The sequence below is a fragment of the Mytilus californianus genome, unplaced genomic scaffold (genome assembly GCF_021869535.1).
Source record: "Mytilus californianus isolate M0D057914Y unplaced genomic scaffold, xbMytCali1.0.p SCAF_24, whole genome shotgun sequence".
NCBI lineage: Eukaryota > Metazoa > Mollusca > Bivalvia > Mytilida > Mytilidae > Mytilus > Mytilus californianus.
In genome coordinates, this window is record NW_026262673.1 from 3,300,594 (window position 1) to 3,372,682 (window position 72,089).

The 72,089-nt window shown below is 34.9% G+C and overlaps 1 protein-coding gene across 1 annotated transcript; it reads left to right on the plus strand.

Annotated features, from left to right (window-relative positions):
• Nucleotides 1-9,032: 9,032 nt before the first annotated feature.
• On the plus strand, nucleotides 9,033-19,343 carry LOC127732372 (nucleolar and coiled-body phosphoprotein 1-like). The gene is made up of 2 exons (XM_052241405.1): nucleotides 9,033-9,561; nucleotides 19,279-19,343. Exons 1-2 carry the CDS (start codon nucleotides 9,033-9,035, stop codon nucleotides 19,341-19,343), a joined length of 594 nt encoding a protein of 197 aa, XP_052097365.1.
• The last annotated feature ends 52,746 nt before the right edge of the window (nucleotides 19,344-72,089 follow it).

The window sequence follows — 72,089 nt, forward strand, 5'->3', positions numbered from 1 at the left end:
ATCGGGAAATTTTGAATATAATTCAAAATCTTGAAGCCAAACATGGGGAGATATACATTTCGAGAGTGTGAAAATTTCAAAAGAATAAAAGTATGGTTTAAACTTTATATCAATCTAAATCTATTTTTATATATAAAACATAATAAGTTATTCCTTTTACTAGTGGTGATAAAAGCAGAAAATTGATTTGTTGTTTTATAGATATTCCTCTCTATTTAGAGTTTGTAGTTGGTCTGCATATGTACAGTTTAATTGAAGAACTTACACGATATATTCGATATACATCAGGGAGGATACAAAAGTTGAATATGAAGGAAAACTTAATTTCATTTTTTTTTATATATATGATCATGTCAATCAGTGTAACATGTAGTTTTGAATGTCAGTAAGAAAGAACGTCACTCATTTCAAACAATCTAAAAGCTCCACTGACAGCTGAACTATATATCACGTCAGTAAACTGACAATTGAAAACTAACACCAGTCATGGGATTGGTCCGCTTTTTCTGAGGATAATCAAGACATATGGAAAAATTAGCAAGCCCATTTAAAGACATTTATGTTAAAAGATAACTTGTCCATACTGGACGCAATGTAGTTTGGAATATCAGTGATAAAAATGTCTCTTATTTCAAACAATTTAAAAGCTCCACTTGTAGCGGAACTAGATATCCCGTTAATAAACCAACAGTTGAAAACGTACATCAGTGATGATATTGATCCTCTTTTTCTGAAGATATTCAAGACATATGGAAAATGAGAAAGCTCATTTATAGACATCAATGTTAAAAGATCACTCGTCCAAACTGGAGGCAATGTAGAATATGGAATGTCAGAAGTAAACAATCCTCTTATTTCAAACAAATTAAAAGCTCCAATGGTAGCTGATCTAGATATCACTTCAGTAAACCAACAGTTAAACTTTTGCATCAGTGATGGTATTTATCCTCTTTTTTCTGGAGATATTCCGAATTTTTGAATTAAGTGTGTTACAAACATCGAGAGTCAACTGTATGTTGTTTATCTTTCTATTTAGTATCATGATATTTCAAAGTTTATATATAAAACATTTTTTTTTCTTATTTTCACGTATGTTGAAAGCAAAATGATAAGGTTCATAGCTATCCCATTCTATAAAAGGTCCGTAGTTGGGGTGCAGATAAAGAATTTGACATAAGGACCCATATTGCATATTCGATATGTCTGGGAGGATAACAAAATGCATATCTAACTTTTACTAATATATCAGATAATTATAAATATTGATGGTAAACCTCGATCGCTGTTCAGTTTAGAATGTCAGCAAGAAAGAATGCCTCTTATTGCGAACAATCTATAAGCTCCACCGGTAGCTGAACTATATATAACATCAATAAACCGACAGTTGAAAACTAACATCAGTGATGACACTAATCTGATTTTTCTGAAAATATTCAAGACAAATTCAAAAATTAGCAAGACTTTTTAAAGTCATCAATGTTAAAAGATCACTCGTGCAAACAGAACGTAGTATAGTTCGGGATGCCAGTAAGCAAGAATATCACATTTAAAACAATTAAACAGCTCAACTGGTAGCTGAACTAAATATCACTACAATAAACCGACAGTTGAAAATTGAAGTCAATGATGATATTGATCCGCTTTTTCTGAAGATATTCCTAAATTTTGAATTAACCGAGTTAGAGACATCGAGAGTTATCTGTATGTTGTTTAGTCTTTCCATCTAATAACATAATATTTCAAAGTTTATATATAAAACATAAAATTATTCTTATCTTCACGGATGACGAAACTAAAGAGATGATAAGTTGGTTCATAGATATCGACGTCCATAAAAGGTCCATAGTTGGTGTACATATGACGGGAATAATAACAGGAACTTCATTGCATATTTTATATATCTGGGGGGATAACAAAAAATATCTTAGTATTAATAATTTTACAGATAATTGTATTGACATTTATAAATATGGATGGTTAACCATGATCGCTGTGTAGTTTAAAATGTCAGTAAGAAAGAACGTCATTAAATTTAAACTATTTCTGAAGATATTCAAGACATATGGAAAAATGAGCAAGCCCAATTAAAGCGTTTAAACATATTACCAGTAATATACTTTACCATCGTCATCTATGAAATTGATTGATTGATTGATTGTTGGTTGCTTAACGTCCAGTGGCAAATATTTCATGCATATTCAGGACGAGAACAAATTAACAATAAATACAATAGGTAGGTTATGTAATGTAGGCCGTCCGGGAAGAAGGTCGGGGAAATATAGACTGCCACTGGAAAATGAGGGTAAATTGGATAGGGACAGCAATTTAGCCTTGCAACAGGTCACCTACGGACCCCTCAAAGAGTTGTTGCAAGGGTTCTTAACGTGCAGAGAGCGTGGCACTCTCTCTACACGAGGCATCAGATTTAACGTCCCCATTCTGACCGGACGTGGCTGCGTACTTGTACATCCCGCACAGCCAAACGGACGCCCCACTTTGGCAAGGGTTCTACTGCCGGTCGGAAGAAGACCTGTAGTGACCATATTTCTATTCCCCAGTCACCCTTGGGGACTCTATTAAATTGATAAAGCCCGTAAATTCTCCAAATAAATAGTCAATTAGTCTTCTACCATAATCACAAACAAAATTCACGTTTGTAGTTATAACAATAACAAACAATCTGGACTAACAGTTATTGAAGTACAATAGATACTTGATAGTATAGTAATATTTAATCCGCTCTGCTAACATACATGTTTTTAAATTTGTGCTCAACAATTTTTTGTTAAACGTTTTGGAACACATTTAAAAAAAATTTTTTGTCGTTGTCTGTTTAGTGAACTCATAATTATTTATGGAGTTCTTGGCATTATATTTCTCTTAACACTTTCATATTTGTCAGTAAGAAAGAACGTCTCTAAATTTAAACTATTTCTGCAGATATTCAAGACATATGGAAAAAATAAGCAATCCCAATTAATTGGATTTGTACCCACAAAACACAAAAACATTCCTACAATGTTCCAGTAATGTTTAAATTTTGTTCAGAGAACGTTCCTAGGATGTAAAAGTGTGGACTCCGAGTTGGGTTCCAGGAACATTGAAATAATGTTCCAGGATGGTTATAATAATGTTTCTACTGGGATGTTGTGAGATTGTTCTGCAGTATTGTTTCTGGAACGTTAAAATAATGTTCCAGGATGGTTATGATAATGTTCCTACTTGGATGTTGTGAGAACGTTCAACAGTAACATACTTAATATGTTATATGGATGTTGGTAAAACATAACCTGCTCAGATCTTTATGCATATTATACATTCTGATACCTCTCAATTTTCCCTTCATAAAAATCCTGCTACATGTACATAGAATAAAGAATCGAAACATGGAATGTATCAAACTCCAAGAGACAACAACCCAAGCAAAATGTACAAAACATCTCCACCAATGGGTAGTATTTCAAGCACCTCAATTACAAAAATGTAAGAAAAGCAAATTATTGCAGATTATGTTTTAATTCGATAAATACTGCTTTAAATACCAAATTTCAACTATATAAAGATACGGTCATTTCTCCTCAACCTCAAAATTTGTGTTTTTTTAAACAAAGACTGTATTACTGTATCGTATCATTGGCAACTACACTACACCACTTTTCTTTCATTGACTTCAGGAGTAAAAATACCGTTCTCAAAATTATTTTGAAAAACTCTTTTCGACAGAAATACTCATCAATTGTGTCTTGGATTTATGGCATTTAATGAAAATATAGTAATAGAATATTAAGTTTTATATACATTCAAATATAAAACATATTAGATAAAAAAAAATGTCTCCTCCTATAGAGGCTGTTGGTGTGTAGTCACTTGAGATGGTGGTATGTTATCAGCTGGGGCAGGTTTCTGAAAAAAAAACATATTTATATAATTATCCACAAGTTTTTAGAAAGCAGAAGTCTATTGGTTCAGGCTTGTTAAAATGCTAAGACCTAAAATACACGTATAATTTTTTTAAATTGTCTGTCTAGTCATGTTGATTGAAAAATAATTTACATTAAAAAGATTGAGCAGTTGATACTGCCATATATATAAGATGTGTTTACCATTGATCTGAATAAATGATTTATTCAAAACTATCAAAAATATCATTTCATTCCTCACATTAACTATTAGAATTTATAACTGAAGTGTCAGCAGTATCGAGAGATTTTTACCTTTTTAAAGATTGATAAATAATATCATACCTTGTACTTTAATCCACCTGCTTGGTGTGGTGCATGTCTCAGGAAATCTGACAAAGCCTCATCTATTTCAGATTCTTTCCTATTACTATGTACTACAATACAGAACTCTGTAATGAAGACTGTTGGAAGAGTTAAAAAGGCACATAATTCAGAGGAAAGAGTTGTTGTAATGGTAGGTATATTGATTGCAAAAAGGTAGTATACCAAAGGAAACAATATCAATAAATACAGAACAAACACGTTGCTTTCCCATGTCAAACTATGAGTTACATTAGGAATCAAAATGGAATTGACAAAAAAGTATTATCACGTTAATGTTAAAGCAAACATTTAAGCAATATATATGGCAGTAATACGTTCAGAAAAAATTCTGAAGTGAAAGAATGTAATCGTTCAACACGAGAATGATCACTACATGCCACATAATTAGAATACTATCTTAAAAATTGATGTGTGCCCTTACAGTAAATTTATTGAATTTCTATTGTAGGTATATAAACACAAAACTGCCACATCAGGGCCAGCCGCCCTTGCTTTTACAAATGAACTCTTTAAAATGTTCGAATTCTTCTTGCAATATTTGAAGGAAATGCCAGGGGTCGAGTTGAATGACAATACTTCCGTATTTCTTGCACATCCCATGAAAAGCAGCCTAATTAACAAATCTCTGCAACGTTTGAGGAAAGAATACAGCGATAAACCCATCAACGCAACTAGACTGCGCAAATCAATCTCCACCAAAGTCAGGGCTGCCGCCCTTTGGTCCCGGGAATCATTGGATAGGCACATGACTCACAGACCTGCAACAGCAGATCAGTACTATAAAATTTACAACATACGAGAATCCGCCATTCCAATTACAAAGCTGGTTTTCCCTCATATGGAGAACAAATCTTCCACAACAACCGAAAGCTCGCAACAATCACAGTTTGATGTGAATGTTATTTCAGTTACACAAACAGAGGAACAAACCAAATCGCCTACCACAACCGAAAGCTCGGAACAATCACAGATTGATGTAAATGTTATTCCAATTAGAGGACACACATTACCAGTGGCAGTTACACAAACAGAGGAACAAACCAAATTGCCTGCCACAACAGAAAGATCGGAACAATCACAGTTTGATGTAAATGTTATTCCAATTAGAGGACATACATTACCAGTGGCAGTTACACAAACAGAGGAACAAACCAAATTGCCTACCACAACAGAAAGATCGGAACAATCAAAGTTTGATGTAAATGTTATTCCAATTAGAGGACATACATTACCAGTGGCAGTTACACAAACAGAAGAACAAACCGAATCGTCTTCCACAACCAAAAGTGGAAAAAATGCTAGGAGAACCTTTACGACAAAACAAGCAGAAACCATAATTTCCCTGTGTAAAAAATTTGTCAATGACACATCACTGTCAACAGCTGAAGTAACGCACACCTACAAAGTACTCCACAAGGAATGGTCTTCTTACTAGAACTAAAGGATCAACTTGGACCCATGTATCGAAAAAACAAAATTGTGGATAGACTTCGTTACCACATTCCAACTAAAAATTGAAAAACAAACAATATCCAAGTAGCTTCTCCGTCTACGTGAACGGTTTGCGTTTTAATTTTGTTTCGGATGTGGTAACGTAGTCTACTACAAATTTTTATGACAAGTAATGTCTGAAAACATAATGTCCAAGTAACTTCTCCGTCTACCTTGTTATATCTTAATAAAATTAGTAGAAAGCAATAGTTTTTTTTTAGATATCCATTAAATTAATTTGAATTTATGTACTCGAAAGAAAAAACAGCACATTTTGAAATAAGATTTGATATGAACAAGAACGGATATGGAGTTAATGTCAAGGAGACAATCTCCCATCTCCAAAGTTTCCGCTCGATAAAACATACATCTAGAGGTTGCCACACGATCTTCAACAGGCGGGAAACCCCACATCATGCAGCAAGCTCTAAATTGCCTCAATAAAAACAAAGTGGATACATCAGTGGACACAATACGTAAAAGCAGAAGATTGATTGATTGTTGGTTGCTTAACGTCCAGTGGCAAATATTTCATGCATATTCAGAACAAGTTCACAATAAATACAATAGGTAGGATCTGTAATAGATTAAGGGATTAAGGTCGGAGAAATTTAGACTGCCACTGGAAATGAGGGTTTATTGGATAGGGACAGAAATTTAGACTGCCACTGGAAATGAGGGTTTATTGGATAGGGACAGAAATTTAGCCTTGCAACAGGTCACCTACGGACTCCTCAAAGAGTTGTTGCAAGGGTTCTTAACGAGCAAAGAGCGTGGCACTCTCTTTACACGAAGCATCGGATTTAACGTCCCCATTCTGACCGGACGTGGCTGCAAATTTGTACATCCCGCACAGCCAAACGGACGCCTCACTTTAGCAAGGGTTTTACTGCCGGTCGGAGGAAGACCAATGGTGACTATACTTCTATTCCCCAGTCACCCTTGGGGGGCATCGACGTAACAGAACAGAGGCATAAATCAAAAAGTCACAATGTAAAAAGAACGGCAAAACCAAATGCAAAAAAAGAAGAGACAAATACAAACATGGAAACAGACAGGAAAACAACACTTAAAACTAAAGCCTGGACAATACGAACTCTCATAAAAACCGATAGTGACATCAGGTGCTCCGAAAGGGTAAGCATGTCCTGCTCCGCATGCGACACCCGCCGTATTATCCAGTGGTTCAAAACCGGTGATAGGTCGAAGTAAATGAAAAGAACATTGGTAGACGTCACTACTCTAACCCTTAGACATTACCAAACAAAAAGCCATTGGTTCATGTAAATTCTCTAACCCTAAGATATGACCGAATTTACAAGTTTGAAGTTGTTGTAAAAGTAGAAAATACTGATTGGAATAAACAAAGACACTAGACAGTAGTGGTATATCCACGACAAAAGACGTAATATATGAACAAGTACAAACATCAAAACAAGAAAACAACACTAAAAACTAAAGCATGGACCAATACGAACTCCCTTTAAAAACTGGAAGTGACACCAGGTGCTCCGTAAGGGTAAGCATGTCCTGCCTCGCATGCGGCACCCGTCGTATTGCCCATAAATTGGTCAAAGTCGACCATACTATTTACCAAATCAAAGAATAACTCCTAAAACCATCAAAGTCAAACCTAATACTTGATTGTGACAAAACTTTATGTTCAATATTACGAATGCTGAATGGTTTCAGGATGTCTGCTTGACAGGTAAAGTTAATAAAGGGTGTATCCATAATAAATCTTCAAAGGAAACTAAAACTATTGCAAAACAATAAAGAAAGTAGGGAAATCTCGCGAATTGGTCAGAATGTATTGCGAAAAAAGGATGATCTCATTAATTTGAGATTGTCCAACCAATACGCGAGATTTTCCTACTTTCTTTATTCTTTTGCAATAGTTTGACGCGATAAAAATCGACTTGTGTGTGATCATTTTCGGGACTTTCAACGTCAAGTTTCAAGAACTTCTGAAAGAGTGACAGTTTAGACCTTTTACCAGAATATGCCCTAGATAAAGGTGTATTACAGACACGAAAGATTTCCACAGAATGCTCCATCTTTTGCAGGAAAACTGCTGTAGAAGTCAGTCACCAATGACAATGAGGTAGCCTCACGGATGTCTCAAAATATTGCAAATAGGCTGAATCGAAAAAATAACATCAATCTGCGGTGGGTATTTATTTTTTCGGGGGGACCTCCGCTATTTGCCGACAAACCGAGACTTTCCGACATAGGTTGGACGACCTCGCGCCGCTGGCCCTAACCCTCACCCTCCCCTTAACCCTAACCCTGTTGATAGGAGCAACATTGTCAAATCAATTTTGGCATTGGTTAAAAATAGTGAGAAATATTGAATAAAAGAATAGAATTAATTAAACAATTTTCAAATGTCTGAGAATATGATAGTAAAATTTGTTCAAATGAGTTTTCAAAAAACACTTCCTACATCTTCAGATTTTATTTAATAAAGATGTTTATAGAGAGATGAAAAATACAAAAGGGATATTCAAACTCATAAGTTGAGAAAAAAAACCCTGACAATCCCATGGGCAAATACAACGAAACGACAAACAATAGAACAAATAAAAAACAATATAGAAAAATATAAAGAAAACGAACCCTATGATAAACCGAGTTGATCTCATGTGCTAATGTTACGTTTAACCTCATAGAAATGAAAATGATATTTCAAAAGGCCCTTTAAATATATTAATACTACAAGAGAAGCATATCAGTCATTTAAAAAAATGTACATATTTCGGTTATTGTCTATTGTCTGTTTGATTTGTAGGTTTTACATATTTTTTCATTTTAACATTAGAGTGTATGTATTGTGCAAGATAGTACACGCAAATTTTAGTGTTCAGAAAGTTCCATTATCTATTTGTATTCGTTGAAGTATGAAAATTTACCAATTTCCATGCGTTCATATTTGATATCTAACATTTTCATTACCAATTACCGTAAAGAAAGTTACCAAATACCGCTACAAAGTTACCATTTACCGTTCATGTTTGTGCGGTGTTTGGTTTCAAAGTTACCAAATACCGTATAGAAAGTTAACAAAAACTATCAAAATTGTGCGAAATTCTGAGTATTCGGTGTCCAATTTTAGGTATTTACACCATATTTGATAATCGAAGGTTAAAATTAAAGTAACATGTTTGCACTTTCAGGAAAGTGATTCATCGTCGGATCCTGATTTTATTGCTAGCACCCCACAATCCACTAGGTCAAAGACAACACAGAAATTGAATGTGTGCTTATTCTCAGAGGAAGAAAATACCTCAAAAGACAGTTACTACAGATGATGATGATGCACCTACACAACCAGGAAGTTCTAGAAAAAAGAAAAGAGAAGAAAATCCAACTCAGAAAAAGAAAAATCTAGTTCGTGGCTTAGCTGTTGCCAAAAAATCTCACCCAAAAAAACAACCGGATCGGAAGATTCTTAAAAAGGCATCAAGGGTTCAGTCGAAACAAGAGACTAGTAGTGAGTCGGAGTGGAACCCGTTCGACGATACGGAGGATAAGATGAGTGACTGTGATAAATTAGCACCGACACAAGATGCAAGTTCAAAAAAGAAAGGAAAAGATAATCATTCACAATCAACTCAGAAAAAGAAAAAAATACTTCAAGAGACAGACACTACAAATGATGATGATGCACCCACCAAACCGGCAAGTAAAAAGAGAAGGGAAGAAAATCCAACTCAAAAAAAGAGAAAAAGACCTCAAGAGACAGACACTACAGATGATGATGATGCACCTACCCAACCAGCAAGTAAAAGGAGAAGAGAAGAAAATCCAACTCAGAAAAAGAAAAAAACACCACGGGGCTTAGCTCTTGTCAAAACAACAACAAACCACACCCAGAAAAAAAGAGACCAAACGATTGCGGGAGCCTCAAGAATGTCCGCTTTGTCACAAAAGTGTAATAAACATATGGAGACATTTAAGATATCCACGCAATTTCATGTCTGCCAAACAGACTTAATGCGCAGCAAAAAGGGCTATCTAGTGAAAAAATGCCCATACAAAGACTGTTGCTGTAGTAGACAGACTTACTGATCATTTGGTAAGAAAACACAAAGTCCCTAGAAATTCGTTTCAAAGTAAAAGACTGAAGATGAGAGCCGTAGCTATTCCTTCAACATTGGAGGTTCCTGGGAGAAAGAGACAACACATTAAAAAGAAAATCAAAGAAGAGGACAAAATTCATAATACAATAATAAGCTCGGAGGACGAGCCCGTCCCAGTTAAGAAAGAACCAATAGATTCAGAAGCTATATACAATAAGATCACAGTGAACACAAAGTTAGAAAAGGAGGGAATTGTTGTAATTAGTTCAGATGAAAACTCCAACAAACTAGATTTGGACACTCAGGAATCTGAGAATAGTTCAGAGGAGATTAGTTCAGAACAGAATAGTTCAGACGAAAGCTCAATGGAAATCACTGAGGATAGTAATGAAGAATCATCGGATGAAATAAAGAAAAAAGCTGAGGAAAGTTCAGATCACGATGAAAAAGAAGAGTATTATTTTGAGCATAAAGAGATCAAACATTGCAACATGCGTACCAGGTGTGGCATGTCTGGGGTGACCTATCAAAGAAAAGAAAGATGAAGGAACTTTTCTGTCTGGACAAACTTAATGATTGGCTACATGAATTCTTAAAAGACCATGCACCGGGAACTGCACGTTCCTATTAGAGTTCGGTTGGAATGTTTGTCGGGCATTTGGTCAGGCAAGGGATTCTAAAGAAGGGAGTAGGGAAAGCGTTACGATTCAAGGAAGACATCAAGCTACTCAGTAAGCAGATTCGCAATAAAGTCCAAACCAGGACTAGGCTGGATGTGGAAGAAATAGGTAAGTTTAATGTTAATGCCTACACAAAACTACAAACAGTATTCAAAACGATATATCCACATAATACACACAGTTCACACACACCCACACACATGCATGCATGCACATACTCGTACAAACATGTATGTGTTTGTGTATGTGTAGTTTTGTATGTGATTGTGTATGTATATGTGTGAATATATGTGTGTTAAATGTGTGCATATGCATGTGTGTATGTGTAAGTATGTCTATGTATGTGTGTGTCTGTGTGTCTTAACATTAAGATTTCCACCCGTCGGTTATTTCGCTGGTACGAGTAGCCAGGGGAAGTATTCATCGGTGATTAACCGGTTTTTCTACCTATTACAGAATATATGAACAAGGAAAATATTAGATATAAGTGGAGGCCGTTGGGGGACCGCACCAATGGCCAATTGTACGCATACACATAAGCGCAAGGAGAAATTGATGAACGATCTGGCTAAGAAAGCCAAGAAGGTGCATCTATCTGCCGACTCCCAGGCATCTTGGACGTCAGGGGCCAAAACCAAACAGATTCACAAACGGAATCCTACTTGTTCTCTTGAGGGCGTCGCACGCAAGCGATGTCTGGCAGTACGGAGAGAAAAAAATAGGCAGGTTTAGGGAATGAAAGTCCAGTCTACAACCTCTAAGCCTGGAGGGGACGTTGCAAAGGGCCCGATGCGTGTGGGGGTATATCATTTTTTGGGCCTTTTTTTGGACTTTAGAGAGGGTGCTTGTGGACTCTTTTTAACAACTTTGGTTTTTACGGACATATGTGTACGTAGGTTTAATTACCATCCAACGCTATCATATTGTAGCCAACTTAGAACTAGTACGGGCCAGAGTACTCGGACTGTCTAATTAAAACAAAGCAGTACGATGGCCGTCGCCTTTTGTTGGCGCATTGTGATTTCAAAGTGAAAAAAAAATCAATAAAGCGCGGGTAAACGGCGAGAGAAACTATAACTCACTTAAGGAGAGTACATTGTACATGTATTTATATCTTGACCCACAATGTGTAGATCAAGTACATGCCTTGCTAATTTACCCTTTTATTGTTTAAAGAGGAGGACGTAGTGAAGGTGAATCCGTATATATGTAATGGATTAATTATAAAGCTGCAGTAAACTAGATTGACGTCCAGTGGAACATATTTCTTGCATGTTGAGGATGAGAAAAAATACCAATAATAGAATAGACCATCGACGATGAAAATCGGTTAGACTTGAGACTCTCACTGGAAAACAAAGGAATGTTGGATAGAAGGACACATTTGGCCTAACAACATACAAACTACGGACCATCCACTCGAGTTATACCAAAGATCAGACCATGCAATGAGCATGGCACTTGGACTGCACGAGGAATCGGATTAACCGTCTCCATTCTGACCAGACGTTGGTGCGTACTTGTACATCATGCACACCAAATTAGTCTTACTAGGACAAATGTAATCATTTTAAAAAAATCGTCAGTCATTTCGTCTACATTCACAAGTAAAATACCGAACTCCTAGGAACATAAAAAAAAAACATTCCGTCATCAAATGGGAAACGAATCAACAACTATCATATTCCTGTCTTGGTACATGCATTTTCTTATGAAGAAAATTGGTTGATTGTTGGTTGCTTAACGTCCAGTGGCAAATATTTCATGCATATTCAGGACGAGAACAAATTAACAATAAATACAATAGGTATGTCCTGTAATGTAGGCCGTCCGAGGAGAAGGTCGGGGAAATTTAGACTGCCACTGAAAATGAGGATAAATTGGATAGGGACAGACATTTTGCCTTGCAACAGGTCACCTACGGACCCCTCAAAGAGTTGTTGCAAGGGTTCTTAACGTGCAGAGAGCGTCGCACGTTCTCTACACGAGGCATCGGATTTAATGTCCCCATTCTGACCGGACGTGGCTCCGTACTTGTACATCCCGCACAACCAAACGGACGCCCCACTTTAGCAAGGGTTCTACTGCCGGTCGGAAGAAGACCTGTAGTGACCATATTTCTTTTCCCCAGTCACCCTTGGGGATTGTAGAAAATTTTGTGAATCAACCTGGTTTTATAGCCAGCTAAACCTCTCGCTTGTATGCAAGTTGCTTATAATTCTATTGAACAAAACAAACGGACATAATAGGTCAAAATGTCAAATATGTACACACAAAAAAAAACCACACACAATAAGGCGTATACACAAAGCACATAAGCATAATATGAAAGACACGAAAAACATTTACCATGACAGCACAATATCGGGATGTATAAGTACAGAGCCACGCCAAATGAATATCACCAAAAATAGACATAAATAATTTTCATGAAGACAAATAAAAGAATACTATAACACGTTATTAAGATGATAAACAACGCCAGTACCCCGATTCCCACGTACATGAAACGTAACGTTATTCACAATTGGCAGTTTATTTCACAATTAATTTTGAGGATGAAGATAAAGCTATTTTTGACAATGACAATTCAGAAATGTTTAAGATGAAAATCCAGCAGATTTGGACACCAGAAGAACGGTAGTAGGAACACAATGTTAAATTCGGATTGATAGTCCATAGAGACAGGCTCAGATATCTAGGAACATTTTCTGGATGACAAGATGATTAGATGACATCACGCCAGTTTAGGAGCGAGTTGACGTATCTTACAGGCATGCACTTTTTACTTGTTATGACGAACCTAGTTAATTAAAACTAAAAGTCGAACGCACCTCCAACATGCTATTGATATAATGGTTGAACAACCTAGAACACTCCACCATCTAGACCCTTTATTGTTTTGAAGGCGTATGTTGCACCCAAAGTCTCATTTTGACAGTGCGTGGATTTATAATCATAATCTTGCACTACATTATGTCGTCGTCTAAGTGGATATTCGTGACTGGCGATGAGAATAATAACCACTGGATTGTATTGGCTGGACATTTTCCCACTCAGGAAGTCTACAGTTTGGATACATAATGTATACCCATAACCTTACCTAGAGGTCAACCAATTGATAAGGTGGCAGATATTCAGTATCACTTATTAAAGCCATTTATAACAAGAGAAAATAATTTCGTTTCTAACGGAGACCAATGCATGTTTAAGAGAGCCGAAAGATACAAGGGACATTCAAACTCGTAAGTCGAAAATAACCCGACAACGTCATGGCTAACAAAGAAAAAGACTAACAGACAAAATATAGTACAAAACACCAAATAGAAAACTCAAGACTAAGCAACACGAACACCGCGAAAAATGGGGATGATGCAAGAATTGTGCATACGTTTGATTTTTGTGGAGTAGCATCTGAAATTACAAAGCACTTTGATGTCTACTTATGATTTGTAGTGATTGGTAATTGATATTACCGTCCCATTCATACAATAGAGGATTTATGCTACACTCACAAGTCAGTAATTCGGTAGGCATGCTTTATAACAAACGTTCCTCAAGTTGTCCATTTATAAACTGATAAATTGCTAAGTCTTTAGTTTTCTATGTTTTGTCATCTGTACTTTTTTTTGGCGTTGTCAGTTTATTTTCGATCTATGAGTTTGACTGTCCCTCTGGTATCTTTCGTCCCTCTTTTATTGAGAAAGTAAGGTTTCTAAAACTTCAGACAAAGTAGACCTTGTACGTCGTTCTATTACTTGTAGGTAATACAACTTCTACCACATTTATGGCTATTCTGTTACGCCTTTCCTCAATATATATAGTTCGTTTGATTATATTCTTAATCTGTTTATGTGTTCCAGTTTAGGAGGATTATTCATCGTAAACCTTATAAGAGCTTGTAAGAACTTTAAACATCGTATCATCGTTACCTTTCCCTTTCTTACACGTATCTCGAACTGAATATTGCAAGATCATTCCAGAACTGGAGAAGTACAAAAGTCATCTAGGACACAATTCGTGGCTAACCACAGAGTGAGTTACATTTATAACTTTGTATTTGATGCCTTCAAATCGTTCTTCACATAATTGAACTCTTTATCCGTGACATACTGGAAACTTCACCTTTAATAACTGCAGCCTTATTTTGCGTTCTATGGACTTCGCTATTGTCTACACTTGACATTCATACATTATAACATTAATTGAACACATTGTAAAATTGTATTTTATTTTGTATTTTCAGCTTTTTTACCATTTGTTAGATTGGTCTGAGAATAAATTGTCAGCACCTGATAGTCTTACTGCTTGAGCCCAATCGTGGTTATACTTAATGGTCAGGCCATTACAGTAAAAAGTCTACAACTTGCCTGTTGTGTCTCACAGATTACGCCACTCCATGTCAGTTCTACAGCTACAACCAACGCGTCATCCCTTGACGTACAGTAAATTGACAACAACTCTACACATATCCTGACTAGAAAATACAACGGAGCATCGTTCGTAGCTGTTACATTGACACTACGCAACATAGCTTGTGTTTTGGCAGCAAACCAACAACGTTGAGCCATCATGGATCCAAGTCACACGGAACAGCAAGACGAGGTAGAGGCAGAGGGAGATGTCCCTGAAGAATTAGTAGAAAATCCGTCTTATACCACACATTTAGATGAAAATCCCGAGACTAAGCGAGTACGTGATCACGGAAAAGGGTAAAGGAGTTTTCACAGAAAAACGTGACAAGTTCTGTCAGGATCTAGACGCCCTCTGGTCAGATGTAGAATCCCAGTTATTGGAAGTCACCACGCCCAGGATAACCTTGTAAAAGCCTGTACGAATTATCGTAGGCTCACAGATGAGTACCTGAACTTTCTAAAAAGGACAAGAACATTAGACAGTCTACAGGACATAGACGCATGTAATCTCACGTTGGATATTCGACTGTCCAAAGTGGACCTGGCAATAGAAACATTGCACGAACATCGTCTCGACCTGACAAAGGCTAAATCTACTAAAACAAAGACCTCAAAGAGTAAGAAAACCTCACATAGCGGCAGCTCTAACGTGTCTGACATGTCAAGCCTAGCACGGAGGAAGCGTGCCAAAGCAGAGGCTGATAAATCAAAAATAGCCTTTGTCGAACAACATGCATTTATCCTACAACAGGAGGAAATGTTAGAGGAACAAGCCCTGATCAGACAAACTGAAATGGAGCAAGAAGCTGCACGCAAAAAGGCTGAAATGGAGCAAGAGGCCGCACGTAAAAAGGCTATAATTGAACAGGAAGCCACACGTAAAAAGGCTGAAATGGAACATGAGCAAGAGGCCATACGCAGGAAGGCTCAAATGCAACAGGAGGCCGCACGTGTAAGCCGGGAAAAGGCCAAGCTGAAAGCCAAGTTAAACCTTCTCGAAGCACGAAGAGACGCTGCAGCCGCAGAAGCCGAGGCTCGTATCCTAGAATACGATGACAGTCAAGCGTTGGACGATCTTCTTAATGAGACAGAAGACCCGCTCAAACGGGTGCAAGATTTCAACAAACATCCTGTACCAACCGCCGAACAGAAAGTGACAGGCCCTCTAAGGAAAAACAAACTCCTGTAAAGCTAAGTAATGAAGCACCTGAGTTCGTACCATCCGTGGCATTGAACTTGCCGTCACAGACACCTGCTGTCTTACCGGCACATGCTAAGTCAGCAGAAGTTAATGTATTCCCAGATCTGGGAACAGTTACTGGCATAGCAAAACAGGGCGTTTCAGCAAAGATCCCTGTCTCACAACAAATACAAGGCGTTATAGAAGAGATCCCCGTCTCGCACTAAAAACAAGGCGTTATAGAAGAAACCCCTTCTGCACACCTGCAACAAATCAATCCTACGTTAGAGATAACCAGATTTCTCCTACGCAAGGACCTGCTGTTCTCCCGGCTAACAAGTTTTAACGACCAGGCAGAATCCTTTCATACATGCAAAGCCAGTTTTAAAAACGTCATAAATGAATTACAAGTTTCAGACTCGGAACAGATAGACCTACTTATTAAATGGCTTGGACCAGAGTCTGCCAAACATGCCATGAGTATAAGGGCATCAAATGCCAACAACCCAACAAGGGACCTACACAGACTATGGGAGAGACTGGACGACCGATATGGTGCTCCAATAATGTTGGAGGCGTCTCTCGTCAACAAACTTGCCAAGTTTCCAACACTAACAAATAAAGACAACTCACTCCTGTACGATTTGTCAGATATTATCTAAGAAATAGAGTATCACAAAGAAAATCCCAAGCTGGGATGTTTGCTAGCTTATTTCGACTCTTCGTCAGGGATAAATCCTATTGTGGAAAAACTACCATACGGACTCCCAAGAAAAGTGGATAACAAGGGCTTCGAGATACAAGTCTAGACACGAAGTTGCCTTTCCGTCTTTCACAGAATTCTCTGCCTTTATCAGGGAAATAAGTAAAATTAAGAACGATCCTGGTTTCATCTTTGGGTCAAAAGTCACACCAAATACAAAAGGTGCTGCACCAAGGTTCACACCTCAGACGTACTCTAAAGTCAACGTCCATATGACGGCTGTTGAACAGCAACCTGAAGACAGCAGTCAACAACAAGATCTGTGTATCCTACACAAGACAAAGCATTCCTTGAACGAATGCCGAGCGTTCCGAGCCAAATCAATTGAAGAACGCAAGGAACTGTTAAGACAAAATAATGTTTGCTTCAAGTGCTGTGAGTCAACCACACACAGAAGTCGGGACTGCAACGCAAGTATCAGTTGTAATGAGTGTGGAAGTCAACGACACGCTACTGTACTATACATAACAAGGGTGCAACCACACACCATTTCTCAAGGTAATTCGCCTGGAATAATCTACGGCGGGGAGCAGACAGAGTCAGCTGAAACAAAGTTAACCTCTGTGAGTTCGACCTGCACAGAGATCTAAAGGGATCATAAGAGTGAGAAATCTAGTGCCAAGATATTACCCGTGGATGTGTACCACAAGGACAGGACAGACAAAATTAGCAGGATGTACGCCATTATTGACGACCAAAGCAACCGGTCTCTTGCCTCGCCTGAATTCTTCAGTCTGTTCGACGTACGGGAAAAACCGGAAAAATACTCTCTAACAACATGCTCCGGCAGAGTAGCTACTTCCGGGAAAAGAGGAAGAGATTTCATCATCAAATCTGTACATAGTGACGTACAATTTGATCTGCCTACACTAATTGAATGTAATAATATTCACAATAAACGGGACGAGATCCCGACTCCTGAAGTTACAATGCATCATCCTCATTTAAAAGAACTCAGAGGAAGCATTCCACCAATAGAGGAAAAGTACAAAATACAACTGCTAATTGGAAAAGACCTTATAGAAGCATACCATGTCCTTGAACAACGCCTAGGATCATCAAGAACTCCATTTGCCCAAAAGTTAAAACTTGGTTGGGTCATAATTGGAAATACATACATTGACAAGCAAACTGGTCCGCTTAAAGTCAACACGAAGATAACTAACGTTTCAATCACGGAACCAGAACAAGACCGGAAATAGCCTTCAAGGACAAGAATAAAATTGTTGTTCAGGATAACGACCAATACTTTAATTCAAAATTCCTTGAGTGTACTGGACCTAGTTCCAAGCCTGGTAAACTCACGAATTTCTCTAAAGGGACAGCACTCGTGTCACTAAAAGAAAAATCTGTGACTTCTATAGAAAATTCTATGGATAAAGAAATGTCATTCCGAAATCAACAAGACCTGAAGTTCATGGAGAGGAAATCAGTCGCATTCACAAACCTATTCCGAAAGAAGGACCGATTGCCAATCTCAATCTGCCTTTGAACAATCAACTTCTACTCCGAGTAGGAAGCAGTATCGTCAAGTCTGACTTGAATATTAGTGAAAAGGAACCGGTGGTCTTATCTGGACATCATCACAAAGTAACACCTTTTGTTGGTCATTACAACGACAAAATCAAACATCGAAGACGCCACTTAACATATAGAGCGACTAGATCCGCAGGATGGAACGTTAGGACGAGACGATTAATTTCGTCTGAGACTCACAAAAATGTGACATTTCGCCAAATCGGACGAGGACCAAGTACAGGAAACGTTATAGTGAAAAGTCGTAAGTTGAGACCTGATATTTCTCACACGACCAATAGTGGACATTTCACCTGTACATATTCAATTTATGTTGGGATTTATTTATTTATCTTATATTCATATGCGATTAATTTATGGAATAGTGATATCAGAAAGATATCAGACGGGGAGTATTCTGTTACGCCTTTCTTCAATTTATATAGTTCGGTTTGATTATATTCTTAATCTGTTTATGTGTTCCAGTTTAGGATTATTCATCTTTAACCTTATAAGAGCTTGTAAGAACTTTAAACATCGTATCATCGTTACCTCTCCCTTTCTAACACGTATCTCGAACTGAATATTGCAAGGTCATTCCAGAACCGGAGAAGTACAAACGTCATCAAGGACACAATTCGTGGATAACCACAGAATGAGTTACATTTATAACTTTGTATTTGATGCCTTCAAATCGTTCTTCACATAATTGAACTCTTTATCCGTGACATACTGGAAACTTCACCTTTAATAACTGCAGCCTTATTTCGCGTTCTATGAACTTTGCTATAGTCTACACTTGACATCCATACATTATAACATTAATTGAACACATTGTAAAATTGTATTTTATTTTGTATTTTCAGCTTTTTACCATTTGTTAGATTGGTTTGAGAATAAATTGTCAGCACCTGATAGTCTTATTGCTTGAGCCCAATCGTGGTTATACTTAATGGTCAGGCCATTACAATGACTTTTAAATAATCAGCTTCGTGTGTTCCTGATGAAGGTTAGTTTGGAAAAATCCTTTAAATGCATGGAATTTATGAAGTTCTGTTATCATTTTCACCATTAATTTATATTTTCTTTGATGTTTTGTTCGTTACTATGCACGTAGTCAGCACCCAGTGTGTGGTGTTGAACACGGTGTCGGAGGATCATATATAGCATAAATACATTTCCACGTCATTAAAAAATGTGAGAACATTGTTTTTATAAAATAGATTTCGTCAGACAGTGAACATTTTTTTAGGAATAATGAATTTAAAATAAGGAAATAGTTTTTGTTAAACAATAATGTTCTTAACAGAAGCTTAACATGTGACAACAGTCTAGTTGCTACTGTATGCACCAAGTCTTATGCTCCATGTCATGAAATCTGGTACATACTTCAAACTGAAATTACCTATCAATCAAAATAGAGAATTTTTTTAATTAATCTTGAATATCATACAATTTAAGTTAGTTAAACACAACATTTCGTGACAAAATAAATATTGAATCTGTGTGCTTAACGACAAGTGTTATATTTTTCATGTACATTCAGGACGAGAACAAATCAACAAATATATAATATAGATAGGTCCTGTAATAGAGGCCGTCGGGATAACGTTCCTGGAAATATGAGAGTATATTGGATAGGAAAAGAAATTTATCCTTACAACAGGCCACCTACGGACCCTTGAAATAGTTGTTGCAAGGATTATTAATGTGCAATTATAAAGAGTAAGACAGTTTTTGTGCACGAGTATAACATGTCTGACCGGAAGTGGCTCCGTACTTGTTCACTTGCACAGCCAAATGGACCACCACTTTGAAGGTTGCTGCTGGTCGGAGAAAGACCAATGGGAACCGTATTTCTATTTCCCAGTCACCCTTTGGGGTATTTAATTTTTGAATTTGAGATTTGCGCATTTGCATGTTTCAAAGACAAGTGCGGCATTCATTTTGCTGAACTAGTATACAATATCGTTTAGGGGCTAGCTGTTGTCCACCTCCGGGTTTGGGATTTTACTGATGCGTTAAAGACCCAGAGGTGGCTTTCAGTTGTTTTCTATCTTTGGTCGGGTTTTGTCTCTTTGACGCAATTAAAAATTCCTTTCTCTATTCTACTTTGTCATCATTCAACCTCTAGTTAAACCGTTGGCTAGGTAGGGTATACATAAGACTGTGCCAGGCTATTTTATTCATTGGCCTAAATGACTGAAATGTAGACATTTACTTAGAAAATATTATAGGAAAATATAAAATGTATTTTACCGGGCTTTAGAAACAGATCTGTTTTCCTGTTTGTAATAACAACAAATACATATAATATTTTGCTTCAAGTTATAGATATTTGATATATTTCGTTGTAACGTAACTTGTTATAATTTTAGTAACTTCCTGGTGCGGGACTTTCATTTAAGACCTAATGGTGGCCTTAAACTGTTAATGCTACTCTTGAGTCGAGTTATTGTCTCCCACCACATTCCTCGTTCCCTTTCTCTATTCTGTTTTTCACCGCTAGTTAAACCATTCCTAAAGTTGGTAGTACGTTTATCATATAGCTCTTCATCTGTTTCGGTGCTTATACATCCTTCGGATTTCAAATGTTTGGCTTTGAGCGTTCCTGATGAAGGTAAATCCAGAAAAGCGCTTCGGACGCATGAAATTTTTAAACGTGTTGTTTTCAATTTTTTAGCTGTGCGGGATGTATAAATACGCAGCCACGTCCGGTTTGAATGGGAGCGTTGAATTCGGTAATTTCTGTAGAGTGTGCAACGCTCACTGCACGTGAAGAACCCTTATAATAATGTATTGCGATAGTTTATGGTAGCATGGTGCCACGCTTAATCTTTGAACCTATTAAATTAACCCTCTGTCAAGTTGCAGCAATTTCATCTCATTCTAGTCCTATTGTTTTGTGTGCAAATATTTCATGCTTTTACATGACAATTAATATAAACATAATATGTAGGTATTGTAATCAAAATTGATAGATAAGAATATATGATGTTGTTCCTTCTAACATTATTTTAAAGAGACACATTACGTTGAGGAAGATTTCTTGCACTGGAAAAGCAGATCCCTATATGAAAGTGTTGTTTTACAAAAAAAAAATAAGAATACAGAAGGCAATTTTTTATATGATCTGTTTTTTTTTCCATATATTGTAGCATTATTTGAATTTCTACTTTCTCCTTCTTAAGTATTGCACATATGAAATGTGTTTATTGATTTAAGGAAACGTAAACTATTGGTTATTCAATTGTATTAATATGTTTATGAAGGATATTAGCCTGTTTTATGCACGTAAAATATATAATAGAAGCTTACTGGCAAACCTTTTACCTAGTTGTTGTGATGTTGTTCTTAAACTGTATGTTTAAGTCAATTGGAATGACCTCCATACATTTTGTGAGCATCTTCGTTTTCTTCCCCTTTAATTTCGAATCCATTTTCTAACTCATTCGGTATTCAAGAGCTTGCAGCTGATGCTCAAACATCACCAATTTCCGAGCAGAAAGTTGATGAACAAGGTTTATGTCTAAGGCGGTTTCGCTTCTTTATTGAAAGTTCATCGGAAGATACCAAGACTATGTTGATCAATAGGATCGACTGGAGTATAAATAACAAATAGTGCTGAAGTATTCGTATCAACTTCACAAATAATACATAATGGTCTTGAAGTTTAGATTCTAGGTACTGACGTTGTTTATCATCTTAATTACGTGTTGTAGTGTTCTTTTATTTGCACTCGACTCCAAGATTGTCAGTTTTCCTATCGAAGGTCGGTGGTTTTCTCTGGGCACTCCAGCTTCCTCCACCAATAAAAACTGGCCGCCACAAAATAGCCCAAAAGTGGCATTAAAACATCAACAATTAATCAATACAAGTTAGAGGTTTAACTAGCTAAATTCAACATTTTCTAGATAAGGAAAATCCTGCACCAAATCAGGAATATGACAGTTCTCAATTCATTTGATGTGTACCTTGCAGAAGTGGGATGTCCGTCTGGCTGCACGTGCTGTAAGAATAGGGACATTAATGTCAATGCCTTGTGTAAAGAGAATGTCACGATCATTGCTTGTTCAGTACCATTGCAATAACTATTTTAGGCGTCTGTGAGTATTCGTTTGCAAGGCCAAATATCTGGTCTATCAAATATACTATCATGTTTCAGCGGCCTAGTACAGGCACTAAAATTAGAAATATAAATTGAACGCTAAACGAGGCTTCAAGTACAAGAGAGATTATGTCAATTATGTAAATGAGATGAAGAGAATGAAATACATTTTTATTTACAGTGCCCAATTTTAGAAAACAAAAGAAAAGAAATAATTTAAGAACTTGAAAAAAAATATGTCAACGTAAAAAAAACTTCATTTGAAGTCAAATTAACAAAGACGACTGGGTTGTGCATACGTATCTAAAAATTGGGTCACTGACACTTGACATGGTATATATGATTTTAAGTCTTTTATATAACATAATAAATGTTTTTGTTTTTTGTTTTATTTTTGCATCACTGTAATCAATAAAATCAATGTTAATCAATGTATATATCATAATTTGTATTAATTATTCTGCCCTTTATGGGCGTCGTGATTGACAAATAAAACTTATTCTTCTTCTTCTTACAGTCCCTACCTTATGTCTTAATTGCTAATTTGTTTTCGACCTGAATTTCATGAAATATTTGCCGTCCAGTTCTCGTTAAATTTATAACATGGTTTGGAATTCAGTAGTAAATCTAGTTCGATCTTATTTAAAAAAAAAAACTGCTTTTGTCTTATTTATACGATTTCAACACTCTACTTGAGATGTAAAATAAGTAGTAAAGGTTGGTAACTTTTTAATTGTGATTTTTTGTATGTATCAAGGCTTATAAGTGCAAAGTACACATGTAAAAATCCAACATTCAGTATTTTACTTTCCTCATCTCCCCTCACCTTAACTGTTTTTTGGCGATAAACATTGAAGAAATGTCGCATTATGTCATGTCTGATTCATCTGCAACTTATTAAGTTTTCCAGAGGTTCACACTTAAATGTCATTAAATTGGATCCCAAAACAGTCACTTAAAAGGAGTACATATTTGAAAAGTAATAATTTCCATTGAGCCAAAAAAAAATAATCTAAATCCTAAAGCCAATGAATTCCGGATAAAATGTCAATGAATCCGGAGTCAAAACACTTGAGGTAGGTAGTTTGATGTCCGAATTCAACTATTAGATTTTAAAATATATATGAGGACGCAAATGCGTATTCTTATCCAGAGTATCAGTGCGTATGCTTTCTATTTGCTATTTTTTTACGCACAAATACCACGTTCATGCATACATATTAATTTCACTCGCAAATGCGAATTTTCGCTTTTCTTATCTAAATTCAGGACACGGCAGTAAGAGTTTGACATGTGACTTTCAAGCACGGTCATCATTGCTTACGGTATTCTGACCTCTATCTGTTTCTCTTTTGTTTTCTTTTTTGAGTCACTGTCCTTTTATAAACCTTGACATTTTCAAAATGCCAAGGATTTTCTACCCAAGGAATAGATTACTTAACTTCGTACTTTATTTGGCCTTTTTAACTATTTTTATTCCAGCGTCACAAATGATTCTTTGTAGACTTAACTTGCGTCTGGCGTACAACATGTTAATCATGTTATCTTTCTATATCTACATGTCTTTTTATATAAATTGGTTCTTTTGAGAGTATGTTCAGGTATTCATAAAACTTCTGAAAATAAGATATTCTTCAATACCAAGTTTCCCTGTAGAGTATTTGGATTGATTTAAGTAAAATCAGGAAATCCTTAAAATTTGAGATGGTTTATGAGACCAAAATAAGTCTCTATATAAGAGATCCAAATGAAGCTGGTGTGTTACTCTCAAGAAAAATATACGAAACCTTCTTATAAGTTGCATGCCACAGGGTTTCACTTCAAATGGAAAATGGACTTTAAATTTATCTATACAAAATGTACCATGAGTACATACAACTTCAATAACGAGTTGACAATATGAAGGCATCCATGCAGGAAACAAATTAAATATAAAGATATGATAAATAAAATAAATGCATCCAGATTATAAAGCAACCAGAGTGCTTAAATTTATACTGCGATTGGCCTGTGTAATTTGCATTATACATCCGGTTTGTAGAAACTGGGATTTGCAATAGGATTATGAAAAAATGATGTACAATCCCAAGTAATAAATGAAATAGTCGAACTTTAAAATGTATATTCAAATAGTAGCTGTATATACACTTCTATTCACAACTATCCAACATTGCTTTCTACTGACTTGTGCAAGAATGTACACACTATTAAATATTTTTAATAAAGGTAGTTTAACTTCATCATTGTCTTCTTCTATTCACAGTCAATTATTCCAATTCAAAAGCAAGCAAAAATTCAGGAACAATCTTTTGGTGACCAGTCAGCGGTCTAAGGTTCACGTATTGCTTTTCTTTTTTTAAAGAAAGCAACTTGTTTTATTCAATCTGTTATTTAAAATTGCATTAAATATTTTTGGAAGACAATTAATTAAAGAAATGCGTCTGTAATTGTTGGGATCATTCAAGTCTCCTAATCTATGAGGAGCTATCATGAAAGATTTTTTCCATGTATTTGGATATTTACCGGTTTTCAAAATAAAATTAAAAAGTTTAAGAAATTACTTTCCTATCACTGGATATGTATATTTAAAAATTTCATTTAAAATTCTGTCTGGTCCTGCTGATTTTCCAGTTTTTGATTGGGAAATTAACTTATTTAATTTCTGTAATGGTAATAGGTTTATCAGTTTCTTTTTTATATTCCATTTTTTTTCCAAGTGATATAAAATAGTTTCAATGGAGAGAGGGTGGGAGAAAGGAGAGAGGGGGCAGGAGAAAAGAGAGAAGGGACAGGAGAAAGGAAAAAATGGGTAGAAAAAGAGGACAAAAATGTATATGAAAATTATTAAAATTTAGCTGGAAAACAATAATCTTATTAAATTAGTTAATAAAAAGCTTCAAGAAAGTGCTAATAAAAAGTAAAATTAAAAAAATACCGAACTCCAAGGAAAATTAAAAACGGAAAGTCCGAAATCAAATGGCAAAATCAAAAACTCAAACACATCAAACGAATGGATAGCAACTGTCATATTCCTGACTTGGTACAGACATTTTCTTATGTAAATAAACTGTTAACACAGAGATATGTCTCGCCTTTTTGTAATTTTGATAATGCAAATGTTGAAATTAAAATAGCAACACTTTAGCATGTAAGTTTTGTAAATATTAGAAGGGGCCAAATAATCTCCATGGAAATGAGATATGCCAACACTTATACAACTGCATACCAATCATCATTAACTTACCACTAGTGGTTCCCCATAAATTGACCTAATCACAAACTAATACATTTAAACTAAGCAAAATTTCAAAGTCAATAGACCATAACTGAGGGGGCGGGGCCAAATAATCTCCATGGAAATGAGATATGCCAACACTTATACAACTGCATACCAATCATCATTAACTTACCACTAGTGGTTCACCATAAACTAGACCTAATCACAAACTAATACATTGTTGACGCCGTCGCCGCCGCCGGAGACAGCATACCTATGTCTCGCTTTTTGATTCCGTCAAGGCGAGACAAAAATGGTGGATTTAACCTGGATTTATAGCTAGCCAAACCTTACACTGGTATGACAGTCGCATAAAATTTAATAAAATGTCATAGTAATGAAAGCGACCTCATAAATACTCCGAGCGTCGTCACTAATTCATTACGATCTCTCATATACGGAGAAAGACTAAAAACTAACAATTTCCACGATTTTATGGTGAGTCCGTGCAAGTATAGAGACACATGTCACAATCCTTTTTTTTTAGATAAATTGCTTCAAAGTTGACCGATATGCATAGAATTTGGCAGATAAAGGATGACGTTACTGAATATAGAGTAAAGTTATTTTTACTCAGAGGTATTGAAAAAATATGTAACGGGATCTGAATTGTGTTTGTTATTTTGTTTTCACTCCCCTGTCTGATTTCGTAAATTTCCTATTAAGTCTACTGATTTAATTTCAACTAGACAAAGATAATGCCACTGCTAATTCCATGCATGGATAAAGTGCTTCAAAAATTTGATTCAGTAAACAGTGATTTTCAAGTACCATTTGAATTGATTGATTTGAGGTTGCAAAATGTCCGGTGGCAAATATTTCAGGCATGTTCAGGACGATACAATACAGTTTGAAATAGTTGTGTCTAAAAGACGCATTGTTAATGCAGCCATCAAAAAGGTTACTAATAAAAACATTCCGTCACTTGTAAAAGTGATATATAAAATAACACATATTTTTAAGATAGTATATACTCTGTATGCTGTAAACGTGTGGGTTGTGTGCGAACAAACCTTGCAAACTGTATTTCAAAAATACATTTGAAAAGACAAAGTTCAACATTCTGTCATTAGAGAAAAATTATACAATAAAAAAATCCTGAGAATATATATGCATCCTCTATAAGAAAACAATCGGCGCATTATAAAAGTTTCACCTTGAAATTGTACACTGTAGGAGTATGTCGGACTATGTGCTCTGCGTGCCTTTATATATTTTCAAAATTTCAAATTTATAATTAATTAGCAACCTGTCATTTAAAAATAAATACTGACAATTTGCACACTGGTACATAATGTAAAGTTGAAGCTAAAAAAAATATAGCACTAAGAAATAAATTGTATAAACCCTTAGCTTATACCAAGTGTCGGACGGGCGGTCAAATTTACACGGGTAAAACAGTATGCTCCCGGCATTTTGCCGAGGGACCAAAATATATATTAAGCGTATATGATTGTGTTCTATTTTACAAGGCATTTGGTGACAAAATATATTTTTGAATAAGCAGTTCATAGTGGAAGGTAATTGGGAAATCTCAATTGTACATCATGTCAAATTCAAAAAAAACAAAACACACCCATCCCTGTACACCCAAGTGTAAATTAACATGAATCTAAATCAAAATGATGTTAAAATGTCAGTTTTTTCAGTTTGTTTCTGTCGTTTTAAGAAATATAGGTAAACAAACGTATCTCTTTAATTTTTTTTTTTTTTGCGTTCGGAACGCTTTTCTGGGTTTACCTTCATCAAAGCACCGGTTATTCATTTATTGTTGGCCACTGTTTTTTTTAATGAATCGTGTGATTGTAAATTTAGAGAAATAATTTGCTTTGAAATACGGAATTGAAAGGAAAATATGAAGCGGGATCTGAATGAACTCAGTAATTTTATTTCATCCCAACGTGTGCACATTAAGTGTTGACATCACAAAATGTGAAGCCATTGTTAACTTTTTCCTCATTCCGATGTTGCTGTCCCGTGTAAACTGCGCTTATACGATTACAGTGTTGGCAATTTATTTTTTACAAGCTTCCGCAACCATATTTTCTGTATAGCCCTATAATATTCAGAAACTGGTTACACTTGGAACATAGGGAAAGATGTGCGGCAAAATAACCAAGTTCAAAGACAATTCAATTATTCTTCTTTGTTAATTCCATTCCAACAAACCCTTTTCTGCCTGATTTTCCGCGGCTGCTTTTACTATGCATTTTCGCCAAATTATATCCCATATTCTTTTCCAAATGAATTTTATTTTTCTATTTTGCAAGCAGCGTTTTTCGGCAACCATTTAAAAACGAATGAGTTTCTTAACGAAATTGCACCAATAGTGGCAAAAAAATTCCCCGTATTTTCACACATTATCCTGCGTTTCTATAATTTGGATTTATACTTAAAAAATCATCGGGAAACGGCGTGCATCAGACTTACAAATTCAATGCAAACAGACAGCGAAAAAGTTATTGAGGTTCTTGAAGTAGAAGAAACAACACTTTTATCTTGTGAAAGGATAAGACAGGGACGAGCCATAAATAAACAAGACATTTGATCGATTTCTTTTAAATGAGCTTCCTATACATTAGTTTTTCATGTTTTAGGGCGGGAGTCAAGAGAAATGGAGCGGGAGAAAGGAGAATGATTGTCTGTTTCGTGTCTGACTCTGTTTAGATTCATTTCATTGTGTTTCGTTTCTGTCCCGTTTCTTATTTTACATGGACCATTTTTCTTGGTTATCGCCCTTTGATGTCCTTCCTAATAACACGTGTGTAAAGATCTGTAAAGCGTTAAATTTTGATTTTTACAGTCAATACAAAGTTAGTATATATAGTAATCAATTTCAATTCAAACGAATTGAATCGCATATAAAAATACTTAATTAATGTATATTACGTAAATAATAACAAATTAAAGTAATCAGTAGAAACTTGCTGACGTCAGCCTGATATTGATTAGTCCAAATAATTATGACGTCGTGAAAGGCTACTTTCTTTTTTTTCTTTGACGCTTTCGCAGGAAGGCGTCAAAGCAAAAAAATAAAATAGCCTTTCTAGACGTCATAATTATTTGGACTAGATATTGATATAAACGAGGTGCGGATGGGGGTTTACAGAAGAGAGAATAGAGAATAATGGGCAAAAAAATAGAGAAAATGGACAAAACAATAAAGAATAGAGAATAATAAGGTGCTAAAATATAAAGAATAAAGAATAATGGACAAAAAGTATAAAGAACAAAGAAAATGGTATAAAAAATCAAAGAATACATAACCGTTTAGAACATTTTAAATATATGAGGGGCGTAAAAGGGGGGGGGGGGGGTATCTGCACGGAAGAACGCGAAATAAAATTGCCATTTCACGATGAAAGAACCATTAAAAATTTCTTGCACGTTGATCTTTTTACCGATTTCACGAAACACAGTGAATAACGAACCTTTTTTACGGCTGAATGTGAAATACAAATGGCAAAACACGTTGCACGGAAATTAATAATTTTAATTGATACAAGCTATACTTGATTGTAGCTTTAACATGGGTAGGCATTATATTAGTGATTATTTTTGCCCGAGCGATAGCTTGCATCAATTATTTCGATTCTTATTAGGACAATTAAGGTAATTTCTATGTCCGATGTGTATAAGTGTAGAGCGTTTGTGTGGGCTCTTCCATGAACCTCCCTTTTTGTTTGTAGACAAGCAAACGACAGGCAATGTGATTTTTCAGAGGGAGGAGTTTTGAAGTGCCAGCATGAACGGTTGTCGTATCTAGGTCAAATATGTCAATTTCGAATTGCAACACATTACAGTCATAATAAATGAATTAATAACAACATGTGAATCATTTAGAGTTTGGAAGTGTTTTAAGTTAATGAAATATATTAAATGCATGCCAATTTGATAAAATTCATTATTCTGCAGTAGTCGATATACGCATGTGCAAACAAATTTTTATGGATTTAGAGCATGGGTTTATTCACAAAGCGAAAGAAGCACGTCATATATTTTGGCCTTCAGATCTGAGATAATAGTTTTATTCTTTACAACAAAACAAACATGCATTCATTTTCTATTTATACTATTATCATTTAATAACATATTGCATCAGTAGTTGAAATAAAGCTTCAAGCGGGGAAGATGTTTAAGAATACAGGGAACGTTATTTAGATATCATGCCTCTTATGGTATCATTGACATTTACAACACATTCATTCAATTTCAGAACAGTGTTCATTTCATTTATTAAAGAAGTTCGTAAAATAACTTTATATAAAATACTTTTCTGAAAGAACATGTTAAAACGTAGGATATTTATTAGAACAAGTGAGCCGAGCGGAGCGTGAATCACATGAATAAAACAATCCATTCCCAAAAATTTTCAAGCCCTCCTCAAGGTTAATTACAAATGACCAGTTCCTAGTTTGTAAAATGAAAAAAAAACTTTTTTGTTGACCTTAGTACATTTTCCTGTAGTTTTCCAAAAAAGCTCAGTATTAATAATTTTTTTTACAGACTCGTCCGCTTTTATACTAGGTAACAACAGCCTCATATTAGCAGTTGAAAGTTGGTATAATATCAAGATGGCATACTTTGCACCAGGTGAGCGATTCAGGCTGTTCAGAGCATCAAAATCCTGGATCGACTGCATTTTCATATCATTTTTGATATTAAGAAAATCATATTACTTTATCATGTTTGGCAAAAAAATATAGACCTATATAGCTTTATTCCGCTACTTTAATAAAAGAGAGTAAATGGATTTGTCAAATACCTGATGCATTTATAACTGTGGTTTAAATTGCCTCTTTACAAAACTTCAAACGTATGACTTAGGATACTTTAACAGTGACGGATCAAGAACTTTTCATAAAAGGGGGGGGGGGGGGGGCGGGGGCGCTGACTGACCTAAGGGGGGCCCCGCTCCAGTCATGCTTCATTGATTCCCTATATATTCAACCAAATTTTTCTCACGAAAAGGGGGGGCGGCCCCAAGGCCCCCCCCCCCCCCCCCCCCCCCTCTGAATCCGCCTATGACTTATAGTATAATCAGCAACCTAATCATATATTAAGTATAAATTATCATATATTATCAAGCTTGAAAAAGTGACCATTTTATGTTTTTCGTTCTTTCTGTTTTTAATCTATTAATAGGTAAATCGTTATACTCTAGAATTATGGTGTTTATCCAGTTAGTAGATGTTGAAAATCATTTATAATTTATCAATGCTTAGCAAAACATGTTTGAAGCAAGAAATCGCCAAAACGTACATGAAAAGGACCACTTTTCTATGCCTAAACATATAAGATATATCAAAAGAAATTTTTTTCTGTTTTACTCCATGATATATTTGTTTAAATTTGCTTACTCTGTGTCATCCTTGGCATGCAACGTATGTACTTGGTGATCAATCTTTTTTTATTAACATCGTTGTTTGTTGCAAAAAAAATATATAAAAGGTACTAGTTGATATTAAAGATGTTTCTTTGGATAAACATTCTCACGAACAGTTGTCGGTTGAAAATTCATCTGAATACCAAATTTTACATCGATGAGTACATACGAAGATGTTTTGGGACATTAAAGTTTCAATATTCTTGTTGCTTGAATTGCGTATAAATTTTATTGAAAAATAAAAGTTTCCCAGAATTATCCTCTCTTAACTTAGACTTATAGCTGTAATACGCTGTTAATGGAGAGTAATAAATAGATTTGTCAATTTAAATACCTGATGCATTTAACTGTGGTTTTATAAATTTTATCTTAAAAAAACACTAAACGTATGACTTATGATACTTATAGTATTAGCAACCTAATCATATATTTAATATACATTATCATTTTATTATCAAAGTTGAAATAGTGGCCGTTCTTTCTGTTTGTAATCTATTAATAGGTATATCGGTATACTCTGCAGAATAATGGTGTTTAGCCAGAAAGTAATTGTTCAAAATCATTTATAATATATCCAAATGCTTAGCAAAATATATTTGAAGCGAGAAATCACCAAAACGTACATTAAAAGGACCACTTTTCTACGCCTACTAGATATATTAGATATGTCCAAAGATTTTTGTTCTGTTTTACCCCATTATTTATTTTTTTCAATTTGCTTATTTTGTGCCTTCCCTGGTATTTAGCGTCTGTATTTGATGATCAATTTTATTTAGTAATATTGTTGTTTGTTGTAAACAAAAGATAGAAAAGGTACTAGTTGGTATTATAGATGTTTCATTAGAAAAACTTTCTCACGAACATTTGTCAGGTGAAAATTCATCTCAATACCACATTTTACATTGATGAGTACATACGAAACAAGTACATTTGTAATACCTTTTCTAAAAAAAAGTGGACTAAGATGCGTGGTGATTTTTAACCCCTGGAAAGAGCTTAATTTCTAAATTACTGTACTAATATCGGTAAAATTTTTAATGAATCATTTTTTTTTTGCAGACATGTCAATTATTTACTCTCTGTTTGTTTGTTTTGTTTGTTTCAACTTTTCTACGAGGACCATCGCAAGAAATGTTTAGCAGGCGACTGCGGGTCTTACGATGCACAGGGGAAAACAAATTTTTCATCGGGAGGAAATTTTCACGTCGTGGAATTTTTCAAGGAGGACCATCGCAAAAAATTTGAACGGTCGACCGCGGGTTTTACGATGCAAAAGGGGAAAACAAATTTCATCGGGAGAAAATTTTAGCGGGCGACCGCGGGTCTTGCTATGCACAGGGGAAACAAATTTCATCGGGAAGAAATTTTTACCTCGTGGAACTTTTCTACGAGGACCATCGCAAGAAATCTTTAGCGGGCGACCGTGGGTCTTACGATGCACAGGGGAAAAAAATTTCATCGGGGAGAAATTTTCACGTTGTGGAATTTTCTACGAGGACCATCGCAAGAAATGTCTACCGGGTAACCGCGGGTCTAACGATGCACAGAGTTAAAAAAAAATCAACTCGTGGAACTTTTCTACGAAATCCATCGCAAGAAATTTAGGGGGCGACCGTCGGTCTTACGATGCACAAGGGGATAAAGAAAATTTCGTCGGTGAGAAATTTTCACGTCGTGGAACTACGAGGACCATCGCAAGAAATTTTAGAGAGCGACCGTCGGTCTTACGATGCACAAGGGGATAAAGAAAATTTCGTCGGGGAGAAATTTTCACGTCGTGGAACTATAATGATGCAAAAATGCGTGATATTTAAAGATAGAATTTACTAATAAATTACAAGTAAAGTTTTGTTAAATAATGGAAAAATGCACAGAAGTTAAGGAGAATATTTATTACAAAATAAGTAAACCAAGAAATGAACGTAATTAAAACAAATAAAACAAGTTTAAGAAAGTTTAATTTGTGTATAGAACAATTTCCTAAAATTATCATGTAAGTGTTTTATCTTTTAAAACATATTTAATAACGTTGTCTCAAACATATCCCCCCGGCTTATTGATAAATGTGTCAGCTTAGAAGGCATAAAGATAATTATACATACTTTTGAAATTAATAGACTTGAACAATTAAGATTAAGTAATTCTACCCTTATCCGATATTTCATTGTTTATTTAGAATAGATCAAAGAAAACTATTGTAATGAGTAACAAAATATTCACGTGTCAGATGAAGTCCAGTTCTGCTATATAAAGTCGTGCAAAATTATTTGGTTCATTAGACTGTGAACCAGAATAAAAATGTAGTTAGCAGACTGGATTGTCTTTTAGGTTAGTAAATATTTTACTGTTGTTTGATGGAATGCTTTATAAATTTACAAGAAACGAGTTTAAAGATTTAAAAGATGTTTTCCAGTAAAGTAAATTTTATTCATATTCGCAAGTAAAATCGTGATATAGATTAAATAAATTATAGGCAAAGTTAAAAATAATATTAAGGTAAATGATTTAAATAAAAGGTTCTTAATTTATAAAAAGGATATTTAACTTCTTTGTAAAGATAACTTTTGAAAATACAATTCTTATCTTGATACTTAATTATATATTAAAAGTAAACGAGTTAAGGGGAGATAACAAATGACTTGACTGTTCATTTATGGCGCGTATATTATTGTCAGGTTTTGTATTATTGTTCAATTTATATCGCGGAATATTTGGTGTAAAACTATGTTAGAAAATATGTTATTTGTATTGTAACTGTTGTAAATAGATTAAGATTAGACTGTGAACCAGAATAAAAATGTAGTTAGCAGACTGGATTGTCTTTTAGGTCCCGTTGTCATGCCGAGTCCAAGCTAGTTCCCAAATAATGTAACATCAATATGAGCAGTTCCCCGCAAAAAGAATTGATAAAATCATGAAAGAAAGACTACAACACAGATTACAAAGACGGGACCAAGTTCCCGCATAATATATTTTGGTGGAGGCGAAGTGGTAAAATCATCGGTACCTACAACATGAAAAAATGGACTTCGGCACAGTTCGACAAATTACAACTTGCAGTCAACTGATTGACAACTAAAGAAAAAGAACAGGACAACATAATATAAATCAAGAGAACATCATGGCCGAACCACAAGGTAATGTACATTTTAATTATTCCAACATAATAACACCTCCTATGTACAATGGTTCGGGAAACCCGTCAAATTGGTTAATATACTTTAGAAAATGGATCAAAATTAATTCAATATCAAACGAAAGCGCTTGTCATTACTTGCCGTTTTATTTGAAAGAATCAGCTAAAGTTTGGTTTGATGGTTTAAATGAAAATATTCAAAATAGCACAGAAAATTTGGAAATAGGTTTAGTTGAACTTTTTTCAGGAGATAAAGACGATATAGAGTTAGATGTAAAACAAAAGGAAAATGAATCTGTTTTAGAATTTTTCGACAGACTAAAAGTAATTGCGAAGGATTCAGAAATACCTGAACATTTAGAATTTATTATGGGTAAAAAGGGATTATTATCTAAATTAACTACTAGTATAGTTTTGAGTAACCCGAAAAATCTAAATGAATTAAAACAAGCGGCAGTAATAGCTGAAAAATGTGCAAACGTACGTCAAATGATAGAAAATTCTGAGTGTTCAAATTTAAATCTTATAAAGCAAAATAAAGATCTAGATGAAAAAACTGAGAAAATAGAAACATTAAATTCAAAAATAAAAGAACAGATGCCACAGTTAAATGCGTATAGAAATAACAAAGTCAATATAATAACAAAGCAAAATCATGTTTGTAAATATTGTGGTATGTCATATTACCATAAAAACCATAATTGTAAAGCAAGAAATAAGGAATGCTTTAATTGTAAAAAGATAGGACATTTAGCAAGAGTCTGTTTTACTAAATCATTTAGAAATGTGGTAAAAACTAAAAGTTTTAAAATTAGACAGAAACCACACAAGAAGAATAGAGAAACTATTTTTATAAGTCTAATGACTAATATTGAAGGAAATACTGTAGAGGTTGATATATTAGGGATTAAAACAAAAGGATTGATTGATACAGGAGCTGCTGTATCCTGTATTTCAAGTTCTTTATTGAATAAACTAGAAAAAACTAAAATAAAAGTAAACTTTTCAAAGATACATAATGTTTATGGTGTAGGCGGTGAAGGAATTTCTGTCAAAGGACAGGTAAAACTTCCACTAAAATTTGATAAAGAGCCAGTTGTTTACCAGAATTTTTACATAATTGATAAAATTCAACACTCTTTAATAATTGGAAATGACTTTTTGGAATATAATAAAGCTAACATTGATTATCCTACAAAAACTTTAAACTTGTATGATGGAATTGCACAGATCGCACTCATAAGTACTAAACAAAATGAAGCTAAAACTCAAAAATACATTGAGCTTCCAGCTAGGAAAATAAGCATTATTCCTGTTAAAATTCCTAAACAATATGTAGGAAAGCAAATAGTACTTGAACCCAGCCAATCTTTACAAAATAAAAGCATTGTAGGTGCTGCTTGTCTAGTGTCGCCTTCAAACCAACAAGCAGTGATGCAAGTTATAAACCCAAATGATGATAAAGTGGTGCTAAACAGAAATGAAATTGTTGCTTTAATATCAGAAATACAACCGAACTCTATTCAAAATTGGACTGATAAAAATGAAAAATTTCACATAAATAATATTGAAAAGGGTCATAAAAAGCAAAAACAAAACTTAAACATTGATCTTTCTGAATCAGACTTAACAGGTGAGCAAAAGGAAAAATTAAGAAAATTTGTTGATAAAAATAGAAGTGTTTTTGCAACGGATCTGTCTGAAATTGGCATGACAGATGTACACTATCATGAAATTGACACTGGGAACAACCCTCCTGTAAGTTTACCCCCACATAGAGCTGCACCCAATATCAGGACAGAGATTGAAAGACAAGTTGAAGAGATGTTGAAGTACAAAATTATTGAGCCTTCTAATTCTATTTGGCATAGCCCCGTTTGTCTCACTCGTAAGAAAGACAACAGTTGGCGATTTTGCGTTGATTATAGAAAGGTGAATGCTTTTACCTCCCCGATGCATTCTACGCTTGGAAACATGCACGATGTCTTTGATACTATGGGAGAAATGCAACCACAGATATTTAGTTCTATTGATTTATCTTCATCTTTTTAGCAGGTGCCCTTGCACCCAAATTCTAAACAAAAATCAGCATTTATAACTCATTCTGGAATCTATGAATGGAATAGAATGCCGTATGGTCTACGTAATAGTAGTATAGCTTTTTCTCAGGTCATGTCACAAATATTGAGAGGATTGCATTGGAAATATGTACTTGCATATATTGATGATATTTTGATTTTGAGTAAAACATTTGAAGAGCATCTGCAACATCTTGAAGAAGTATTTACTAGATTACGAAAAGCAAATTTTACACTAAAGCCACAAAAATGTCACTTTGCTGTTAAGAAAGTCAATTATCTAGGTCACATTATTTCAAAAGACGGTGTCAAGGTAGATGATTCCAAAATTAATATTGTTAAAAACTATCCGAGGCCTAAAAATCAGCACGAGGTCAGACAGTTCTTAGGTCTGTGTAATTACTATAGACGTTTTGTAAAGGACTATGCTAAAATCACAGTTCCATTGAATAATCTTTTACAAAAAGACAAAGAATATGTTTGGACTGATAAATGTCAGATTTCGTTTGAAAATCTTAAACAGGCGTTGACAACTGCCCCTGTTCTGTCGTATCCAGATATGTCTAAACCATTTATTTTGACTTGCGATGCATCAGGCTCAGCCATTGGTTACATCCTAGGCCAGTTAGATGAAAATGGTAAAGAAAGAGTAATATCATACAGTGGTCGTGCTTTGAGAAATAATGAATTAAACTGGACAATTACAGAAAAAGAATGCTTAGCAGTTCTTGAAGGCATCACTAAAAACAAAGTTTATTTATCTCATGCTAGATTCAAAGTGTATACTGATCATCAAGCTTTAGTTTGGTTACACAAATCTAAAGATACTAACTCACGTCTAGGTAGATGGGCTCTTGAATTGCAAAATTATGATTTTGAAATTATTTATAAAGAAGGTAAAAAGAATACTAATGCAGATGCTTTGTCTAGAATTCCATATAATGATATTGAAAATGAAATACATCCCAAATTGGTTGTAAACAGTTTATTGGAAAATCAAATTAAAACTGAAATTAAGTTCGAATATGCAAATGAAAAGCCATTAATTGCAGCTATTGAAAGGAATGATGTTGATCTGAATGATATATCAGATATTTCTAAAATGCAAAGAGAATGTGATGAGTTGGTCCCATTGATAAAATACCTTGAAACCGGCGAATTGCCCGAAAATCAAAAAGAGGCTCGCAACATATGTTATGAGCGAGACCACTATAGGTTAGGTCAGTCTGGTGAGTTGATTCATTTACATAGGTCAAGAACAAAAGGGATACCTAAAGCTGAAAGCATGATTGAACAATTGGTTTTACCAAAATGTCTAAGACAAGATTCTTTATTAGCATATCATGATCATACTGGTCACACATGCGTCAAACGCACGTACGCTGCAATACATCTTAAATATTACTGGTCAGGTATGTATCAAGAAGTTTATAACTATGTGACGTCATGTGATAAATGTCAAAGGTCAAAACAACCAACCCACCATAGACCAGCCCCACTACTTCCTCTTCCTATTGAAGACACTTTATCAAGATGGCATATGGACATTCTTACATGTCTTCCCAAAACAAACGACGGACATCAACACTTGTTATTAGTGGTCGATAGTTTTTCTCGATGGCCCGAATGTTTCCCTCTTAAGACTCAAGAAGCAACTGAAATAGCTGAAGTATTATATAATGAGGTATTCTCTAGGTTTGGTGCCCCAAGGGCTATTGTATCTGACAGAGGAGCAAATTTTTGTAGTAAGCTTATTCAGGCTCTATGTGAACTATTTGAAGTTCAAAGGTATCATACTAGTTCGTACCATCCGCAAACCAATTCAACATGTGAACGAATGAATCGAACGATCGCCCAAACTTTACGAACATTAGTGGCTAAAGATCAGTCAAATTGGCACAAGTTAATTCCTAGCGTCATGATGGCTTTACGTATGTCTACTAATACTGAATCAACTGGTTATTCTCCATTTCAAATGTTGTTTGGTAAAGAAATGAACTTGCCATTTGATATTTCTGTTCAACCTAAAGATGGTATGAGTAAAACTGTTAAGAGTCATCTCGATACCCTTATTGATAGACTTAAAATTGTAAAAGATATAGCAAGAACCTCGGTAGAAAATTCACAAGAGAAAACTAAAAATAGGTATGATAAGAAAGCTGAAGCACCGAAATTTAGAGTTGGAGATTATGTTATGTTGCAATCTATGAAAGTACTCAAAGGTTTATCACCGAAATTACATCCAAAGTGGGATGGTCCATTTTATGTAAAAAATGTTGGACAAAATAATACATGCAAATTAAGACGATGTTCAGATCACAAGTTGATTAAATCTAGAATACACACAAATCGAATGAAACCTTATATTGATCCAAGAGATCATAGGGATATTCCTAGAAATGTTGCTGAAAATAATAAAGATAGAGTAGATGAAATAGATGATGTTCAAAATGACAATATAGATAGATCACAAAATGATGATGCACAAATGCAACAAAATGATGCACAGATGCAACAAAATGATGCATTGTTGCAACAAAATGATGCATTGTTGCAACAAAATGATGAGAATAATGATGAAAATAATGACTTCATAGCAGAAAAATTACTTGCCAAAAAGCGTAGGCAAGGCAAAAACTATTATAAGGTCAAATGGGTAGGTTATAAAAAAAACCACATGGGAACCTGAAGAAAACATAGGTGAAGGTTTATTGGTTGAGTTTTACACTAAATTTACTAAATCAGGCACGAAGAGAAAAAGACCAATTAGTTTATTTGTGAAACAGACAAATCCGTAAAGAAATATTGAATGTTATAAAAAAAAAATGTAGTGTCAAAATAATATATAAGTCTTTATATCTGTCAGTTTCAAGTTGCCAAGTATGCAATTTAGCTTTCTTAAGTGACCAAGTAACATCACAAACTTTCAGTATACTAGTATATTTTAACAATTTAGGCCACTGATATTGAATTAGGCCAAGTATGAACCATAAGAATTTTTACTGCTATCTTAGTAGTATTTAAAATTAGTGCTCAGCTGTTTCTAGACCAGCTACCGTGATTCATCTTGACTAGTTTGACTTCAACTTCAAAAATGCATATTCATATAAAAAAAAAACCTCGAGGTTGGTCGCATACTTTAGACAATAAGCTGTTTTGTGGTAAACTTGCACTCCAAAGCACAGATAACTTATATATATTATAGAAATAAAAAAAAAAAAAATCATACAGCTTAAGAGATATAATGTAGTATTAAAATACTGAAAAGAGATATTGTGAAGAAAAGTAGCTAAAAGTTACAAATAATTATGCTGCCACCTGCAAAACAGGGTAAGAGCTGATTTACGGAATCGACTATGAAAAATATGTGTCAAATAAATTGTGTGTTCACTCGAATACTTATCGAATAACGTTATTATATAGTAAAGAAAATACAAACTTGTTAAAAAAAAAAAATTGGTAGGAGTATGACAGTTTTTTTGTCCTGGAAAATCAATGAATTTATGGTGTACCGTGTAAGCTTACTAATTATCTGATTTTTCCATATTGTTTCAGTTAAGTAGGCCAAAACTTGTAAAGTATCTAGAATTTGAGTTTATTTTAATTGCGCGACCTCGTTACCTTTTGAAATAACCAATGAATATAGATAACTTAATTTACGAATAAAACTGAGTAACAAAAAATTGTTGTAAATAATGGGTAAACAAATGTTAGTTCTGATTTTTTTTCTTTGATGTACATAAATTGTCTTAATTATTACTTAGTGTGTATTATTGTTTTATTGTTTATGCGTTAGCTAACTATTTCTTTTGTCGTTTCATATTCCTGAGTATCCTGCATGGTGATTGATCCGGGACTACAGCCTCGAAAATTCATCATCTTAGAACGAAGAAAAGACCCAAGATCATTTAAAGAAAAATACAGATACACCGTGATAGTAATATGGACTCAAAATTTAAATGACTTTATGGAAATTGATAGAAGTAGAAAAACTGTGTAAAATTATGTATATAGAACTATTTGTTTTCAAAACAGTGAAATATATTCTAGCCGAAGAGCCAGCACATCAAGACGACAGAGTAACAAAGAAAACTTGAACTATTAGAAATTTTACTTGTTATCTCATATTAAACTTCATCTTGTTCTCCTAACATAAACTAATTTTTGGGGACAAAAATTTTTAAACAAAGGGGTAATATAATGATGCAAAAATGCGTGATATTTAAAGATAGAATTTACTAATAAATTACAAGTAAAGTTTTGTTAAATAATGGAAAAATGCACAGAAGTTAAGGAGAATATTTATTACAAAATAAGTAAACCAAGAAATGAACGTAATTAAAACAAATAAAACAAGTTTAAGAAAGTTTAATTTGTGTATAGAACAATTTCCTAAAATTATCATGTAAGTGTTTTATCTTTTAAAACATATTTAATAACGTTGTCTCAAACATATCCCCCCGGCTTATTGATAAATGTGTCAGCTTAGAAGGCATAAAGATAATTATACATACTTTTGAAATTAATAGACTTGAACAATTAAGATTAAGTAATTCTACCCTTATCCGATATTTCATTGTTTATTTAGAATAGATCAAAGAAAACTATTGTACTGAGTAACAAAATATTCACGTGTCAGATGAAGTCCAGTTCTGCTATATAAAGTCGTGCAAAATTATTTGGTTCATTAGACTGTGAACCAGAATAAAAATGTAGTTAGCAGACTGGATTGTCTTTTAGGTTAGTAAATATTTTACTGTTGTTTGATGGAATGCTTTATAAATTTACAAGAAACGAGTTTAAAGATTTAAAAGATGTTTTCCAGTAAAGTAAATTTTATTCATATTCGCAAGTAAAATCGTGATATAGATTAAATAAATTATAGGCAAAGTTAAAAATAATATTAAGGTAAATGATTTAAATAAAAGGTTCTTAATTTATAAAAAGGATATTTAACTTCTTTGTAAAGATAACTTTTGAAAATACAATTCTTATCTTGATACTTGATTATATATTAAAAGTAAACGAGTTAAGGGGAGATAACAAATGACTTGACTGTTCATTTATGGCGCGTATATTATTGTCAGGTTTTGTATTATTGTTCAATTTATATCGCGGAATATTTGGTGTAAAACTATGTTAGAAAATATGTAATTTGTATTGTAACTGTTGTAAATAGATTAAGATTAGACTGTGAACCAGAATAAAAATGTAGTTAGCAGACTGGATTGTCTTTTAGGTCCCGTTGTCATGCCGAGTCCAAGCTAGTTCCCAAATAATGTAACATCAATATGAGCAGTTCCCCGCAAAAAGAATTGATAAAATCATGAAAGAAAGACTACAACACAGATTACAAAGACGGGACCAAGTTCCCGCATAATAGAACTACGAGGACCATCGCAAGAAATTTTAGAGGGCGACCGTCGGTCTTACGATGCACAAGGGGATAAAGAAAATTTCGTCGGGGAGAAATTTTCACGTCGTGGAACTACGAGGACCATCGCAAGAAATTTTAGGGGGCGTCCGTCGGTCTTACGATGCACAAGGGGATAAAGAAAATTTCATCGGGGAGAAATTTTCACGTCGTGGAACTACGAGGACCATCGCTAGAAATTTTTGGGGCAACCGTCGGTCTTACGATGCACAAGGGGATAAAGAAAATTTCATCGGGGAGAAATTTTCACGTCGTGGAACTACGAGGACCATCGCTAGAAATTTTAAGCGGGCGACCGCGAGTCTTACGAATCACAGGGGAAAAAATTTCATCACGGAGAAATTTTCAGCTCGTGGATATTTTCTACGAGGTCAATCGCAAGAATTTTAACCAGGCGAACTCGGGTCTTATGATGCACAGGGGGAAAAAACTCACCTCGTGGAATTTTTCTACGAGGACCATCGCAAGAATTTTTAAGCGGGCGTCCGCGGGTCTAACGATGCACAGGGGAAAACAATTCATCGGGGAGATATTTTAACGTTGTGGAATTTTTCTACGAGGACCATCGCAAGAAATTTTCAGCAGGCGACCGATGGTCGTACGATCCACAAGGGGAAACAAATTTTTCATTGGGAAGAAATTTTCAGATTGCTGAATTTTTCTACGAGGACCTTCTCAAGAATTTTTTAGCGGGCCAACTAGGGTCTTACGATGCACAGAGGAAAAAAATTTCATCGGGGAGAAATTTTTAGCTCGTGGAATTTTTCTACGAGGACCATCGCAAGAAATATTTACCGGGCGACCGCGGGTCTTACGATTCACAGAGGAAAAATAAAAGATTCCCAGATTTATCCTCTCTTAACTTAGACTTATAGCTGTAATACGCTGTTTAATGGAGAGTAATAAATAGATTTGTCAAACACCTGATGCATTTATAACTGTGCTTTTATAAATTGTACTTAAAAAAACACTAAACGTATGACTTATAATACTTTTAGTATTATCAGCAACCAAATCATATATTTAATATAAATTGTCATTAACGTCTCTTCGGATACGTTATTAAGAATTGAACGATGGACAGTCAGTGCGTGAATGCTTTTTACTACCTGATTGGAAGATATTATTACGAGACGTGAATAATCAAAGTTTGTTGATTGGTTAGGACAATCCAAACCTAGTAAATGTCTTTCAATCCCGTAGAGTATCGGATTTGTCCTCTCTATTTTAGCAATTAGATTTTGCCTGGTTATTAATCATGCATATTCATGATATTGGTACACAGGTAACTTTTATCTATAAATAGCCGAATCTTCTGGAGTTTTGTAAACACACACAACGTTAAACGATATACTAGTTCATAACGTGTGACCTCACGTGTGTGGTAAAATTTGTTGATTGATATGCAAGGCTATTCTGATTGAATTAATGTACAAAGCGAGAACACTTTCCATTTTCATCCGCTAAGAGACGGCTAGCCTTTTTTTGAAAAGCTAATACTCGTTTTATTATCAAAGTTGAAATAGTGGCCGTTCTTTCTGTTTGTAATCTATTAATAGGTAAATCGGTATACTCTGCAGAATAATGGTCTTTAGCCAGAAAGTAATTGTTCAAAATCATTTATAATATCCAAATGCTTAACAAAATATATTTGATGCGAGAAATCACCAAAACGTACATTAAAAGGGCCACTTTTCTACGACTAGATATATTAAATATGTCCAAAGATTTTTGTTCTGTTTTACTGCATTATATATTTGTTTCAAATTTGCTTATTTTGTGCCTTCCCTGGTATTTAGCGTCTGTATTTGATGATCAATTGTATTTAGTAATATTGTTGTTTGTTGCAAACAAAAGATAGAAAAGGTACTAGTTGATATTATAGATGTTTCATTAGAAAAACTTTCTCATGAACAGTTGTCAGGTGAAAATTCATCTGAATACCACATTTTACATTGATGAGTACAAACGAAACAAGTAATATCTTTAAAAAAAAAAGTGGACTAAGATGCGTGCTGATTTTAACCCCTGGAAAGAGCTTAATTTCTAAATTACTGTACTTATTTCGGTAAATATTTTAATGAATAATTTTTTCAGTCATGTCAATTATTTACTCTCTGTTTGTTTGTTTGTTTGTTTAAACTTTTCTACGAGGACCATCGCAAGAGATTTTTAACGGGCGACCGCGGGTCTTACGATGCACAGGGGAAAACAAATTTTTCATCGGGAAGAAATTTTCGCGTCGTGGAATTTTTCTACGAGGACCATCGCAAGAAATTTTAGCGGACGACCGCGGGTGTTACGATGCAAAAGGGGAAAAAAATTACAAGGGGAGAAATTTTCACCTCGTGGAATTTTCACACGAGGACTATCGCAAGAAATTTTAGCGGGCGACCGCGGGTCTTGCGATGCACAGGTGAAACAAATTTTATCGGGAAGAAATTTTCACCTCGTGGAACATTTCTACGAGGACCATCGCAAGAAAATTTTAGCGGGCGACCGTGGGTCTTACGATGTACAGGGGGAAAAAATTTCATCCGGGAGAAATTTTCACGTTGTGGAATTTTTCTACGAGGACCATCGCAAGAAATGTTTACCGGTCGACCGCGGATCTTACGATGCACAGATTTAAAAAAAAAATCAACTCGTTGAACTTTTCTACGAGATCCATCGCAAGAAATTTTAGGGGGCGACCGTCGGTCTTACGATGCACAAGGGGATAAAGAAAATTTCATCGGGGAGAAATTTTCACGTCGTGGAACTACGAGGACCATCGCAAGAAATTTTAAGCGGACGACCGCGAGTCTTACGAAGCACAGGGAAAAAAAATTTCATCGGGGAGAAATTTTCAGCTCGTTGATATTTTCTACGAGGACCATCACAAGAAATTTCACCAGGCGAAAGCGGGTCTTACGATGCACAGGGGAAAAAAAAGCACCTCTTGGAATATTTCTACGAGGACTATCGCAAGAAATTTTAAGCGTGCGTCCGCGGGTCTAACGATGCACAGGGGAAAAAATTTCATCGGGGAGAAATTTTCACGTTGTGGAATTTTTCTACGAGGACCATCGCAAGAACTTTTAGCAGGAGACCGCAGGTCTTAAGATGCACAGAGGAAAAATAAAAGTTTCCAAGATTTATCCTCTCTTAGCTTAGACTTATAGCTGTAATACGCTGTTTAATGGAGAGTAATAAATAGATTTGTCAAATACCTGATGCATTTATAACTGTGGTTTTAATTGTATCTTAAAAAACACTAAACGTATGACTTATGATACTTATAGTATTATCAGCAACCTAATCATATATTTAATATAAATTATCATTTTATTACATGTATCAAAGTTGAAATAGTGGACGTTCTTTCTGTTTGTAATCTATTAATAGGTAAATCGGTATACTCTGCAGAATAATGGTGTTTAGCCAGAAAGTAATTGTTCAAAATCATTTATAATATCCAAATGCTTAACAAAATATATTTGAAGCGAGAAATCACCAAAACGTACATTAAAAGGGCCACTTTTCTACGACTAGATATATTAAATATGTCCAAAGATTTTTGTTCTGTTTTACTGCATTATATATTTGTTTCAAATTTGCTTATTTTGTGCCTTCCCTGGTATTTAGCGTCTGTATTTGATGATCAATTTTATTTAGTAATATTGTTGTTTGTTGCTAACAAAAGATAGAAAAGGTACTAGTTGATATTATAGATGTTTCATTAGAAAAACTTTCTCATGAACAGTTGTCAGGTGAAAATTCATCTGAATACCACGTTTTACATTGATGAGTTCAAACGAAACAAGTAATATCTTTTAAAAAAAAAGTGGACTAAGATGCGTGCTGATTTTAACCCCTGGAAAGAGCTTAATTTCTAAATTACTGTACTTATTTCGGTAAATATTTTAATGAATAATTTTTTCAGTCATGTCAATTATTTACTCTCTGTTTGTTTGTTTGTTTGTTTAAACTTTTCTACGAGGACCATCGCAAGAGATTTTTAACGGGCGACCGCGGGTCTTACGATGCACAGGGGAAAACAAATTTTTCATCGGGAAGAAATTTTCGCGTCGTGGAATTTTTCTACGAGGACCATCGCAAGAAATTTTAGCGGACGACCGCGGGTGTTACGATGCAAAAGGGGAAAAAAATTACAAGGGGAGAAATTTTCACCTCGTGGAATTTTCACACGAGGACTATCGCAAGAAATTTTAGCAACAAAAGAGAAAATTAAGGGAATTAGCGGGCTACAGCGGGTCTTACGATGCACAGGAAAAAAAAATACATCGGGGAGAAATTTTCAGCTCGTGGAATTTTTCTACGAGGTCGATTGCAAGAAATTTTAACGGGCCACCGTGGATCGTACGATCCACAGGGGGAAACAAATTTTTCATTGGGAAGAAAGTTTCAGGTCGCGAGGACCATCGCAAGAAATATTTAGCGGGCTACCGCGGGTCTTATAATGCACATGGGGATAAAAAAAAATTCATCGGCGAGAAGTTTTCACGTCGTGGAAATTTTCTACGAGGACCATCGCAAGAATTTTTTACCGCGCGACCGCGGGTCTTACGAAGCACAGGGAAAAAAAATTTCATAAAGGGGGAAATTTTCAGCTCGTGAATATTTTCTTCGAGGACCATCGCAAGAAATTTTACCGGGCGACCGCGGGTCTTACGATGCACAGGGGAAAAAAATTTCACCTCGTGGAATTTTTCTACGAGTTCCATCGCAGGACATTTTAGCGTGCGACCGCGGGTCTTACGAAGCACAGGGGAAAAAAATTTCATCGGGGAGAAATTTTCACCTCGTTGAACTTTTTCTACGAGGACCATCGCAAAAAATTTTAGCGGGCCACAGCGGGTCTTACGTTTCTCCGGGAAAAAAAATTTCATCGGGGTGAAATTTTCACGTTGTGGATCACGGGCGACCGCTGGTCTTACGATGCACAGGATACAAAAATTTCACCTCGTAGAATTTTTCTTGGAGATCCATCGCAAGACATTTTAGCGGGCGACCGCAGGTCTTACGATGCACAGGGGAAAAAATTCCATCGGGGAGAAATTTTTACCTCGTTGAACTTTTCTACGAGGACCATCGCAAGAAATTTTTAGCGGCCACAGCGGGTCTTACGATGCACAGGGGAAAAAAAATTCATCGGGGAGAAATTTTCACGTTGTGGATATTTTCTACGAGGTCCATCGCAAGAAATTTTACAGGGCGACCGCGGATCTTTGAATGCACAGGAGAGAAACAGTTTGATCGGGGAGAAATTTTCACCTCGTGGAATTTTTCTACGAGGTCCATCGCAAGAAATTTTAGCGGGCGACCGCGGGTTTTACGATACACAGGGGAAAACAATTTTCACCTCGTGAAATTTTTCTACGAGGACCTTCGCAAGAAATTTTAGCGGTTTTCTGTGGGTCGTACGATGTATAGGGGGAAACAGATTTTTCATCGGGAAGAAATTTTCACGTCGTGGAATTTTTCTACGAGAACCATTGCAAGAAATTTCAGCAGGCGACCGCGGGTCTCACGATGCAAAGGGGGAAAAAAATTCATCGGGGAGATAAGTTCCACGACGTGAAAATGTTTCCCCGATGATTTTTTTCCCCTGCGGGCTTCAGCTGGCCCCTAAACAATAATGCACACTAGTTCAGCAAATATGGACGTCACAGTAAACTCCGATACATATGAATGAACCAAAAGTTTAAAAAAAAGCACAAACACAAGATTTACAAAGGCCAGAGGTTTGTGCATGAGAAAAGTGTCATCAATATCTTTCATTATTGTCCCGATAAACCAACTCACAAAGTTTTGGATCCCGACGAATCTTTATTATACCGGAACTTATTGCCCCTATATCCTACTTTAGGAGGTTCCAGTAGTGTATAAGGGTACATAGTTTCTGCGGAAAAATATTCAAGGAGTAAATGTGTTTAAAGTCCGTTCTAAAAAAAGTCGACAAATTGGCATGTTATGTAGTGAAGTTAAGCCATGTGTGACTCTCTGATGATTGTTACTTTCTGTCTTTGTATTGGTCTTCTTTTTAGTTGCTTTTGTGTCGCCTGCGACGAAAGTCGCGGAAAGCGAGACAAAGGGATTGCTTTTTGCGGCGATGGCGACGACGACGAGGGCGGCGTCAACAATTATTAAGTTTTCTGCTTAAGTTTGTTTGATAGGAACTACTTGTGATAGATCAATGATATTTTGTATGAAGTTGCATTGCTAAGAGTGCATATCAGTTTGATGGCTATTTTGAGGCCCCATCCCCTAGGCCACGGTGACTTGAATTAATTGGCAATTTTCAATTTAAAGTTTTCTGCTTAAGTTGGTTTGATAGGAACTGGTTGTGATAGATCATTGACTTTCTATACAGTTGCATTACTACCAGTACATATCAGTTTGACGACTATTTTGATGCCCTGCTTCCTAGGTCATTGTTTAGCGACTTTACCTTTTAATTAGCTATTATCAATGTTAAGTTTTCTTCTTAAGTTAGTTTTATAGGAACTACTTGTAATAGATCAATATTTTGATTGAAATTGCATTACTATCAGTATATATCAGTTTGACGACTTCTTCGTCTCCCTGACCCTGTAGGTCATGGTCCAGTGACTATGAATTACTATAGTAATAACTAATTGTCTCTGTGAAGTTTTCTGCTTAATTTAGTTAGATGGGAACTACTTTTAATAGACAACTATATTTTCTTTAAAGTTACATTAATGTCTGACAGTGTACATCTCAGTTTTTTTACCATTTCCAGGCCCCATCCACTAGTTTATGGTCCAGCGACTTTTAATTTATTAGCAATGTTGCTGTCCATCAGATTGTCTTTTTCTGAATTTTATGCCGACCTGTAGGCGAGACATATCTTTGTGTCAACAGTTTATTTTAGCTTTGTCAGTATCAATACAATGAGTCAACCCCTTTTCAATTGGAATTTACATTTAGTTCTTACATGTACGTTGTGCTTTAACACCACTGTCCCATGTTAGGGGTAGGTTGGGCCGCCCGCAAACATGTTTAACCTCTCCAAGTTCGCTGTGCGCTTGTACCAAAATCCTGAGCCTGTATGTTGTCGTTTGTTGCTGTGTAATATATTTGCTTTCCGTTTATTGTTTTATACATAAATCAATAACATGCTGTTGGTTTTGTCGTTTGAATATTTTTATATTTGTCATGTCGGATCTTTTTTTATATTTGTCATGTCGGATCTTTTTTTATATTTGTCATGTCGGATCTTTTTTTATATTTGTCATGTCGGATCTTTTTTTTTATATTTGTCATGTCGGATCTTTTTTTTTTTAGCTTGCAATGCAGTATGAGTTTTCTTATTGTGAAAGAAAGGCCGTAAGGTGACGTATATTTGCTAACAACAACGTCATTTTGTCTCTGGTGGATAGTTACCTAATCGGGAATCAAAGCGCATCTTCTTATTTTTATGTTATAAATATCTGACCGGACAATTTTAAGGACCGTAGAAAAACATATTTACTAAAACTATTGTTTTGAACATTTGCCAGCACTATTTGACATACATCGTTCAACAAAGTTCAACTATGTTTCATTTGTTGTCTGAACATTATAATACAAACATGTACATGTTAGTTTTCTCGCTTGAATTGTATTGCATTTATCATTTCGGGGCATTTACAGCTGACTATGCGGTATGGGTTTTCCTCATTGTTGAAGACTTTATAGACGACTTCGGATTTCAAGAAATATCGCTAAAATTTTACCCGTTTGATTCTTGTTTTAATTGCAACAAAAATGTCATATCACCGGAATAGAACATAAAATAACAATGCCGAAAGAAAATGAGCCAGATAGAAACCGTGGAATTCAAAGTTATAGATCTTGTTGAATGAGGATTTATAGTTGCTTGTTGTTGCCGATAAGCGGAACCGCGGATGATTTTTTTTAATTGAAAGCCTTAGGAAAGTCACACATTAAATTTAGGTGTTGATACTATGAATAAATGTGACTCCGTTGAAAACCGTTGTAAATAGAGAAAATCTGTAATAAAAAAGAGAGAAACGTTTTCCAGCAAAAATGATGAGCAAGACAGGAGCTATTGTCCTTTTAATGATAATTTTAACATTTTTTGGGGTGTTTTTGTCCATTCACTTGAAAAACTATAATGGATAGATAGAAACTTCAAAAAGCAAAAAATGATGATCTACTAATACGTTAGCATGGCGGAAATCGTCAATTGACACCTTAAATGACGTTTTTGTGTTTTATCAATGATATGTGTTTTGCCTATTATATTGAAAACTTTAATTTAGATCTACAAAAATGTCAACATTACTGTCAAGTATAACAACATTACTGTCAAGTATAACAACATTACTGTCAAGTATAACAACATTACTGTCAAGTATAACGCTTTATTTGACCTTATTATTGAGATCAAAGGTCAAAGGCTACAACTCGGAATTCATAATTTGATATTACTTGGAATACAAAATTTATACGATTACATTTCAATTATTCTTTCCTAGTTAACTCTATCAAGCAAGGTTTGTCGTATGCTGGACCCTTAAATGGATTTATGTTTCGCCTCAGTGCACAAAGAGGATGTCGCCGTCTAAAGCATGTTATCACTTTGAACGAGGAAATTTTGTCATATGGCATGACTAAAGCTGACTGTGCGCAATTCGTACTATCAGCTCTATGCACACCAAAATACAACATATGTACATCAATCCCATTAGGGCCATGGTCGTCATTGCTCCTAGTATTTACTAACCTTTGCCTGATTTGTATGACTTAGAGTATGATGTAGTTCATATTGACACACGACAGTTGGATCTATAAGGACAATTTTGCCGTTTTCTTTACCGCTATTATGCATATAAACATATATAACGGATCATTTATAGTTTATCGTTGGTCATCTCAACGAGATTGATTTTCTCGCTTGAGTCGGTACGGCGAAAGTGAGAAAGGCAATCGAGTTGAGATGACCAATGATAATCTGTTTATCGCTATTTTACCTATGACGACGTGCGCCCTTAGTTTCTAGCGATAATTTTTCATATCACTCGACTGTGCAGAGAAAGGAAATTATCAGTCAGTAAGATCAAAGGAAAATTTCGTAAAATAGCGATAATAACCATTATAGTTAACACACTTCATTATGTTTTGCATGTTCTACGTACTGAAAACTACGGAAGCCGATAAGGGCCATTCCAAAAAAAAAAAATATGTCGTAATTACGACATAGCATGTCGTAATTTCGACATAACATGTCGTTATAACGACATCCTATGTCGTAATTTCGACATAACATGTCGTTATTACGACATCACTATGTCGTAATAACGACATAGCTATGTCGTAATAACGACATCGCTATATATATATATATATAAGAATATGTATTATGATTGCCAAGAGACTTAATGACACAGAAATTAACAACTATAGGTCATCATAATGCCCTCAATAATGAGATAAGCCCCCGCATAGTCAGCTATAAAAGAGGGACGAAAGATACCAGAGGGAGAGTCCCTGACATGACAGCTGTTTAATAATTTAATTCAAACGAGTGAAAATAACGGTTTTAATAATGTACAAACAAAGACCGAAAAACGAATATGTAACACAGCAACAAATGACAACCACTTAATTACAGACTCCTGACCGCTATGTGATAATAACGGCAACCTTATAGTTTAACTTTTCACTTTTTGATGCGATAGGCATTTCAAAATGGTTGTCAGTACAGGCAAAGTTTGTAGCGGAAACAAATTCATCTTTTGTTTTTTAGAATAATGAACACTATATGCAATCAAGCTTAATTAAAGTTATTCACTTGCACCTCAGACTTGCACAAACTAGAACTTTATTTATAATCAAGTCAAATGAGACCCAGTTGAATAGGGGAGCAATTCAAGCTCCTTGGAGCCTCTAATTATGTTTGGCATGTACAGATTTGTGTAAATTATGAAGTCTTGCATTTCCATTGCAGGTTCTGAATAAGATGAATATTAAGCTTTTCCCAATAAAGACTATGTTAAACTTTGGACTCATAGTGCTCAGACCCACGGATCTCTATTCCTTCATTTGTACACACTTGAATCTTAATGTACAGTAACTACTGAGGCTTGATGCAAATTATTACTGCATTGCTATTGTTGGTTCTTAATGAGATTCTTCAAGCGTCCTCCCCATTGAAGCCCTATTAAAACTTTGTACCCCAAGTTCTTTTAACCACTGTTCCCCAGGGCAACTATTTTTAACCCCGCCACATTTTTTATGTATGTGTATGTCCCAAGTCTTTAATTTACATATTTGTTTTTCGTTTATTTTTGTACATAAAATAGGCCGCTAGTTTTTCTCGTTTGAATTGTATTACATTTGTCATTTCGGGGCCTTTTATAGCTGACTATGCGGTATGGGCTGTGATCATTGTTGAAGGCCGTACGGTGACTTTAATTGTAAATTTCTGTGTCATTTGGTTTCTTGTTGAGAGTTGCGTTTTTGAACAAACCAGCGTATCCCAAGGCCTTGGTAACCTCTGTAGGCCCCAAATAAGACGAAAAAAACATCAAAATTGGAGGGAAAACCGAAAAAAATGGTTTCTAACCTCAAGAATATTAACCCTTGGCTATCTTAGATTTAATGCAATCAGTATGCATCAGCATCCGGGTACAGCTCATATGCATATCATTTGCATATTTTTACAAATACTCGAAATTTAGACAATTTCTGATAACAATTCAGCATGCCAAGGGTTAATATCCCTGAGGTTAGAAACCATTTATTTTCAGTTTTCTCTCCAATTTTGATATTTTTTCGTCTTATTTGGGGCCTACAGAGGTTACCAAGGCTTTGGGATACGCTGGTTTGTTCAAAAAGTCAACTCTCCACAAGAAACCAAATGACACAGAAATTTACAATTAAAGTCACCGTACGGCCTTCAACAATGATCACAGCCCATACCGCATAGCCAGCTATAAAAGGCCCCGAAATGACAAATGTAATACAATTCAAACGAGAAAAACTAACGGCCTATTTTATGTACAAAAATAAACGAAAAACAAATATGTAAATTAAAGACTTGGGACCGACACATACATTAAGAATGTGGCGGGGTTAAACATGTTAGCGGCATTCCAACCCTCCCTCTAAGTTTGTAGGAATAGTTGTCCTGGGGAACAGTGGTTAAAAGAACTTGGGGTACAAAGTTTTAATAGGGCTTCAATGGGGAGGACGCTTGAAGAATCTCATTAAGAACCAACAATAGCAATGCAGTTATAATTTGCATCAAGCCTCAGTAGTACATTAAGATTCAAGTGTGTACAAATGAAGGTACAGAGATCCGTGGGTCTGAGCACTATGAGTCCAAAGTTTAACATAGTCTTTATTGGGAAAAGCTTAGAATTCATCTTATTCAGAACCTGCAATGCCAAACATAATTAGAGGCTCCAGGGAGCTTGAATTGCTCCCCTATTCAACTGGGTCTCATTTGACTTGATTATAAATAAAGTTCTAGTATGTGCAAGTCTGAGGTGCTAGTGAATAACTTTAATTAAGCTTGATTGCATAAAGTGTTCAATATTCTCAAAAAAAAGATGAATTTGTTTACTCTACAAACTTTGCCTTTACTGGCGACCATTTTGAAATTCCTATCGCTTCAAAGAGTGAAAAGTTAAACTATAAGGTTGTCGTTATTATCAGATAGCGGTCAGGAGTCTGTAATTCAGTGGTTGTCATTTGTTGCTCTGTTAGATATTCGTGTTTCGGTCTTTGTTTGTACATTATTAAAACCGTTATTTTCACTCGTTTGAATTAAATTGTTAAACAGCTGTCATTTCGGGGACTCTCCCTCTGGTATCTTTCGTCCCTCTTTTATAGCTGACTATGCGGGGGCTTTTCTCATTATTGAGGGCATTATGATGACCTATAGTTGTTAATTTCTGTGTCATTTAGTCTCTTGGCAATCATAATACATATTCTTTTATATATATAGCGATGTCGTTATTACGACATAGCTATGTCGTAATTACGACATAGTGATGTCGTAATTACGACTTGTTATGTCGAAATTACGACATAGCGATGTCGTTATAACGACATGTTATGTCGAAATTACGACATAGCGATGTCGTTATAACGACATGTTATGTCGAAATTACGACATAGTGATGTCGTTATTACGACATGTTATGTCGTAATTACGACATAAAAATTTGTTTTTGAATGGCCCTTATCGGTTTCCGTAGAAAACAGACTTCATGGTTGATAAAATTTGAAATTGTTAATTTGTAGGTGTACATGGCCATCTGTAAAAAGACATGTACACATATGAAATTAACATAATTGTATGATTCAAATAATTTCATTTAAGTGTATTGTATTTTATGCTTAGCACATGTAAACGTAGGGTTAATTTGACACATATTGTGCTTAACTAGTGACGTCCCTAACCCCCAAAAAACATGCTTTTCGTGAACTGTTGCGACAGATTTGCTGCAGTAATGGCGTTTAGGTTGAAATCTTACCGCGACATTTAACAAAGCAAATGAAGCTTATGGTAGTCTTATCACACACTTTGATAGTTTGTGGAAACTTGTGGCGAATGACTCAAAGAAAGATTCATGATATGCTTGACATGCTCTAAATATGAAAGGACAATTAAGCTTTTTTTTTACTGATAACTTAATTATAAGTCTATAACTGATAACGATTGGAACGTTAAGTGTGTACTTTTAAAGTTGTTTTTGAAATCAGATTTTTGTTTATTGTTTTAAACTTTAATAGATTGCTATAACACGTTATGTGATGAAGTATTCTCTCAGTTGTTAACAATAAACTTAGATTACTATAACACGCTATGTGCTGAAGTATTCTCCCAGTTGTTAAAAATAAACTTAGATTGCTATAACACGTCATGTGCTGAAAAATTCTCCCAGTTGTTAAACTTTAGATTGCTATAACACGTTATGTTATAAATTTTTCTATATAATAAGGATGTTCTTGTCCCAGGCAGAAAACTCTGGCCGTGTTAGGCGCAACTTTTTGGAAGTTTTGGTCCTCGGTGCTCTTCAGCTTTGTACTTGTTTTGGCTTTCAAACTTTTTTCATCTGAGCGTCACTGGTTGGTCTTGTGTGGACGAGACGCACGTCTGGCGTATTGAATTTTAAGGCTAGTACCTTTTGTTAGCTATTATTCGTGTGTTTCTTTGTCCTATATGTTCTCTCATTTATTTGTATTGTGGTCCTGTCATGTGATGTTGTCGTTTTGGTGTTGTGTTTGACGTTGCCATAAAAGCGGGAGGTTTGGCATGCCACAAAACCAGGTTCAACCCACCATTTTTTTCTTAAAATGTCCTGTACCAAGTCAGGAAAATGGCCATTGTTATATTATAGTTCGTTTCTGTGTGTGTTACATTTTAATGTTGTGTTTTTGTTGTGTCGTTGTTCTCTTATATTTGATGCGTTTCCCTCAGTTTTAGTTTGTAACCTGGATTTGTTTTTATCTCTATTGATTTATGAGTTTCGAACAGCGGTATACTACTGTTGCCTTTATTTATGCGCTAAAGTATTCTCCCAGTTGTTAACAATAAACTTAGATTGCTATAACACGTTCTCTAATTTTTGTGCTATTTTCACATTTCTTGATCGGTGTGAGAAAATATTTCTCCTCACTTGTGAAATATCTGTTCTTGGCAAATGATTAGTCGAAATTTGATTATGACGTCAAAATGTTTTGTTTTCTTCTGAATTTTCCTATTGTGACGTCATGAAAAAGGCGACAATGCCTGATGACGTTGCATATAAAGAACACAATTTTCTGAAAATCTTTCAAAAACGAAGTATAAAAATCATCAGAGAAACAGATTCCGACACCATAACTCGTGTATTACGATATTTCTCTACTCTCGACAGTTAAATTTTAATTATTTAAAAAGCTCGGCAAGCCTCGCGCTTTAAATAATAAAATTTAACTGTCTCGAGTGGAGAAATATCGTAATCCACTTGTTGCAGTGTAGGAATCTATATTTATGTGATGAAGTATTCTCCCAGTTGTTAACAATAAACTTAGATTGCTATAACACGCTTTGTGCTGAAGTATTCCCCCAGTTGTTAACAATAAACCTATATTGCTATAACACGCTATGTGCTGAAGTATTCTCCCAGTTGTTAACAATAAACTTAGATAGCGTGTAAACAATAAACTTAGATTGCTATAACACGCTATGTGCTGAAGTATTCTCCCAGTTGTTAACAATAAACTTAGATTGCTATAACACGCTTTATGCTGAAGTATTCCCCAAGTTGTTAACAATAAACTTAGATTGCTATAACACGCTATGTGCTGAAGTATTTCCCCAGTTGTTAAACTTAGATTGCTCAAACACGTTATGTGCTGAAGTATTCCCCTAGTTGCTAACAATAAACTTAGATTGCTATAACACGCTATGTGCTGAAGTATTCTCCAAGTTGTTAACAATAAACTTAGATTGCTATAACACGCTATGTGCTGAGGTATTCCCCCCAGTTGTTAACAATAAACTTAGATTGCTATAACACGTTATGTGATGAAGTATTCTCCCAGTTGTTAACAATAAACTTAGATTGCTATAACACGTTATGTGATGAAGTATTCTCCCAGTTGTTAAAAATAAACTTAGATTGTTATAACACGCTATGTGCTGAAGTATTCCCCAAGTTGTTAACAATAAACTTAGATTGCTATAACACGCTATGTGCTGAAGTATTCCCCTAGTTTTTAACAATAAACTTAAATTGCTATAACACGCTATGTGCTGAAGTATTCCCCCAGTTGTTAACAATAAACTTAGATTGCTATAACACGCTTTATGCTGAAGTATTCTCCCAGTTGTTAACAATAAACTTAGATTGCTATAACACGCTATGTGCTGAAGTATTCCCCCAGTTGTTAACAATAAACTAAGATTGCTATAACACGCTATGTGCTGAAGTATTCCCCCAGTTGTTAACAATAAACTTAGATTGCTATAACACGCTATGTGCTGAAGTATTCCACCATTTGTTAACAATAAACTTAGATTGCTATAACACGCTTTGTGCTGAAGTATACTCCCAAGTGTTAACAATAAGCGTAGATTGCTATAACACGCTATGTGCTGAAGTATTCTCCCAGTTGTTAACAATAATCTTAGATTGCTATAACACGCTATGTGCTGAAGTATTCTCCCAGTTGTTAACAATAAACTTAAATTGCTATAACACGTTATGTGATGAAGTATTCTCCCAGTTGTTAACAATAAACTTAGATTGCTATAACACGTTATGTGATGAAGTATTCTCCCAGTTGTTGACAATAAACTTAGATTGCTATAACACGTCATGTGTTGAAGTATTCTCCCAGTTGTTAACAATAAACTTAGATTGCTATAACACGTTATGTGATGAAGAATTCTCCCAGTTGTTAACAATAAACTTAGATTGCTATAACACGTTATGTGATGAAGTATTCTCCCAGTTGTTGACAATAAACTGAGATTCGCTTTTATTTTATTTCATTGTTTTTTTTTCATATTTGAAACAAAATATACTGTGATGAACCTAAATAATAAAAGTGCACTTCTTGAATTTTTCAGATTAATTATCACATGATTATGGCCACTAACCATTACAGCGTTTGTGATGTATGTCGGCAGAAATCAACCGTTACACACTGGTGTTCAGAATGTGAGGACGCTTTATGCAGTGATTGCATTGAGCATCACAAAAAACGGAAACTAACCCGGAACCACAAACCAATACCCATTTCAAAATATGAGTCTCTGCCTTCCTTTATAACCGACATTCCCCAATCATGTGTTTATCATTCCGAGAGATACCAATTGTATTGTGGTATACATGACTTATTTTAATGTTATAAATGTATCAAGAACCATGGACAATGTGGTGTTATTCCTCTCAATGACATCGATAATTTGGCCAAAATTCAAGATTTAGAATTACGTATGGGAGACATTCTAAAAAACATTGATAGCATTAAAAGAGATAGAGAGACCAATATGTCCAGCTTTGAGAAGCATAAAGCAGAAGTAAAAACAGTTAGAAATGAAATAAACAAACTTTTAGATAAACTAGAAAAAGATATTGATGAAAAGAAGAATGAATGTAAAGAAAAGATCCAGAAGATTACATCGGAACTGAAAAAAAGAGAAACAGAAACAGTAAAATGTCGGACCATTGTCGATAATATAAAACAAAATGCAACTAACTTGCAGACTTTTGAAATATTAAAAGATATTGAAGAAATAATAATAGAGAAAGAACAATACCTCCAAACGGGTGTCGACAACGTTGAAGTAGTTGTAGACACAGGGCTTCACAATATCACGAATATTGTACATGATTTAAACACAATAGGGACGTTCAATATTAAGACACATAAACGATTTTTCTTACAAGAACCAAGTACTGTAACACACAAGTTGTTCCTCAAAAGAAAGTATGAGATAATTGACAATATCAGATTAAGTCTGCAGAAGAAGATTTCTATAAGCCAAAGTAATAGCACCTGTATCAGAGGTTGTTGTATATCGCCAAATGGGCATTTTTTGTTCACAGATCGCTTTAAGTATTGTGTATATGAGCTTAATGCAGAATGTACTTTAAGGAATACTTGGTTAGTTGGGCCTACTTTTGGATACGGAATAGTATGTGTTGATGCACAAACGTTGGTTATTTCATCCGGGATTCATTGTTTTAAACCTGGCCTTGCCATTTTAAACCTTAGACAACAGAAAAAGAAAACTTTTATAGAACTTCCTGGTCGTACGTACGGCGTCACGAAAGATGGCCAATCATTATTTACCTGTGTTCAAAATCATGGTATTTATGAAATAAATTTGACAGATTTTAAAACTACAAGAATAATAAAGTGCGACATTACATCTTCTTCCCATATAGCTGTATATGCCGACAAAATATTCTATACTGATAATAACGAAGACTGTGTGATTTGTTGTGATCGTAAGGGATCACATATTTGGACGTTTAAAAAAGTCTCTGTGCTTCAGAACCCGCAGGGTATAGCAGTGGATGATGGCAATGTGTTTGTTGTTGGTGACAGATAAAGTTATAGCCATATCCAGTGATGGAAACAATTACAGGGAACTTCTCACCAAAAATGAAGGTCTTTCTTCTCCGTCTGCCATTTTCGTTGATAAAAAGAAGAAAAACATTCTAGTTGCTAATACTGGAACAAAAGCGTTTCTTTACAATTTTTCAGTACAGTGATTTAAATCAATGTTAAAAGAAATACATATTGAATTAGATTTGGTCGATTGCCCCGCAGAAATAGTAGGCGGCAAAAGACCTATGGACCTGGTCAGTTAAATGTTGTAAGGGCCTGTTTAGTTTTACCGTACGGCTGAAAGGAGGCCTCACAAGCTATATAAGTAAAAAAAATGTATGACTATTGATTTTCGGGCTTGTAAGCCAAAACGTCCTTTGTAAAAACGGGTCTGCGTCTGTCATTTTTTAGTCCAATTCACACCTTCACTTAGGAGATAACTGTATTGTATTTTAAGCTCCGACGGCATCAATTGGTGATTTGATGGTCGCAAATTAGGTTTACTGGCGACGCGTAAGTGGAGCCAGTAAACGGGTATTGCGACCATCAAATCACCAATTGATGCCGTCGGAGCTTCAAATACAATATTGTTATCTCCATTCTAATGAAACTGACAGAAAACAACGTCAAAGCATACATTGAAAATCTGTCATACGTCGTCTGCGCTTGCGCGTACGTTTTGGTGACGATATCCAATCAAAATGAACGTTGCAAATGATGTTGCATTAGAATCGTCCATATCAGGTTAAAGTTTTGGTTAAAGGTAGTGTACCATGAAGTTGTGGTCACAACAACTCGATTCCTAGTACATACGTCATATAGTATGAGACATCGCAAGATACGGGCTGCCGTTTCATAAAACAATCGGTAATAACGACAAACGTAGATTTTAGCGTGTAACTAACGACTACATAACGATTACGTTTACGTGCGTTTCATAAAGCATACGTAGACTAATCGTTAGAATTTTTTATCGCTAGACAATCGCTATTTATTTTTAGCACGGGAATCCCAGGAAATCGCACTCTTTATCATTACTAGAAAATGACGGAGAGCAAAAAAAGAGTCAAAGCCAAAGAAAGTCCCATTTAAAATTTTTCCTCCAGCATGGCAGACATAATAAATTAATATTGTTCGATTCCTATTTATTTAAGAATAATTCATACAAGTTCTAGATTAGTTGGAAATTTTCACATGGTCTGGACCATTTTATATTCTGATTGTTTACAGTATGGGTTTTGTTCACCTAAAAGCGGTGACCTATAGTTGTATTTTAAACAACTATCATTTCCATTTTAATATCCCCTTGGAATTTTTCGCCTCTTTAAAAAAAAACCATCAGCATAAAATGATTTGAAATTACTTCTGGTTCATGTGTATCCAAAATCAAGTTCGATTTATTTTGATATCTTTTTGTCGAGCCTTCGACTTTCGTCGAAAAAGCGAGGCATAGCGATCCTACATTCCGTTGTCGTCGTCGTCGTCGTCGTCGTCGTTTTCGTCGGCGGCGGCGTCCACAAATATTCACTCTGTGATAAAAGTTTTTGAAATTTTAATAACTTTTTAAAACTATCCTGGATTTCTACAAAACTTGGACAGAAGCGTGTTTATGATCATAAAATAATATTCAGGAGTAAATTTTGTAAAAAAGAACCCCATGTTCCCGTATTTTACATATAAATGGACTTAGTTTTTCTGCCAGGAAACATTACATTCACTCTGTGGTTAAAGTTTTTGAAATTTTAATAACTTTTTTAAACTTTCCTGGATTTCTACCAAACATGGAAAGAAGCTTGTTTGTGATCATAAGATAGTATCCAGAAGTAAATTTTGTAAAAAAAAAAATTCCATTTTTTCCGTATTTTACTTATAAAATGACTTAGTTTTTCTGCCAGTTAACATTACATTCACTCTGTGGTTAAAGTTTTTAAAATTTTAACAACTTTCTTAAACTATCCTGGATTTGTACCAAACTTGGACAGAAGCTTGTTTATGATTAAAAGCTCGTATCTAGGAGGAAATTTTGTTAAAATTTTGTTCCATTTTTTCCGTATTTTACTTATAAATGGACTTAGTTTTTCTTCCACTTAACATTACATACAGTCTGCAGTTTAAGTTTTTAAAACATTTATTAGATTCATAAACTATCCTGGATTTTAACTTGGACAGAAGCTATACAATCAAAAGATAGTAAAGAGAGGAATATTTTTATTAATTTTTTTCCTCATTTTTGTTGAGCCTGCGATTAACAGCAAAAGTAGGCTAGACGCTGGGTTCCGCGGAACCCTTACGATTTTTTTTGTAAGTGATTGACACTGGTTCGTAATCTCTTTCTTTCCAAACATCGAAAATCTGACATTTTATCTGATTTCCCTTTTCTCTAAATCCTGATTATTCTTTTAAATGCATTTTTATTTGAACACAAATACGTAAAATGAGAATATAAAAATAAGAAGATGTGGTATGATTGTCAATGAGACAAATCTCCACAAGAGACTAAATGACAAAGAAATTAACAACTATAGGTCACCGTACGGCCTTTAACAATGAGCAAAACCCATACCGCATAGTCAGCTATAAAAGGTCCCGATATGACAAATGTAAAACAATTCAAACGAGAAAACTAACGGGCTTAATTTATGTACAAAAATGAACGAAAAAAAAGTATGATACACAGAAACAAACGACAACCACTGAATTACAGGCTACTGACTTGGGACAGGCACATAAAAAATGTGGCGGGGTTAAACATGTTAGCAGGCGCCCAACCCTCCCCTAACCTGGGATAGTGGTGTAACAGTACAACATAAGAACAAACTATAAAAATCATTTAAAAAAGGCTTAACAATGACTTATACACCCCCACAACAATAAGACACTAAGTACAGATCTGAGAGTACTCGCAATTACTGACAGCTAGTTCAAAGCCAATAACAACTAATAAAAAAATCAGGCATCTTAGACAAAAAGACTAAAATAAGTCTTATTTCTTATTTAAAGGTATTATAGATATTCTTTTACCTCTTTTATTTTTCTTCAATTTTTCAGGACTTATTATTATACTCCCAAGCTTCTTTTTAAAGCGGAGGAATAAAGTTATAGTAATGGGAGAGTCCGTCCGTCCGTCTCTCCTTGTGTCCCTCTTTTATATACTTTACTACTCTTTAACCGATAGACAGCATGGTGTGTTCCTTTTTCAGAATCTTCACCATATATTCTGCACCTTTTAGTCTTTTTTTTTGTCATACTTATTTTAGAGGTTTTCCCATTACATAATCAAAGACTTTGCTAAAGATTTGTTTTGGAGGTTCTAAAATTTATCCTGAACTGGTACTCAACTTTGAAGATCCTCTCGAACTTAAACTCGAACTTCAACTCGAACTCTAACTCGATAGGAAACCACGCTTGTAGTAAACAAAATTAATGCAATTTACCACCTCGCAACTCCTAGAATTTGTGTTCCAGATATAATACACGGAAAGAGTTTTGAATACCACAAAAGAAACTGATAGGAATTAAGTTTTATTCATGTATGATAAAACATGAGGTGTGAATGTTCGTCCAGAAGCAAGTTAAATGCATGTTCAGGGTGAGAACTTATAATTATGAGATATGATAATATACCCTGTTTTTTACTAGGCCGACATTTGTAACATGCTAGTTCACTGGGTAATAGTTCACAGGAAAAACGTGTCACCTTATCCGCGCATATTATTCTTATTAAGGACCTACCAATCTTTGATAATACCCCCAAATGCCACAAACTAATTGGGGAAGCAGCAAATACCAACTTTTGTCTTTGGTTTGAACTGGATGGGAATCGAATCCACGGCGATCCAAATATTAGTGGACATTTTGTTTCATTTTATTTCATCTTTTCAGTTCATTTAAACTGTATAATGTTGACTTGCAAGGAACAAAGAAGATGAATCAGTTAACACAGAGGGAAATTAAAATCATATTGTTTAGATATTTTAAACTACAGTAAATGTCCAAAGTTATACCGTAACCTTCCATGAAGGTTTTTCAAAGTAATAAATGTCTAAACACGAGGCTCGTAAGAGCCTGAAATCGCTCACAAAATATATTAAATCATGTGTAAACATGCCATTCTATGTTTCTATTCATCATACTTTCTGCAAAAAAGTAAGAAATCAGTTCAAATTATCTTTTAAGGACAATAACTCCAATAAGGGGTGAATTTACAATTTCATTCATTTGGCTTTATTGTAGATCTGACTTTGCTAAACACTTTTGCTCTTAATTGCAGGAAGCTAATACAGATAAGATTAATAGGCGTTCCGAATGAACAATAATTTAGCTTCCGATTATTCCTCCATAGACTATATTTCTAACTAATTTATATGCGTGAACCCTCAGGGGTTCACGCAAAAAATCAGGTTTCCTCAGACTAAAATATCAATCAATACTAATCAGATTATTCTGAAATTTGATATGTCTAAAAAGTCTAGGTCGAAAATATGGTACTTGTTTTTGCAACTATAACATTTCACATACTGTCTAAAATATATTTTTTATCCCTTAGGGACATGTGAGCCTATGTCATCACTTGACGTCCGTCGTCGTTAATTATTTAAAAAATCTTCTCCTCTGATAAAACTGCGCCAAATACGAAATTTATTTCGCGAAAGCAAGACATTGCGCCGGCGGTACAGTCTGTGGTTAAAAATGTTTGAGACATCAATTACTTTTTCAAACCTACATGGAATTTTTTGAAATTTGGACAGAAGCTTGTTTATGTATCCAGAGCAAAAATTTTGAAAATATTTATTTTTAGTTTACCATATTTTTCTTATAGAAGGATTTTGTTTTGTTACAGTTAACATTCAGATTTAGTCTAAGGTTAAAGTTTTTCAGTCATCAATAACTTTGTCAAACCTTCACGAAATTTCATGAAATTTGGATAGAAGCTTGTTTATGACCATATCCAGAGTGAAATTTTAAAAATATTTATTTTCATTTTTCCGTATTTTACAGGTAAAAGGACTTAGTTTTTTTACAGTTAACAAGTAGATCTGGGTCTGGGGTTAAATTTTGTTTTACATCAATTACTTTGTCAAACATTCATAGTTTTATGAAACTTTGGCAGATGCTTTTTAATAATGAAGAGAAAATGTCTGAAGCAAATGTTTGAAAATATATATATATATTTTTTCATTTTTAGTATATTTCTGATAGATAGACTTTGTTTTTTACGGTTCACACTGAGATTTAATTTTCATGGATTGTTACGAAACTTGGACAGACGCTAATCTTCAAGATCTATAAATAGCATTTTTTGGATACTTCCTAAAGAGATCAACAAAAAGACATGACATCTTTTAAAGTACTACGATTTTTTAGTGTTTTAAATATTTCTATTTAGGTTTACATGCGTGCTACAAGTTTTAGGATTTTTGAGCTGGGATCTCCTATACCGTTGCCATGGCAACGGAATAAAAATGTGTAATTTTCACGGTATTTTTCACAAAACTTAAACCATGACAACTTATTTATCTTATGATATTTGGCATGAAGGTGTATTACAATAAGACAGTGTATCTCGTAAAAATTAAAACAGTCAAATGACCTTGACCGTTGACCTCAAGGTCACAATTCTTGATTTGTTTACATTTTCTTATCAGGAGCACACCTTTTCCTCTCCCTTGACAAAGTCTTCTAATACTTGACACACAAGTGCAACACCTCAATATGATGTGTCGCGTACTATGGATGATGACCTTGATCTTTGACCTTCAAGGTAAAGTGTTTAATTTTAAATGTCACCCTTAAACCAAACATATTCTTTCTTGCCATGTCAATATGAAAATAAAGAGATGTGGACTGATTGCTTATGAGACAACTATCCACGACAGTTATAATGAAGTGGTAGCAAGTAATTTATAGGCCACAGAACGTGCACGACCTTTGCAGTGCAGCTAAGGGTTTGTCCCTAGGGGTCATGCCCCTCCCCCTCATATAATTATGTCGTTATTTAGATTTATCTAAACAAAAGAACCCCATCCTTAACGCAGAAAAATTTGAAATACTGTGAATTGAGAACTTAATGTGTGTAATTAAATTATTGCGTATTCATGGTGACCGTCAAAAATGTGAGATTAATTAAAGCAGATTTAAATTATATTGAATATTGTACAAAAAAAGAAAATGCAACTAAGGTCATGTCACAGTCTGGGCCATATAGGGCTAACTACATGGTGTGGGGTTTCCCAGTTTGTTGCAGATCGTGTGGCGACCTCTGGGTGTACATTTTTGGTTAGTTAACTTCTGAGATGAAATGTTGTCTCCTTGACATATACCCCATATATGTTCTTGTTGTCACCCTCAGCATCACATTGCGGCCGGGAATATATATAACTGCTGTTCATTCGTCTGTCCGTCCGAGCATTGGCCCGGATTGTAATCTTTCTAGCACAATTAATCGCTATCTAATTTGGATAAAATTTATGCCGTAGCTTTCTACAGACAACCGGTCAAGTTTGAAAATGAGCCCTGTTCAAACATATAGTAGGCGGGTGACATTGAAAATCTATTGTGTTATTTATATTGCAATATTTTTTGAATTTACAGAAACATATTTTGAAAGTCTCGATCAGAAAGTTTCGAGATACATTGTACATGTAAATGTCAGCTTATTAGATTTCCCAAATAAACTAAGAAAACCATGAAGATTTGATAAATAAAGGCTGGGTTTCGAGAAAGGCCCAAGAAAGTTGTAAAATTTCCCTAAAATTGAAAGAGAACTTATTATAATACCACATCATCTTATTTTTATAGTGTATGCTTTTTTGAGAAAAAAAACCTGAAAAAAAACCTCGTCATGAAGGCATTTGCGATCGCCTTAAAATCAACTCCATATAAAATGCTTCCACTAAAATAATGGTTATCATCAAATTAGGTCAGAAGCTTATTTGGAAACTTTACCTTAAAGAACACAAATGAAATGATGGACAACTCTAATAAAGTGGAAACAATTCATGAAGCAGATGTAGTACATGATTCAGACTTCAATGAAGTACTACTGTCAGATATTGAATATATTGAACTCAAGATTAGTTGAGGACTTTATAACGAGAAAATTTTGCTTCTTCTTCTGTCTAATATATGTGTTTATATAACAGAAATATTTGTGAATGTATTATGACATGCATCTGCTGCATCACAATTTGGTAGTAAAATGATTTTCGTGAGTGTTTGGTCCTTGGATCCAGCATGCACTGTACTTTCAAGTCTGGCAGTTGAATTCTAAGTTTGACTACATTTTGACAGTCTAAGAATCAAATCTAGTTATTTTTATAAGCACCAATTTTTTATTTAAGGGAACACATTACCCAACTATAAAAATACAGTCTCGGAAGTTATTTTCAAAGTACAATTTAAGAATAAAGGGCCAGTGTGAGCTTTCCCCATCAAGTGGCGTCAGTCGTCCGTTGTGGTCGTCCGTTAACGTTTACAAAAATCTTCTCCTCTGAAACTATTGGGCTAGATTTAATCAAAATTGGCCACAATCACCATTGGGGTATCAAGTTTTAGAAATTGTGTGCGATGACCACCTCCTTTTTTTCCAACCAACATGGCCGACACGTCTAAAAATAGAACTTAAAAGGGTAAAATGCAAGTTTTGTCTATTATCTTGAATAAAATTGAGAATGGAAATGGGGAATATGTCAAAGAGACAACAACCCGACCAAAGAGCAGACAACAGCCGAAGGCCACCAATGGGTCTTCAATGCAGCGAGAAAATCCCGCACCCGGAGGTGGTCATCAGTTGGCTCCTAAATAAAATTGTGTGCTAGTTCAGTGAAAATGGACGTCACACTAAACTCCAAAACATATAAATGAACTAAAATTAAAAAAAATATACAAGACTAACAAAGGCCAGAGGCTCCTGACTTAGGACAGGCCCAAAAATGCGGCGGGGTTAAACATGTTTTGTGAGATCTCACCTCTAGTCAATGTAGAAAAAAGAAACGCATATCAATACGCACAGTAAAACTCAGTTTAAAAGAGGTCCGAGTCCGATGTCAGAAAATGGAACAAAAGAAACAAAGCAAAATGACAATGATACATAAATGAACAAAGGAAAAATTTGAAAACTGCTATAGATAAATTGAAAACTGCTATAGAAAATCTGACAGGGCAGGAATTTTCAAAATGTTGAGATCTCCCTACCATCTATTTACGTCAAAACTGTCAGACGAGCTCGTGTTGGAGTTTTTGCCCTTTAAATGACATAATTTTTGCCTATTATTTACATTACACTTTTACACGGACAGCAACAACGCAGGCGAAACACAGGGTTCCGCGGAACCCCCTTACGATTTTTTTGTATAACATGTATTCCTTTTAGGTTATTGACATTATCAAATATTTTTTCTGTGTTTATAGTCATATAGGGAGAGGATGACACTAATGTTGTGTCCAATCCCTTTGCAACTTTTGCAGATAAGATATGTTTAAAACTAAATGAATTAAACTATGGATTTCTTTGAAGTATTATATTGTTTTTTCTCATTGTTTAAAGCACTACTATCAAGGGGTTATGTTCGGCTATTGTCCCATTGGCTATCGTACCACATCTTTCTCATATCAATAATATCATTTGCAAAAGCTATTTTTTTTTATTATATATAAATATTGTTACCATTCTAAGGGGAGTTAGTTCTGGCAATTTTTTTTTTTTTATAAATATACCCTTTCCATATCTTTTTGATAGGGTGCTGCTTCTATGTTTACTAACATCTACATATTTCGAAAGTTTCAAATGGCCAAGATGATAAAAACACAAAAAAAAACTTTATTAATATTTAACCGGAGTTATTATGATTGGACAAACAAGTACTACCTGTCAAAACGCGGACGTGACAGAAGACACCTTTAAGTAGCGTCAACAGTAAACATTTGGTATAAAATTTAATTTGTTCATTTTTTTGTTCATATATCATGAACAAATGGTTTGGATCCAGATATTTCTGATCGTTATGCTGAAATAACTTGCATAACTACACACATTTCTGTATGGTCTTAATTTAGGCGATATCTATGTATTGTTTGGTACAATAATGAAATGTTCCCTCAAATGGCATACATTTGACTTGTACCATCTTCATGTTTGCATCACATATGCCTTGATCAGTTAAGGTATGAAAGTTTATCATACAGACAAAAGTCTGTTCGTCTTCTACAGGCCTTATAATAGAGATCAAGGTGCAGTCAACGCAAACAATTACATTCAGCATAACGTAGATACTGTAAAAATCTTGTTTAATTCCTCTCAATGCTGCTTGTTCATTGGAAAAATTTATTTCGGTCAGAAGAGAGATGCAAATTAACTCTACTACGGAGGATATTGAACGACTGACGGATGACTAGCTTATCCCATGAATATCTCCTATCTCGAACACGAAACCCCCCTTTTGCATAATACATGTATACATAATGTAACTTGTCAATAATGCAGAAAGGAGGTTTTGCGAAATTTCTCAAAGTTGCCCTTTCAAGGCGTGGTAAAAGTTTATCTGCAAACTAAAATATGCCCCGTCTATCAAGACGGTATAGCGAGATATAACATCTGTATCGTTTAAATTGTCCATGATTTCAATCCTTTCCATGAAAACCCTTTGTCGGCTAAAGTGTTGGCGTCGGTTGTGCCTCAAAATGTACAAGGCGACGGCCATCTTTGATGTAACAATCGCTTTGAGACAGGTTTAACTACACGCAAATAGCGTTCACGATTCACACGCAATGTAAGACCATCGCAAAGTACGATTGTTTTATGAAACGGAAATTTAGCGTAACGTTTGGTTAACGATCAAACGTACGCTAACGATTGTTTTATGAAACGGCAGCCGGGTGTCGCTTAACGTAACATATGGAACGCCTCAGCTGTCTTATGTTGAACTCTGATATTACTTTATGTTGTTTTATTATTACTTGATGATATTTTGTCTTTACTTAATATGGTTTTGACATTACGTAATGATGTTTTGATATAACTCAATATGGAATAGTCATTACTTAATGATATTTCGATATTACACGATATGGTTTCGTATTGACTTGATATAGTTTTGTCATTACTCAATATGGTTTTGTCATTACTCGATGTGGTTTCACCATTATTTAATGTGGTTGTGTCATTAGTCAATGTGGTTTTAACATTACTTGATGTGAATATGACTTAACGTTATGTAGTTGTTTCATTACATGATGTGGTTTTGTTATTTCGTTTCGTAATGATGATTTGCCTATTCTTTATATGGTTTTAACATTACGTAATGATATTTCAAAATTTGACGATTTTACACTACATGATGTGTTTGTTTCATTATTTGATGTGGTCCTATCATTCTTTGATGTCGTTATCCCATTATTTGATGAGGTAAAACCACGTGACCAATTCGGAAAAAAATATGTTCTATTTTTAAACAGATTTCTACGAAAGCCTATTAGGGTCACACAAAAAATATTTTTATCTCGTAATTACGAGAAAACTATCGCGTAATTACGCAATAATTATCTCGTAATTACGCGATAATTATCGCGTAATTACGAGATAATCATTGTTTTATCTCGTAATTACGAGATAATTATCGCGTAATTACGAGATAAGATTTTTATCTCGTAATTACGAGATAATCATAGTTTTATCTCGTAATTACGAGATAATCATAGTTTTATCTCGTAATAACGAGAAAACTATCGCGTAATTACGAGATAAGAAGTTTTTTTATCTCGTAATTACGAGATAATTATCTCGTAATTACGAGATAACTATTGCGTAATTACGAGATAAGAAGTTTTTTATCTCGTAATTACGAGATAACTGTCGCGTAATTACGAGATAAATATTGCGTAATTACGAGAAAACTATCTCGTTATTACGAGATAAAAATTCATTTGGCCAAGAAGATTAAGAGGAGAAAGATTTTTGTAAAAGATTAAAAAATTTACTTAATTGCAGAAATGACTTTAAAGGGCAATAACTCCCTAAGGGGTCAATTGACAATTTGGTCATTTGACTTATTTGTAGATCTCACTTGGCTAAACATTTTTGCTCCTTCAGTTTATATCTTTCTATTATAATATTCAAGATAATAACCAAAAATTGAACAATAATCATTAAAACTACCAATTTAGGGGCAGCATCCCAACAACGGGAAGTCTGATTCGTCTGAAAATTTTTACCCTGTCATATTTGCTCTAAATACTTTAGTTTCAGAGATATAAACCATAAACTCATAAACTACATTTTACCCCCCCCCCCCCATTATCTCGGTTGGTGGGCGGGGTCTTTGGATACATTTTTTTAAACTAGAAACCCTAAGGATGATTAAGGCTAAGTTTGGTTCAATTTGGCCAATAGGTTTCAGAGGAGAAGATTTTTGTAAAAGTTAACGGACGACGACGGATGGGAAAAGATCACTTGACCCTTTGGGTCAGTTGAGCTTATAAAAACCTTTGGGTCAGTTGAGCTTATAAAAACGGGCGTTTTATCAGGTGCCCCGGAAGGATAATAATGATCTGTATATCTATATATATATGTAATTTTATCTCGTAATTACGAGATAGTTTTCTCGTAATTACGAGATAGTTTTCTCGTAATTACGAGATAATTTTCTCGTAATTACGCGATAATGATCTCGTAATTACGCGATCGTTTTCTCGTAATTACGAGATATTTATCTCGTAATTACGAGATAAATATTATTTTTTTTGTGACACTAATAGGCTTTCGTACATTTCAATATATCATTTGTTTAATGTGCTTTGGATGCCATGGGTATCGCTATCCATTGAGTTAAAGTTCAAATTAAAGTTCGAGTGGGTGTTCAGAGTTATTTAGTATGAAAAAGGTAACCGGCAGACAATAATAAGAAAAAAAGTATTAAAAAGTTTACAGTATTTCTTACATAATTGGGATATCCCCAAACCACTTTGTCTTGTTGTTTTTATCCTAAGTTCTCAAACGGAAGCAGTATTTTTGTAATAAATTTGTAAAATATTCCACGGAACTCTATGTCTCGCCTGATATTGCTACTGTAAGTGTAAAAGCGTCATGTTGATCGGCTGTACATTTATCTATACATTTATCGGTAAAAACAAAATTAAAAAAAAAAATTTTCTGTAGATGCTTTTTCTTGAAATTGAGAAATAACTCCTATACAAGTTTTAAAACACTTCATGGAGGTTTACAAATTTATCATGTCAAAACAGTTTAATTCGATTTTATTTAACTAAAACAAAACTGTATGGTTTTCAACAATAAGCAAAACCCATACCCTATAGAAAGCTATAAAAGGTCCCGAAATGAAAAATGTAAACAACTAGAAACCTAACGATCTATAGATGGATGGATGGATGGATGGATGGATGGATGGATGGATGGGGATGGATGGATGGATGGATGGAAACATACAATATAAATACAGATACAATAGTTGAGGTAAACAAATACAGTATTATATTCTAAAAGTACAAAATTATAATGGCATACGTGTTTAGTACCATGTATAATGAAAGGTTAAACTCAATAGAAATAAAAAAAGAATGGAGATGGAGACGCCGACGCCACTATCGACGACGAAATATAGGTTTGTTGGGTCTCACTGCCGCTACATTGATGTCGCAGGCTCGACACAAATCAAACGACTTGAACTTTAATGTTAACAAATGAAGCACTTCAAATCAACTCACACTAAAGTTACAGGGAAACGGGGGGAGGGGGCTCGGACTTAGCGGCAAAGCATCAATACTATAAAATAAGAATTCTCCGAATTTTTTTTATCGTAAATGATAATTTGAACTTATACAAATATCAATCTTTTATTTGTAATCAATTGAATTCCCTGATCTACCTCGCACTTATTGAAAAATAAACTTTTTGGAATATCTGTATCACATGTAACGACGGACATGTTCCAGTGGTCGTAACCATAATACCGTCATCTTTTTCTTGAATGTGAACTACCAAATAAAACCAAATCACTGGGTTTGTACTTTCTCGAATAACACGACGGATGCCTTTCTGGAGCATCCGAGATCACCCCGATGGATTTATATTACCCAGTCATACCGATCTTTTTTGTATGCCACCGCAACTGAAAGTTGGGGGGGGGGCATATTGTTTTACCCCTGTCCGTCCGT

Excerpts from the sequence above, each read along its gene's own strand:
- LOC127732372 (XM_052241405.1), top strand. The coding sequence starts at position 9,033 with ATGTGTGCTTATTCTCAGAGGAAGAAAATACCTCAAAAGACAGTTACT. Across the intron at positions 9,562-19,278 it reads TGCACCTACCCAACCAGCAA|CTTTTTACCATTTGTTAGAT; the intron begins GTAAAAGGAGAA and ends TTGTATTTTCAG.